Source organism: Hibiscus syriacus, unplaced genomic scaffold, assembly GCF_006381635.1.
Source record: "Hibiscus syriacus cultivar Baekdansim isolate YM2019G1 unplaced genomic scaffold, ASM638163v2 tig00111192_pilon, whole genome shotgun sequence".
In the NCBI taxonomy this organism is placed as follows: domain Eukaryota; kingdom Viridiplantae; phylum Streptophyta; class Magnoliopsida; order Malvales; family Malvaceae; genus Hibiscus; species Hibiscus syriacus.
The window spans coordinates 8383-69330 of record NW_024063011.1 but is presented as its reverse complement, the minus strand read 5'-3'; the positions used below and the strand labels follow the sequence as shown (position 1 = coordinate 69330).

At 35.6% G+C, this 60948-nt stretch overlaps 4 protein-coding genes, 1 long non-coding RNA gene and 1 pseudogene across 7 annotated transcripts; 3 read left to right on the top strand and 3 right to left on the bottom strand.

The window, feature by feature from the left end:
• Positions 1-20265: 20265 nt before the first annotated feature.
• Positions 20266-24284, top strand: LOC120155482 (F-box protein At2g26850-like). 2 transcript variants are annotated; one of them, XM_039167031.1, is made up of 5 exons: positions 20266-21032; positions 21119-21198; positions 21293-21546; positions 22396-22589; positions 24274-24284. In XM_039167031.1, exons 1-4 carry the CDS (start codon positions 20382-20384, stop codon positions 22581-22583), a joined length of 1173 nt encoding a protein of 390 aa, XP_039022962.1. In that variant the 5' UTR covers positions 20266-20381; the 3' UTR covers positions 22584-22589; positions 24274-24284. The 2 variants fall into 2 exon arrangements, with proteins under 2 accessions (XP_039022962.1, XP_039022961.1); XM_039167030.1 differs by lacking the exon at positions 24274-24284 and having other exon boundaries at positions 20267-21032; positions 22396-22876.
• Positions 24236-34975, top strand: LOC120155484 (RNA-binding protein Y14-like). 2 transcript variants are annotated; one of them, XM_039167034.1, is made up of 5 exons: positions 24236-24574; positions 27674-27810; positions 28183-28376; positions 34540-34544; positions 34963-34975. In XM_039167034.1, exons 1-3 carry the CDS (start codon positions 24310-24312, stop codon positions 28369-28371), a joined length of 591 nt encoding a protein of 196 aa, XP_039022965.1. In that variant the 5' UTR covers positions 24236-24309; the 3' UTR covers positions 28372-28376; positions 34540-34544; positions 34963-34975. The 2 variants fall into 2 exon arrangements, with proteins under 2 accessions (XP_039022965.1, XP_039022964.1); XM_039167033.1 differs by lacking the exons at positions 34540-34544; positions 34963-34975 and adding an exon at positions 28730-29020 and having other exon boundaries at positions 24238-24574; positions 28183-28334.
• A 9-nt stretch (positions 34976-34984) lies between these two features.
• LOC120155483 (F-box protein At1g30200-like) lies at positions 34985-36077 on the bottom strand. The gene has a single exon (XM_039167032.1). It carries the CDS (start codon positions 36026-36028, stop codon positions 35000-35002), a length of 1029 nt encoding a protein of 342 aa, XP_039022963.1. The 5' UTR covers positions 36029-36077; the 3' UTR covers positions 34985-34999.
• Positions 36078-43533: 7456 nt separating this feature from the next.
• On the top strand, positions 43534-51716 carry LOC120155480 (annotated as a pseudogene).
• A 990-nt stretch (positions 51717-52706) lies between these two features.
• On the bottom strand, positions 52707-56709 carry LOC120155479. The gene is made up of 8 exons (XM_039167029.1): positions 56567-56709; positions 56230-56277; positions 55837-55906; positions 55005-55095; positions 54861-54922; positions 53747-54048; positions 53516-53666; positions 52707-52999 (listed from the first exon to the last, which is right to left on the bottom strand). Exons 2-8 carry the CDS (start codon positions 56275-56277, stop codon positions 52809-52811), a joined length of 915 nt encoding a protein of 304 aa, XP_039022960.1. The 5' UTR covers positions 56567-56709; the 3' UTR covers positions 52707-52808.
• Positions 56710-59904: 3195 nt separating this feature from the next.
• On the bottom strand, positions 59905-60726 carry LOC120155487. The gene is made up of 3 exons (XR_005518971.1): positions 60442-60726; positions 60201-60256; positions 59905-60122 (listed from the first exon to the last, which is right to left on the bottom strand). It is a non-coding gene; the product is annotated as an uncharacterized LOC120155487 (long non-coding RNA).
• Positions 60727-60948: the final 222 nt, after the last annotated feature.

Sequence of the window (60948 nt, the reverse complement as noted above, 5' to 3'; positions counted from 1 at the left end):
TCTCACTTTGAGCAAAGATCTGAAAGCCATACCACTGAAAATTGAAAACATAAAAAGAACAACTTTTTATATTTTTTATTTTTGTGCCTTTCCAGTTTCTTCCAAGATATCATCCTGCTCTCTATGTTATTTTTTTGTTCTTTGTTCTAGGTAATTTTTCTAGGTTTTGAAGTTTATTTTCCAAGTAGTTAAGTGTCCCATTATTCTGCTATACTATTCATTTAAGCCATAAAGGTTTGGTCTTTTACTGATATATTTTTATTGGTGCATCTTCGGTATTCTTTGGATTCCCTTTTCATAGTTCCTCATAGCTTCAATTATAGATGATTACTTGAGGTCATGTCATTCTTTTAGATCCCATAGGGCGTATAGGGGAGGGCTCGACAGAGTGGTGTCAATGAGACTAGACTTAGAATTTGTTCGTTGAATGTAGGCTCATTAAATGCTAGGCTACTGGAGCTGACCGACATACTTAGTAATAGGAAAATAAATTTTGCATGTATTCAGGAGACTAGGTGGAAAGGGGCTCGCGCTAGAGAGTGTAATGGATACAAGTTGTGGTATTCAGGAGTAGATAACGCTAGAAATGGGGTGGGTATCTTGGTATCCTCTAGGCTCAAGGAAAATGTAGTTGAAGTTTGTAGATGTCGGGATAGGATCATGATGATTAAGGTTATTATAGAAGCGGAAGTGGTGAATGTCCTTTCAGTTTATGCCCCACACGTTGGCCTAGGGGAGGGGGAGAAATGTTGCTTCTGGGATCAGTTAGATGATGTACTTAGGAGCATTTCGGAGGACCAAAGAGTTTTCATAGGGGGAGACTTCAATGGCCATATAGGTAGTGCAACCGATGGGTATGACGGTGTTCATGGGGGTTTCGATTTTGGTAGTAGGAACGAAGAGGGGCGTGCGTTGCTTGATTTTGTTACTGCACAAGATATGATTGTCACTAACTCATTATTTAACAAGAGAGATGTGAACTTGATTACGTTCCATAGCGGGGGACATTGTACCCAAATCGACTATATCTTGGTTCGAAATCGGGATCGGTGGGCTTGCATTAACTGTAAGGTGTTCCCTGAAGAGGCATGTGCTTCACAACATAGATTGTTGGTTTTGGTGTTCCGCGTACGTTACGAACGGAGCACTCATAAGAGTTCTAAACTTGGTAAACCTAGGACCCTTTAAAAGAACTTACAGGGAGCGACAGCTGATGACTTTAGGAGTAAGATTTTGTCTAATATAGATTTTGGAACTACAAACTCAAATAATACAGATATGTTATGGAATAACATGGCAAATTCCATCAGATAGATGGGCAAAAACACCCTTGGATTGTCGACAGGGAAGGTCAAGGAGCATAAAGAATCATGGTGGTGGAATGACGAAGTCCAAACTAAGGTGAAGACAAAACAAACTTGCTTCAAGGAGTTTCTAAAATGCAATGAAGACGAAGAAAGATCGAGAGCTAAACAAAGATACAAGGAGGCGAAGCGGGAAGCCAAGAAAACGGTGGCAAAAGCAAAGGATAAGGCATACAAGGAAATGTACAAGAGATTAGACACCAAGGATGGACAAAACGACATCTTCAGGCTAGCAAAATCCAGGGAAAATAGGAAAAAAGATCTAGGTAGCATTAGGTTTTTTAAGGACAACAATTGTGTTCTTTTAGTGAAAGATCATGATATTAAGAGGCTTTGGGGTAGTTACTTCTTTGGCTTATTTAATGACGGTGCCTCTCCATGTAGATATAGTACCGTTGATGGGTCAGCCGACCATCATACTACGGTCAATGACTACCCTACTAGTAGGATTGGGTTTGAGGAAGTCAAAATGGCTCTTAGAAAGATGGGGAAGGACAAAACTGTCGGTCCAAATCAAATTCCTATCACTGTATGGTTGGCCCTAGGAGGAGAGGGAGTTAAGTGGTTGACCAATATCTTTAATATTATTTTAGAGACTACCAAGATGCCAGATGAGTGGAGATAATCTACGGTGATACCAATCTATAAGAATAAAGGAGATCCCTAATGTTGTGGCAACTACAGAGGTATTAAACTACTCAGCCATACCATGAAGATATGGGAAAGGGTGATAGAAGCTAGGTTGAGACAGGTTACTAGGGTTTCAGAAAACCAATTTGGCTTTATGCCAGGTAGGTCTTCTACGAAGGCGATTCATCTTCTTCGACGACTTATGGAGAAATATAGGGAAAAAATAGAGATCTTCACATGGCATTCATTGACCTTGAGAAGGCGTATGATAGCGTTCCCCGCGATACAATCTAGAAGACCTTGGAAACGAGACGGATCCAAACTGCTTATATCCGGGCGATTCGTGATATGTACTGTAGAACTACTTCATACGTCAGGACTACAGTTGGCGACACCGCTCCATTCCTGGTGGAAATCAGACTCCACCAGGGGTCGGCTCTTAGTCCTTACATCTTCGCCTTGATTATGGACGACATCTACTGTGCGACACCAGATGGTGTCCCATGGTGTATGCTTTTCGCTGACGATATTGTCCTAGTTGCTGAAACAACGACTGAGCTGAATAGTAGACTGGCTACTTGGAAGACTACTTTGGAAGAAAAAGGTCTAGTGATCAATATTGAAAAGACTGAGTATTTATGTTCAAACTTTAGTGGGAACCAAAACGATGAAGATGTAGAAGTATACATAGAAGGACACGTTCTCCCCTCAAAGGATTGTTTCAAGTACCTAGGGTCTATGATACATAAAGATGGGGGTGTGGATGATGATGTTACATACCGTATAAAGGCGGGATGGCTAAAATGGAGGGCTGCTACCAGAGTTTTGTGTGACAAGAAGGTGCCTCTAAAACTTAAGGGAAAATTTTATAGAATGGCAATAAGACCAGCGTTGCTGTATGGATCAGATTGTTGGGCAATCAAGAAGGATCACGTAAGGAGGATGGAAGTCGCATAAATGAGAATTCTTCGATGGGCATGTGGTAGGACTCTGTGGGACATGACACCAAACTCTGCTATTAGGATGTCCTTAGGGGTGGTGCCTATACCCAAAAAATTGAGGGAGGGAAGACTACAGTGGTTTGGGCATGTCCTTAGGCGACAACCATCGGATGCGGTCAGGAGGGTGTAGTCGATTACAGTCGACGGTGCCAGAAAGATAGGACGACCAAGGCGGAAGTGGGAAGACTGCTTGAGATTTGATTTAAAGGATTTAGCCCTTACTGAGGACATGACCTCTGATAGGAAAGTATGGAGACTTAAGATCAGGGTAACTGAGTAGTACAGATCACATCCATAGGGTATATCATCTCTGTCTTCTTTTTATGCATTTATAGTAATTTCCATGACTTCTTATTTTTATACGTTTCTGTCATTGGAATTTATGAAAGCTTAGAACTACAGTAGCAGAGTAGTGTTGCTTTAGTTTAGGGTTTAACACATTTGACTTTATTCCTCCTCGTTGCTTGCTATCGTTGAATTTTGTGTATCATTTACTTCAAGTTTTACTCTTTTTATATATTAGTCGGGTCTTACGTTTTTGTCTATATGCAAAGATTTTTATGCAAGGATTACTTCACATTTCAGACGCACATATGTAGACTGTATATGAAGACTGTTCAACTATTTATTTATTTATACATGCATGGCATTTCTATCTTTACTTTTAATTTTTCTAACTGTCGGAGGTCTTCCACGGAAGCTGCTCTTAACCTGGTATTGGGGGCAGCCTATTACCCTACCTCCCCCTTACCCTATTGCATATGAGAATAGGGTTTTGTTGTTATTGTATATTGAGATGAGAATTAGCCATTATTTTGAATTTATTATTTGTTTATGTGAGCTTGTTGTTTATTTTTTTCATTTAGTTCTTTTGCTATCACATTTTCTATTAATATCAATTTTATTTTAATACTTAATGGACAAATTTAAGTAATAAAAAAATACACTTAAATAAAGTTTTGGTTGTATGAACATAAACTTCACACTAAAAAAGAACAATTTTCACATCTCATGGAGAATAACATCCTTAATTGATAATATCATGAGTTTAGTGGTCATGGTGCACAACATTTTAAAAACCTTTAGAAGCACATAAATCTAAAATGATTACTAACACTAATAGTTTTCTTGAAGAAATTGAGAAATACTTTTCCAAAAATAAAAATGTTTAAATGACATCATTTTTTACTTCTTTAATGTTTATAAAGTATAAGGATCAATAAAATGTGAGGGAATATTTTATGGATATGTTTCATATTTCTTCAAGATCTGAGACACTTAAAATCGAATTTTTTATCAAAAAATACTTGTTTTTATAATTTCAGTGTCACATCATATAGAGTTTAATCAACTTAAATGGAGAAATAAACTCATAAACAAGCTTATTTTTCATTGTGTGAAAGAGGAATAAAAGTTGAGGCATACTAAGTTTGAAAGTACTCACATGAAAAGTGCATATAAAGATAAAAACAAAAATAAAAATAAAATGTAGTTGTTTAAGGTCCAACTCAAAAGAGAACAATATGCTACAAAGAGTTGTTCTTTTTTGTAATGATTTAGGACATATGAGGAGAAATTAAACTCTGTATGATTTAGGGGTTATAAAGATAAAAATAGTAAGCAACTACTTTAGTTATTCTGTATGATTTAGGGATTATAAGTTTTATGATATCATAATTAGAAACATTTTTAAGATGAGATATATAACATTATTTTTGAGGATGTTGAGTTTGGAGGGAGAAATAAGGTTTAGCCGTTAATCAAGAAGTGAATCTAGAATCTCAACAAGGTTAATTAAGATGAGAAATTATTTCAAAAGAACAAATTCAACAACCTTAAGAAGAAGTATCATTAAAAAGATCTATGAGATGAGAGAAATAGTATTTTAGATTAATTTGTTCCTACAAGAAACAAAGATAACAGTGGCATAATGAAAGATGATCTAATCAATTTTCGTCATGTCATAAAAAATCTGACTCTCAAAATTGGATTAATATCATGTAAAAATAGTACAAGTTTTATATAAGATTATAAGTTGAGAACTTGTTTTGTTATCTGAAGATGTAAAATTGATTTATTACAAATGGATATTTAAATCAAGAAGGATGCCAATAGTGATGTTGATATGTATAGGGCATGTCTTGTATCTAAAGGATATACTTAGAAAGAATATATTAATTTTGTAGAGACTTTCTTTTTTGTTTAATTGAAAGACTCTTTTAGGATAATTATGATACTTCTTGATCATATTTGATCTTAAGTTACATAAGTTAGATTTTTAAAATTATATTTTTCAATGATAACATTAATGAGATGATTTATACAGTGTAGTTAGAAAATCATGTCTAATGATATAAAATTAATGATATGCAAATTAGAGAAATCCATTTATGAGCTTAAGTATGACTTTCTTCAATGGTATAACAAATTTTTATATCATTTGGTTTTGAGATAAATTTGATTGACGATTGTGTATACCTCAAGTTCAATAGGAGTAAACCAACTTATACCCCTTATTGCTAAAGAAAACAAGTTTTTTTTTTTAATTAGTTCCCTAAGAATGATTTTGAAACTAAGGAAATGCAAAAGGATTCCATATATTTCATAAATAAATAAAGAGTTTAATGTATACTCAAGTTTGTATACATTTAGACATGGTATATGATTTTAGGATATTAAGCAAATATTTAAGCAATTTGGATATGAATCATTGGATAATAGCCAAATTTATTCATATAATATATTTAAGAGAAAAAATATTACATGCTCACATATTAGAGGTCTAGTAAGTAAGAGATCATCATGTTTATGGACTTCAACTTATTGGAATATAGATCTAAATTTTGTCACATGAACTACAAATTATATATTAATAAGAAAAACCACTTTAGTTATTTTTTGAAAATAAAATTGCAGTCCTTTATTCCATATACAATAAAAAACACATTAAAATCTAAGTACATAGACATTATGTTTCTGGATGTTAAAGAAAATTAGAGTGTTTATGTGTACATATAAGCATATTGGTACAAACTCATAATTGCATGTTAACTAAGGAATTGTCCCTTGGGTCTTTCATGAGCACACTATTCATGTGGGTGTAATATCATTTAAGGATATTCAATTTTAGTGAGAGTTTGTAAGTTTAATGCTCATTTGTTATAGACACAATTTCAATTACTTTAGTTTAAGAATATTTATATTAAAGCTATTTTATGAAGAAATGAAGTTTATTTTGATTTATCCATACTCTAACTTTAGTGAAATTTGATCTCACTAATTTTTAAAGAGGACCATTTGAAAATAGACATGTGCGGTTCACATTGCATGTAGTTTCTATGCTACACTCCATGATTGATCTATTTGTTGAGTTAATCGAATGACGAAATTGGCCAAGAGGGGGGTGAATTGGCAATAAAAATTTTGTGGAAGCTTTTGCAGAAAATTGAAAGTAATTGCACAGCGATTTACAGTGGTTCGACTTTCTCAAACAAAGTCTACGTCCACTACCTTAGCTATCCACACTAAGGATTTTCCAACAAATTCACTAATTTGTTCTTTCTTTTGAGGCCAAAGAGATAACCTTACAATTCCCTCAAGAGTATACCCCAACTCTTGAGAACACTCTTTTCTCAAAGAGAAGATTACAAATTTGCAAACTTACAAGAAAACCTCACAAGGTAAGATGTTTGCACAATTCTAGAACAAAGAAAAGAACACTCAAAGATGAATACAATTGAGCACAAAAAGTGTTCTTGAAAGCAAAATGAATATTGAATGAAAATAGGCTTGAAATGCTCAAACTTGAGGTTTGATGCTTTCTCTTTGATTCTCTCTTGATTCTAGTTGCTTGATGTTTCTTGTTGTTGATCAATGGCTTCTAAGCTTGCTTAAATACATCTTGGATCACTTCTGAACGTTGGGGATAATTAGAGAAGATATTATAGCCGTTTTAGTGTGAAAACATTTAATAAAACAGCTTGGAGCGTGGGGGGAATCGGTTCCCTCTCATAGGGAATCGGTTCCCTAAGTGTAAAATTCAAATATTTCGACCGTTGAACATGGGGGAATCGGTACCCCCTTGGGGGGAATCGGTTCCCTCCGAGCATTCTGGAAATCTCGGAGCCAAACCATTCAGGGGGGAATCGGTTCCTCTTATGGGGGGGAATCGGTTCCCTCTGAGTAATCTGGAATTTTTGGCTTTGAATTGGTTCGAAATACTTTGTAAAATTATTTTGAAATTGTTTTATGATTAAAACTTAATTTTAAACTTAAGTAAGGATCAAAAATGATTTTTGAAATATTTGGAGTAATGTTTTGATATTCGAATAGTTATATCGAATATACTTAGAAAATCATTTGGAAAATCTTAAAATCCATTTAACTTAATTTGTTATATCGAAATATTAAAATGTTTCAACAATCTCCCCCTTTTGATATAACAAAACATTTTAGTAATTTTAAGATTTTTGAAATCAAGTTTTGAAATTACTCCCCCTTACTTTAACACTTCTTCAATTTATCATGTAAAACATTTAACAGTTATTCTTCTCCCCCTTTTGTTAAATCAAAAAGACATTGTAAAACAAGGTTTTGAAATCATTTAGCCAATTGATTTATTAATTATAAGCTTAAGCTGCTAAGATCACAATCAAAAGAGAGGTTAGCCATTAGTTTCATAAATCAATATTCATAAATAATGTGATATGGCAAAATTGGTCATATTGCTAATGATAATGTAAATGATGCAAAAATGAATAAAACACCAAACATATAAGTTCACACCATTCATAAATCCAAAATCCAACAATCCACAAAATCAAACAATTCAAAATGTTGAAACAATATTCATTTTGTTCAAAGTTTTAAAGATAAACATAAAATCAAGCATCCGGATCGGTAGGAGGAAAACGGGCTCGCATAGCGGCCATCTCGTGTGTGAGTTCATTGATACGAGCGTTGGTTGATTCATTGTTTGCACGCATCTCCCGAAGAATCTCTAATTGTTGAGCTCCCATTGTGGATAAATGAGACTCTATAGAGGAAAAGCGTGAGTCCATGGTAGCGTATCGGAAATCGAATGTCTCCATAAAGGATTGAAAATATGGAGGCATTTGATGCGTTTGTTGTGCTTGCTCCTCGGGCTGCTCTTCGGGCTGATCAGGCTCATCTTCGGCTTCATCGATATCTTGCATTAATTGCTCAAGCTCGGGATCTTCGTCAGCTTCGGGTGGAGCTTGTGAAGAACTAGCTCCCGGAGTAGAAGATCGAACCCATTCACCGGTTTCTTTGTCCTTTACCCATCCCGCTCTCGTTAAGGAAAGAAGATTTATTTGTTTCTTAAGAGGAAAAACGGCATCTAGACCGACTCTAAGCCCAGCTTTGGAAAACAGATTACTCAAAAAGCAACCGTAAACTAGAGATGAACAGTGTTTCTTGTTAGGAACAAGATTTACGGTTTCAACAATTTCAGCAAAAATAATCTGAGGTAGGTTAATTTTAATACGGTTTTCGAAACAATGTAACCACCAAAGATCCAAAGCTCTAAGAGTAGAATAACGACCTCCGGATGGTCGAAACCACCAAGAAATCATTAGATGAAGAAAACGCTCATGTAGGTCTAAGACACTCGCACTATCTCTTCTTTTATAACGAGAACCTAAAATTTGTTTTTCATTCGAAATATCATCATTATCTAATCCAAATGTATTGGCTATATATGTCGGGTCAATATATAAGAATTGTCCTAGGAGGTAGGAACGAATTCCTATGGTTTCGGTTTCAGCTTGGTTTTTAACACATACGGCATTAAAGTAGAATATACGAACAAGTTGATGGTAAACGATGGGTTCAAGATCAAATAGTTTATCAAATTTCCATTCTTGTAAAATGGGAAGATATTTAAAATCGATAGCTAACATAGCTTGACGAGAAGGAATACGTTCTTCCTGGATTTTGTAAGAATCGAAATATTGATAATACCAAAATCGGTGATTTCTAGATCCAGGATGATTAAAACACGAATTTTGAATAGTCAAGTTAGGATCAGTGGGATTGGGATTAGAAATTGGAATAGAAGGAGGATTTGGAGGTGGATTTGGTTGACGACTAGAACGACTAGATGAAGACCTAGGACGTTTAGGATTTGACATGGTGAAGGAAATCGGAATAGATAGAATAACCTGCAATTTTAAAACAGATGTATGCAATTCAATTAATCCCAAAACTCAAATGAGTCCTCAATATTTCAAGATTCTCTAAATCAATCCTAATGGGCAAAGTTTTTGAAAAACTTTTGAAAAATATGGTTTTGAGAAACAATATATGTATAGTTTTTAATAACAACAACATAATTTAATCAAAACACAATAATTTGAAAAATAACATTTTTTTATTTCGAAAATTTAAAAATTTTTGAAAAATTCTTGTGTTTTTGATGAAATTAGTTGTAACATCTAGTTTCTAATCCCTAAATAAGCAATGCCCGATCACTATTTCAACCTAGAACTAATTACAACTAATCCTATGTTCAAAAATAATGAAATAGAGAGTTTAGAAAAATTACCTTGAAAGATGAAGATTGAGGGGATTTAGATGTTGTTTGCACGACTTTAATGATTTCAACAGGTTTAGAAGATGATATTTGAAGTAAATTCCGATTAATATCGTCGATTTGAGACAAAAATGGAGATTTGAGGGTGTAGGAGGTGAAGAACGGCGGAAGAGAGAGGAAAATGAGGGTTTGGGATTTTTGGGGGTGTTCTGTCGATTTTAACAGAACCCCAGGGGGTATCGATTCCCCTGTGGGGGGAATCGGTTCCCCTTCAAAGGGGGAATCGGTTCCCTCAGGGGGGGATCGATTCCCTCTGCACCAAAATGCTAAAATCCGATTTTTTAAGCACAAAATGCTAAATTAATCTTTTCTAGTGGTAATGACAACTCATATATCAAACATTAATTATGTTCAAACAATTAAATTAATCTTTAATTGATTTTTGAACATAAAATTAATTTTCACTAAGAATCACAAACTCCCCCTAACTAATAGCAAGAATGCAATCAAAATTATTATTATAAGCATTTTTCAAGATTTATTAAAAGTGCTAAAAATTATTTTAAACACTAAGTGAAGATAGGTTGGTCAAACCTAATTCTCTCCTAAGTGTCCAAAATCTTTCCTTGTCTAAGGGTTTTGTAAAGATATCCGCTAATTGGTGCAAAGTATCAACAAATTCTAGAACTACATCTTCCTTAGTGACATGGTCTCTAATGAAGTGATGTCTTATTTCAATGTGTTTAGTTCTAGAGTGTTGGATGGGATTTTTAGTGAGACAAATAGCACTAGTATTGTCACACTTGATAGGAATGGTACCTACTTCAATTCCATAATCAAAAAGTTGTTGTTTCATCCATAAAACTTGTGCACAACAACTACCAGCTGAAATGTATTCGGCTTCAGTGGTAGATAATGCAACACAATTTGTTTCTTTGAAAACCAAGAAATCAGCATATTTCCAAGGAATTGGCAAGTACCGGAGGTGCTTTCCTATCTAATTTGCATCCTCCATAATCCGCATCAGAAAAAGCATACAAGCTAAAGCTAGAGTCTCTAGGATACCAAAGTCCTAAACTAGGAGTGTCCTTAAGGTATCTAAAGATTCTCTTAACAGCTAGTAAATGTGATTCCTTAGGACATGATTGAAATCTAGCACATAAGCAAACACTAAACATAATGTCCGGTCTACTTGCAGTTAGATAAAGCAAAGAGCCAATCATTGACCTATATAATTTAACATCTACACATTTACCTCCTTCATCTAAGTCAAGCTTTGTTGAAGAGCTCATTGGAGTGTTATGAGGTTTCCCATTTTCCAGTCCAAACTTCTTGAGCATATCTTTGACGTACTTAGCTTGATTAATAAAGATGCCATCTTTTCTTTGCTTGATTTGGAGTCCCAAGAAAAATGAGAGCTCCCCCATCATGCTCATCTCAAACTCACTTTGCATTAGCTTAGAAAATTCTTGACAAAGAACATCATTAGTAGAACCAAATATTATATCATCAACATAAATTTGAACTACTAATAAATCTTTACCTTTTCTCTTTAAAAACAATGTAGTGTCAACCTTTCCTTTTAAAAAACCTTTTTCAATTAAAAAATTTGACAATCTTTCATACCAAGCTCTAGGAGCTTGTTTTAAACCATAAAGAGCTTTTGTCAATTTTAAAACATGATCCGGAAAATTTGAATCTTCAAAACCTGGAGGTTGTTCCACGTACACTTCTTCTTTTATAAAACCATTTAAAAATGCACTTTTAACATCCATTTGATATAATTTAAATTCATTGAAACATGCAAATGCCAATAACATTCTAATTGCTTCCATCCTAGCTACGGGAGCGTATGTTTCATCGTAGTCTATGCCCTCTTCTTGAGTATACCCTTGAGCAACAAGTCTAGCCTTGTTTCTCACTATATTACCACTTTCATCAAGTTTATTTCTAAAAACCCATCTAGTACCTACAGTAGATTTATTACTAGGCCTTTCAACTAATGTCCATACTTTACTTCTCTCAAATTGATTTAATTCTTCTTGCATAGCCATAATCCAATGTTCATCTTTTAATGCTTCTTTGATGTTCTTAGGCTCTATGCATGAAATAAATGCAACATAATTACAGATATTTCTAAGAGAAGATCGAGTAGTTACCCCTTTTGATGGATCACCTATAATTTCACCATCCTTGACATAGTTGTACTCTCTTGGAAAAGATACTTCCCTTTCTTCAATGGTTGGATTCTCGAGGGGATCGTGAGTTTCCTCATCTTTTGTTTCTTCCTTTGATGATGATTCTCCAACGTCATTTCTAACGTCATTTGCTTGTACAATACCTACATCATCATTAACAGAAGAATCCTTCCTCGGAAAGGGATTATCATCAAAAACAACATGTATAGACTCTTCTACAACTAAAGTTCTTTTATTAAATACACGATAAGCTTTAGAATTTAAGGAATAACCCAGAAAAATTCCTTCATCACTTTTAGCATCAAATTTACCAAGATTTTCTTTACCGTTGTTTAAACAAAACATTTACATCCAAAAAGATGAAAATAGCTAATGTTAGGCTTTTTGTTTTTGAGAATTTCATATGGAGTTTTCTTTAAAATTGGCCTAATCATTACTCGATTCACAACATAACAAGCGGTATTTGTGGCTTCCGCCCAAAAATATTTTGGCAAATTATTTTCACAAAGCATGGTTCTAGCCATTTCTTCTAAAGTTCGATTTTTCCTCTCAACAACTCCATTTTGTTGAGGGGTTCTAGGTGCTGAAAAATTGTGGCTAATACCATTAGAATTACAAAACTCAATAAATCCAAGATTTTCAAATTTAGTTCCATGATCACTTCTAACACTAGTGATAGAGTAACCTTTTTCATTTTGGATTATTTTTGAAAATGTGATGAAATTTTCTAATGCTTCATCTTTAGTACTTAAGAATAGAACCCAAGTGTATCTAGAATAGTCATCTACCAAGACAAATGCATATTGTTTTCCTCCCAAGCTAGTAGTTCTAGTTGGCCCAAAAAGATCTAAATGGATCAATTGTAATACTCTACTAGTTGATACATCATTAATAGATTTAAAAGAAACTCGTTTTTGTTTTCCTTTAGCACAAGCATCACAGATTTTATCATTATCAAATTTAAGCTTAGGCAACCCTCTTACTAAGTCTCCTTGAATTAGCCGTTGCAAAACACTCATACTAGCATGACCTAGTCTCATATGCCATAACCAACTATCATGCTCATCCTTAGCAACTAGGCATAAATTAGTCATATCAATAGAATCTAAATGCACCATGTAAATGTTTCCTATTCTATGACCAACAAGCATAATCCGATTAGATGCAATGTCAATGACTTTACAACCATTAATTTCAAATAAGACATTGAATCCTTTATCGCATAATTGACTAATACTTAATAGATTATGCTTTAATCCATTCACATATAAAACATTTTTAATTTGTATGGAAGATGTATTACCTATTGTACCAATACCTTCAATGTGACCTTTTGAATTATCACCAAAAGTCACTTCTCCTCCATTTTTGACGTTAAGCTCTATGAACCGGCTTTTGTCTCTGGTCATGTGTCTTGAGCATCCACTATCAAGGTACCATGAATTTGAATTTGTTTCCCGTGCCTTGTAGCAATGCTCCTTTCCCTACAAACATAGATTAATTTTTGATTTTTGGTACCCAAATTCTTTTGGGTCCATATTCATTAGTTTCCAAAATCCTAGTTCCCTTAGGTATCCATTTGTGTAGGATATCTTTATCTTTAGTAGTAATGAGTCCTTTAGGAACCCATATACTTCTAAAGATTTTACCATTTAAGGTTCGTTGAGGATTTCTATGATTGTAGTTTCTAAAATCTTTTCTAACAAAGTTGGATTTTGAATTTTCTCCTTTTTCAAAACGTTTTGTTCCAACTTTATCAAAAGAAGTTTTAAGATCATCAATTTTCTTTTGATGATCATCATTGACCTTTGAAAGTAAATTTTGCAAATCTAAATTTTTCTTTTCAAACTCTTCTAGTTTGATTTGCAAATCTTTGATTTTACTTTCAAGATCATTGTTGGTTTTGGATATGAGTTTATTTTCATTTTTCAACTTTGAAACATCATTTTTATATTTTAAAAATAATTTCTCATAATTCGAAGCCAACCCATTATATTCCTCTAATAGCTCATCATAAGATAAATCATCAAAATCAGATGAGTTAGAGGTTACCTTAGAATATTCCCCAAATTCCATTAAGCACAAGTTTGCTACTTCTTGTTCTTCTTCATCGGAACCTTCTTCATCGCTCCATGTAGCCACATGAGCCTTGTGCTTATTCTTTGATTGACCCTTCTTCTTTAATTGTGGGCAATCATATTTGACATGCCCTGGTTTTTTGCATTCATAGCAAATGATCGGGTCCTTCTATTTTGGTTCATCTTTGAGGCCTTCATTTCGTTTGAATTTTCTTCCTCGGTAAGGTCTCATCATTTTTCTGAACCGTTTGGCAAATAATGCCATTTCCTCGTCATCATCATCATCATTAGAATCACTCTCATCTTTTGTGGATTTGAGAGCAACTCCAATGTTTTTCTTCTTCTCCTTCTCCTTTGGTGTCTCTTCAACTTTATCAAGGTCCACCTCATCTTCAAGCATCATTTCATGAGTGAGGAGTGAACCGATAAGTTCTTCAAGAGTTAAGGACGATAGGTCCTTAGACTCGATGATTGCCGTCTTCTTTGATTGCCATGATTTGGGAGGGAGTAGACTAACTTCCTCACAAGCTTTTCATTTGAGATGATCTCTCCATATGATTTGAGACCATTGACAATCGTTGAAAATCTATCCGTCATAGCTTTGATGTCTTCATTTGGTTTCATCCTGAAATTTTCATAGCTATGCGTTAGAATACTAATTTTGATTTCTTTACCTCATCGGTACCTTCATGTGTGACTTGAAGCTTGTCCCATATTTCTTTGGCGGTTGTACACGATGAAACTCTTCCGTATTCATCTGGTCCAAGAGCACAAAAGATAATATGGATGGCTTTGGAGTTGAGCTGGAACATTTTTGTATCTCCTTCACTCCACAACCTTGGATGAGTGATAGGCTTAATGTATCCTTCTTCTACGGCATTCCATGCTCCCATGTCACTTGCTTGAATGAAGTACATCATTCTATTCTTCCAATAGGCGTAGTTAGCTCCATTGAAGAAATGAGGCTTGTTGACGGGCATCGAATCGAGACCGGAGTCGAAGTTTGAAGCGGAGGCCATTGATGACTTTAATAATCGATATAACTCTTCCCGAATCGACTCAAGAGGCGATAAAACCTTCAAATGAGTTAGCTCTGATGCCAATTATTGAGTTAATCGAATGACGAAATTGGCCAAGAGGGGGGTGAATTGGCAATAAAATTTTGTGGAAGCTTTTGCAGAAAATTGAAAGTAATTGCACAGCGATTTACAGTGGTTCGACTTTCTCAAACAAAGTCTACGTCCACTACCTTAGCTATCCACACTAAGGATTTTCCAACAAATTCACTAATTTGTTCTTTCTTTTGAGGCCAAAGAGATAACCTTACAATTCCCTCAAGAGTATACCCCAACTCTTGAGAACACTCTTTTCTCAAAGAGAAGATTACAAATTTGCAAACTTACAAGAAAACCTCACAAGGTAAGATGTTTGCACAATTCTAGAACAAAGAAAATAACACTCAAAGATGAATACAATTGAGCAAAAAAAGTGTTCTTGAAAGCAAAATGAATATTGAATGAAAATAGGCTTGAAATGCTCAAACTTGAGGTTTGATGCTTTCTCTTTGATTCTCTCTTGATTCTAGTTGCTTGATGTTTCTTGTTGTTGATCAATGGCTTCTAAGCTTGCTTAAATACACCTTGGATCACTTCTGAACGTTGGGGATAATTAGAGAAGATATTATAGCCGTTTTAGTGTGAAAACATTTAATAAAACAACTTGGAGCGTGGGGGGAATCGGTTCCCTCTCATAGGGAATCGGTTCCCTAAGTGTAAAATTCAAATATTTCGACCGTTGAACATGGGGGAATCGGTACCCCCTTGGGGGGAATCGGTTCCCTCCGAGCATTCTGGAAATCTCGGAGCCAAACCATTCAGGGGGGAATCGGTTCCTCCTATGGGGGGGAATCGGTTCCCTCTGAGTAATCTGGAATTTTTGGCTTTGAATTGGTTCGAAATACTTTGTAAAATTATTTTGAAATTGTTTTATGATTAAAACTTAATTTTACACTTAAGTAAGGATCAAAAATGATTTTTGAAATATTTGGAGTAATGTTTTGATATTCGAATAGTTATATCGAATATACTTAGAAAATCATTTGGAAAATCTTAAAATCCATTTAACTTAATTTGTTATATCGAAATATTAAAATGTTTCAACACTATTTAATTTGACTGTATTTGTATACGTAACAATTGATGATCTAGTCATGATTGATAAGACGAAGATCGCTTTGATCCTATATAGATATAGTTATACATTTATACGAGATTGTTATAAAATATCTATTGCATGATAACAAATTTTGAGTTCATAATGTTATACATTTATCAAGGAACATGTGTTGCAGAAGTGAGAGATTCTTGGATTAAAATCCATAATTATGAGTATATATTTTTAATGCATATTGTTATCATAAAATATGAATAAATTAAGTGATAAATTATGTTATAAAGTCATAAGGTATTAGAAGTATCATGAAAATAAAAGTTTAGATACTATTAAAGTTGTATTTTAATTTGATGAGGAGCAAAGTTATACTATTAAAGGAGTTATGATCCCCAAGAAATAGACTATCTTGCATTTTCTCTTATCCCGTGAGAGAGTTTATACTCAATGGAATTCTATCTTCTTGGAAGATCACAACCAAAGATATACTCAATGATTTCAACCTATCAATTAATACATGTACGCTTCCACATCTAATATTTTATTCTTGATGATCTGACATGATTAGATTCATGTTTATTTTTATATTTATTATGATTTAGTTCTAACAGTTCTTTCTAAAAGATTTATATTCGAGTATAGAAAGCTTTAAAAAAAACATTACCTATAAATCACCTCAAAGTATTAAAGAAATAAGGAATAACCCATAAAAGATGACTAAGGATCTTGCTTTTATAGCATTGTTTTATTCACTTATAAGGTTCATTTCGTTGGGATTTTGGTCACCTTAATCATATCCCTTTGTAGTAACGAGAAACCATGGCACTAAAAGATAATATCTAGAAAACGAATACTTCATACATATTTTTATCGAGTATTTATTTATATTTCGAAAAATATCAAGGTTTAGTTCTCGTTGATACTTTTATTTCACTGTATCAAAGAAATGAAAAAATATTACAAAAGAGAAGAAAATAGCATGCTTGCCTAACCTGTCACAAGGGTATCCAAAGTGAATAAAACCCTAAAAAAATTACTGTCATTTATTCCTATATGTAATGAGGTAAGGAGGAGGTAAGATAGTAGGTTGCCCCCAACACTAGGTTGAGAGCAGCTTCCGTAGGAGACCTTCAAATTATGAAATGCCCTCCATGAGACTCGATCCCACGACTTCAAGGTTAAGAACATTGTGCTCTACCAACTGAGCTGGAACGACTGAAGAACGAGTGATCCACTATCGACCTTTAAATAAAAATAAATAAATTTGAACGTTTAAAATGAGATTGAAAATTTAAAATATTTTTTTGTTATAACAGCCTTTTCATAATTTTACAAAAAAAAATTTATTAAATTTACTAATAGAGAAGTATGAATCACAATTATAGTTTAATATATAATTTTAAATTAATATATAACTTTTTTAAATTTTTTATATTCTTTAAATTTTAATTTTAAATATTTAATATATATTTTTTAATTAAGATCATATCTTGAATTTAATATCGAATAACTCTTTCTTCTCCTCTTATTAGAAAATAAAATGTGATCACTAATAATAAAATGTGATCATATACGTCGACTCATATTTTAGGCATACATTGACTCTAATTAATCACTTTAAAAAGGTTTTTCCTTTTATTTTTATCAAGCTTTATACTCATCAAGCAAATAAAAACACACGTGTTTATTGATTTTTTACTTTAGCGATCCAACACCCTCCACTTATTTTTGAGTAGGGACGGTAAACGAGTACAGTTTCGTGGATTTCGTATCGCATCCACTCTAATTGGAGTGTGGATGGGTATAATTTTAGCGGGTAGTGGACTGGTGTGGATTTATAAAGTGATACCCGTCGTGGGCGGTGGGCGGGTAATGGGTTTGAGACATTACCCGCCCCGCATCCGCCCGCCCAACTAAATATCTATTAAATTTTGGATCATTATGAATTTAGGTGTAATTTTAGAGACTAGTTTATAAATTTTAATATTATATAATATATAACATATAATTTAACCAAATATTAAGAATATTTAGTCTTTAATCTGGTATTTAATTAGGGAAATATTCGGCTTTTTGATTAAACCCATAATTCCACTAACCACGTCACTTTTCATGTTCTTTAGCCCATGTTGCCCATCCAAACACAAATTAGCCGTACTATAAGCATTAACATCAAAAGCAGCCGTTTCTATGTTTTTTAGCCCCTCAAAACTCATATTAGGCGCACTATGAGCATTAACATTGAAAGCAACACAACAATCCAGCTCTGCGACTACATGCTCCCTATAATCTGTCTCCATAACATTCGTAGAGCCACTCCTCAGACAAATTAAAGCATGCGCTGCTACCCCATCACGAACTGTCTGGGAACCAACTCCAACATCCCATTAGTTTGCTATCAGGCGAGTCTAGATGGGTATGTCGCTAGTGGGTAGTTGTTGTGGGGATGAATTTGAAAATGTACCCGCGTGGGCGGATGTGGATTTGAAAATTTGTACCCATCATGGGTGGTGGGCGGGTAGTGGATTGAAAAATATTAGGTGGGTATAGTGATGAGGAAGGGGTATCCGCACCTGACCCGCCCGTTTGTCATCTCTAGTTTTGAGGTTCCTTTCTTTTTTCGATTTATATCAGCGGCAACCCTTTTGAAAAACATTAATCAAATTATATAAATCATATCAAACCTTAAGGGGGATTTTAAAAAGTGTATTCGATTCGGTTCGATTTTCATTAAAATATGAAGTAAATGACACTTTGCGGATTTTTAAAAATTGAAATTAAATGACATAAAATTCACGATTTTCGATTCGGTTTGGTTTTATGGTTTTTATCTGTTCACTATTTTTTAAACTCAACATAAAAAAAATAAATTTAAAGCTTAAATAGAGTGTAAATTTTTAAATTAAATTTATAAAAAATATTATTAATTTTAAGATTTTATTTATTTAAAAATATCTTATAATAAATTCAAATGAATTTGTTTTGAATATTTATTTTCTTTTATTTTTTTAATTCAGTTTAATTCGGTTCAATCGATTTTCATATAAAAACTAAAATCGAACTGAAATACATATTTATTTATTTTTAACTAAACCGAAATACAAAGCTTTCTATCATAATCTTTTTATCAAAACTTAATCGAATATTGAATTCAATATAAATATCAAATACAAGTCTTCTTTGTTACAATATGTATAGATTTTCATCTCTTTGAATAATTTTAAGTTAATTGATTGAATTTTAATTCGGGTATTATTATAATTATAATTTAAAAGTAAATGAGGATAATTTGGAGTTTATATTAATAAGCACAAAGCTATTCAAATTAGGACCACTGTTTCTTAATTAGATTATCCTCAAACAAAAAAGGTGGATTTTTATGGCTAAACGGATTTTGCTCCTACTTGTAAAGAACATATAGACTCCACAATCTTTTGCTTTTAATATCCACACAAAGATGTATATATATTTCCCTGTTAACCATTGTCTTCCTCTATCCATCCCCATCCCTGTATGTCCATCTACTGAAAAACAAAAAAGGAAAGAAAAAGGAGAGAATTTGATGAAGAAGACCAAATCGGATCAACTAAGGTCTTCTTCATCAAATTTCTTAATCTCGATTTTTATGTTATGTTTTTGTGTCTTTTCTTCCAATCCAAACTAACCCAGTTTTGTTGTCACCTTATTATCTTCAAAAGCAAAAAGGAAAAGATATTGTTTTGTTTCTTAAATAAAGAAAAGAAAACTGTTTTTATCTAAAGATTGTATGGATATGGGTGGTTGCATCTAGACCTATTATTATCATCTTCAAAAAAAAAAAAAGATTCTTCTTGGTGGATAATATTTTCCAGGTGTCGGAAATAACCCATATCAAGATCTCAGTATCCCCACCACCATTTTCAATTTCACTTGTTTCTGGGTTCATCCATTAAGATCTCCATCTATTACACGACAGCTGTTTAGTTGTCTGTTCGGTTGAGTTGTTTTTCTTTAAAAATATTAAAAAAAAGGAGGTTTTTTATTTTGGATTTGGTTGTTAGGTAACTTTTCTGTTTGGAAGGAAAGAAAATTATTTTCTTCTCATATTTTGCTACTATTTTTTGTTTTGATTAGTCATTTACATGGGAGGTCCACCTTTGAGGGTTTGGTGGGCTTCGATTTAACCAATAAAATCCCTTTCTTTTTGTAATATTTTAAATCAAAAGTTGGGGTCTTGTTATATTGATGATCTCACTTTGGTTTTTATTGGAAAGAAGATGAGATAAGAGAAGAGGATAGATAATTGGGTTCTCTTCCATTGAATTTTTTTATCTTATATTATTGAATTTGGACCCATAAGAGAATTCAGGTCTGCACCTCTTTTTTCTTTCCTTTTTGTATTTCTTGGAATGTTACTTTACTTGTTCCTCACCTGTTTCCCCTTCCTCTTCTTTTTTAAGTTGAAACCAGTTCCACCATGGCCAACTGAGTTGAAATTTTCCTTTGCTTGCATTCTCAAGTTGATCACAAACAGTCTTGATATTACATATTTCACCCCCTTCCCTTCCAGAATGTCTCTAAAACAGATGTCTTTCAGTTCAAAAGTTGACAGCTTTGAGGCGGTTGAAGGAGGTGGTGGTGGTGCCATCTCGGTTCTGGACTTACCAGATTTGGCCTTGGAATGCATCATCGAAAGGCTGCCGCCCGCTAGTCTTTGTAACATGGCCGGTGTTTGCAGCTCTTTGAGGAGTATGTGTACGGCCGATCATTTCTGGGAAAAACATATGAGGAACAAATGGGGTAGAATCATTGGCCCTGCTGCTTATAGAGAGTGGCAATGGCATGTTGCTTTGAGAAAGGATTCGAGTCATTTGAAACAAGGGAGGCCAAAAGGTTTGATGAGGATTTTGTCCATGGTTAGACCATCCTGGTGGTTTAAACCAAAGGTTGATGATGATCGTAGTGAGCAGAGTTCTTTGCCGGATGATTCAATCATGTCTTGGTTTCTTGCTCTTGAGAGTGGCGAATTCTGGTTCCCTGCTCAGGTCTATAACCGTGAGGTATTTGATTCTCTTCACCTTCAATCAAATTCTCCACACGTGTTTGTGATAATCCCGACTTGATTATAAGATTCTTTGTTCTGTAGAATGGCCATGTTGGGTTTATGTTGTCTTGCTATGATGCTGAACTCAGCTATGATCAACGTACCGACACGTTCCAAGCAAGGTAAATTGGATTATGGACCTGGTGATTTTTATGGTGATTTTTGAAACTTACTTGACCTGGTGGATTGATATTAAATTTGGTTTTATGCTTTTAGGTACCCTTCACATGGAAGGAGGGCGGTGGCCATCGAGAATAACGTGCCGTGGGAACGGTTGAGAGCACCGCCTATCGATGCTTCACTGCACAATCTTCACATTTCTGATTGTTTGAACGAGCTACGCCCCGATGATCACATCGAGATTCAGTGGAGAAGAAACAAAGAATTCCCATATGGTTGGTGGTATGGTGTAGTTGGTCACTTGGAATCGTGTGACCGGAGCGAAAATTACTGCAGGTGTCATCAGAGTGGTAAGTTTGAGCTCATCTTTTCTTTTCTCAAATGGCAATCTCTGATATTCATATAGACTTGCCTAGAAAATGAGAATCTAACTTCACTTTGGTACTATTGCAAGCATTACGTGTTATCTGCCTTTTAAGCTATTCCAAGGGACACATCTTCTGCCTTTAAGAATAGAAATATCTTCTCTTGTGTTGAAGAAATTAACTGTTTGTGTTTGTGTTTGTGAGTTACAAACATTCTTGTAATCTACGTTACGTGTCGGTATCTAACACGAATATGGTCAAATCTTGTTCATAGATTTTGTGAAATCATTATCCTCTTTACTTGATTGCGTATGTTTGAATTGTGTTGAATAAGGATGTGAAGAAAGAGTCCATGAAATATAGCAATTCATAATGTCAACTTTCATGAAGGACATCCGGTTTAGGATAGGTCATTTTCAGGAACCTCGTCTTTCTAATACAGGTCCCCAAGTTGTTCTGTTGGGTTGGTCCCGAAACACGAGTTTTCGTCATTATGTCGTAAATTCAACCGACATTGCGATAACGTGTCTTGACAGAATATTTATGGCCAACCACACCGAAAGGACACAATGTCTCTAGTGGGGCTGTGTTTGCTTTACGTATCTGGAATCTTCAAGTCTTGTGGGGCTGCAATGGGTGTTTTACACTTCAAAATTCACATTCATGTTCTGCCTTTTGTCACACCAATGCAAGTTACATAAAGCATAAAAGAAAGAAAAAATTGGTCCTTTTTTTGTAATCATTTGCATCTCAAGAAACCAGATAGATTTGCATCATAATTGAAGGTTTGAGTTATTATTGCCCGGTTTTTAACATCATAGTGTTGTTAAACAGATACGGTGGCGTTAGAGTTCAATCAGTACGCCCCTGGCTCAAGGTGGCGACACTCAATGATCAACCGGAAAGAACATCGAGAGGAGGGAAACGAGGCGGATGGATTTTATGGTGGAATCCGTAAACTTAGCAGAGTCGAGGAGATATCGACATGGAAGCGGCTCTGGCCATCTGAAATCCTGCAATAGACATGCGTATACAACAAAATGCATGCACCATGATCTCAATACAGATATCCGGTCCATTTCCCTTCCAACTGTGCAAAATGTGTAAGAATTTCTGCTCTATGAATGGTGCTCCTGGAAACCGAAATTCGAGTTCAAAGTGGCATGGAAGTGAAGCAAATGTACTTGGCACATCCCAGATTATGTGAAGATTTTGGTTAAGAAAGCATTCAGAAGGCCATTGATTTGTTGATGGGGATAGAGAATGGCAACTTTATTAAACATGGAATGTTATATGTTGTAGAGCTCAGACATTTCACTTCTCAGAAGTAACTATTTTTCCCTAATCATTTTAAAAAAACGATTACAGTTTGATGATAAAAGATTAATTGAATTAATATATGAGTTTAACATAAGAAAAGTTATTACAAACACTGACAACAGAGTTAAAAAAAAACTTTATAAGTAGCACAAATCAATTTACCTTGATGGTTAAAGAAATTATCATTATTCCTAGAGATAATGAGTTTAAGCATCAACTGCTGTGAAAGTAAGAATTGATTGAGGTAGCGATTGTTCCTCTAAAATTTACAAATTATTAATATATTTTAGATATTTTTTATTAAAAAATTATTTTCACGTCTTCTAAAATTTTATAAATACGATTATTATTAAAAAGTTTATAAAATCATCACTTAACATAAAAATTATACTCGTTCTCGGATTCAGAAATGACTTAAGACATGACAATATTTAAATATGATTTCTGAAATAAAAATATTTAACCATGTGCATCAAATAGTAGCCTTAACATAAATAGCAAAAAAACATCGGTAATCGAACAAAAGATGACAAACGGATATAATTTTATAGATTCCTCGTTGTACCAGCTCTAATTGAGACGGTGATGGGTATAACTCTAGCGGGTAGTGAGCGGGTGTGGATTTAAAAAGTGGTACCATTCGTGGGTAGTGGGCGGGTGATGGGTTTGAGACTATACCCGCCCCGCATCCGCCTGCTCTACATCCGCCTTCCCACTAAATTCCCATTAAATTTTGGACCATTATGAATTTATGTATAATTTTAGAAACTAATTTATAAATCTTAATATTGTATAAGATATAACTTATAATTTAATCAAATATTAGGTATAATTTTAGAGAGTAATATTATACTTTTTAATGGACGTGTTTGTTTTATGTTTGTTGCTTATGTATAACTTAAGGTTGCTGTCAGGCGGGTCTAGCCGGGTACATTTCCAGTTGAGTAGTGGTTGTGGGGATGAATTTGAAAATATATCTGCATGAGCGGGTGTAGATTTGAAAAATTTTACCCATCATGAGTAGTGGATGGATAGTGAATTTAAAAATATTAGATGAGTATAGAGATAGAGGAGGGGTATCCGCACCTAATCCGCCCATTTACCATCCCTAAATCGAACACACTATGCATGTATATTTCATCATTCAACCTACAACTATTCTATTTTATAATTCTGAAGTAAATATAAGTAGGTTAAATTTGACCCAAAGATAACCCAAATTTGAGCCCAAAATTTCCTAGAAGGTTCTGCAAAATATGGAAGAGGAGGCCCATTTAAATTCAGTTTCGGAAGCTCAATCAGCTAAGCTTAATCATACCTTTCCAGTTATTTTTCACTTTCCAAAGCAAGCTCACGAATTTTGAATCAGAGTACAACTAGATTTAGTTTCAGATATTCTAAAAGTTAATAAGAGTTCAGATCGAGGTGATGGCTAGTGCTGATGTGGAAGCGGTGGATTTCGAGCCGGAGGACGATGACCTCATGGACGAGGACGCCGCCGGGGACGCCTCCCCTCAAGCGGCAATGCCTAAGCTCAAGTCTGCCATCACTGGCGGTGCTTCCACCTCTCTTTCTGGCCCTAAGAAGACCAAGGGCCGTGGATTTCGCGAAGAAGATGCCGACCGCCAGTCCCGTCTTGCCTCCCGCGACTTCGAGTCCCTTGGCACTGATGGTGGCCCCGGTCCCCAGAGATGTTAGTCCTTCCTATAAACCCTAATTTTTCTTTTTTTTCTTCCTCTCGTCGTTTATTTATGCTGTTTCCTTTTGTTTTTATCTAGGGTATTGTTTTATCTGTGCCCTAGAAGACAAGACATTTACGAAATCTGACATTCAAATTTCACAATGATGCTAGATTAAGTTTGGTTGAAATGAGATGAGAGATATGGTAGTTCGAGTAGGCTGATATTGAAACTATTCAGAACATAGTGTTAATGTGTCTTCTGTTATTGATTGGCAACAGTTGCTCATAAGGAAATAATTCAAAAACTAATCATAATGAATAAATTTCACTGATAAGATATCTTAATCTTTGGTTCATTTAACAGGTTATTCAAGGGTTATATATCAAAATGAGTTGTTTTGCAGGTCGTTGGAACATCTTAATCTTTTTCAGTTCCAAAAAGCAACCTCCTTTACTTCTGTCATCGTGGATATTTGTTGACCATAGTATGCTTCTTAGGAATCCTTCATTAACAAGAACTGCTTTACTACCCTTTTCATTGGAAACTGTAAGTGTAAGGGCATAATATGTTCAGGTTGTTATGAGACTGGATCAAGTTTAATGGCAGAGGCTTCATGAATTTCTTCATATACATTGTATATGCATCACACCAACTGTAGTATGCAATTTTCATTTAGGTTTTAGACCTGTTTCTTTGTGCTGTTAGATGGGTGTAGTTAATGTTTATGAAGTGTAAGGTATTTTTTTTTTTGATAAGATGAAGTGTAAGGTATTAGAAATCAAAAGAAATCCCTGAAATTAGTTTTTTTTCCTCTTATAAAATTAGTTTTCTAAACTTGTGTGATGAACATGACCCAAAATTCAATAAAAATATATATCTTATATAAATTTTCTCTTGATTTCAGAGGATATTTCATTGACATTATGTCTATATATTCTTGGCTGATTCTTGAGGTTCACTTTGTTCCATTATCAAAAGAACGGGATGGGGGTTGGTCCTATTTTCCTGTCCTCAAAATTTTGTTGGAACATCATGTGGGGGATATTTGAAATTCCTTTCCGTCAAGGACAATAAGTCCAATGAAAGAAAAGGAAAAAGATTCTAATTACATTGTTGACCAAGTTTAAATCTGTTTGCTCTTCTTCAAGGACTGCTATTACCTGTTTGGCCATGTTTCAACCACCAATTGAGTGCGTTAAATTTGTTATACTGTACTGAACCTAACCTTCTGCGTGTCCAGCTAATTTAAAGGTTTGCGAGTTGTGACTTCTGTATGAACACCCCTTATTTTCCTACACAATGTCAATATAACTCAACGTGTAGAGTATGGTAGATTTTTTTTTGATAGAAGTTGGAGGTCTCATTAAAAACTCCCTTCGTATTCGTCCACGTACTAAGAAGTATGTTAACGAACATAGGAAGGAAAAAAAGAGTACCTCATATTTCATTGAATAAAACGCCTCATTACATATGAAAACACGAAATACCCTCAAACGAGGATAAACACCATTACAAAAAACATAATCACCTAAAGCTCTCACCTTCTCGACCACAAAAATCAAAAGGCAATCACCCTATACCTAAGATAAACCTCCATCAATAGGAAAACAACCCAACATTTAATGACATAACATACATAAAAACAACACCTAAAACCATTAAAACAAAAACATCCGCCTTTGAAGGGAACTCCACAAAAATACCAACATGTATCAAAATCACCAAAAAAATCAGCTCGATAATTATCTTTAATGAACCAAAACCACACTTCCTTCCCTTCAATCAATGTTTCCTTGCCAATAAATTCAGAACTCTTTTCTTTGTCTTGCATTTCTTCGCTACACGATTAGTTCTTAATTTCGCAGGGATAGGGGGCACCACTGGGATATCTTCCTTTAATTGAAATGTGTCAGTAGATGAACCATGAGAAGTAATGAGACCCATCATAAGAGCATCTTCCGAGGCCCTGAGGCTAACACCATCAGAATGATCAACTGATTTATTAGCTAGATGCTCCACGATATTTAATTTTGAATGATCCACAGCCTCCATTGTGTGCAACCCCAATTTGTTACTCGGTTTCTCATCGCTTATGACACTCTTTATGAGTGAAACCTTTTCTAAGCGGGGACCTTCAATTGCAACATCTTCGACGGGGCAATTTAAACCTGGGGATGACACTGACGATCCTGACAGAGAATTCTCCAACGTTGCCCCGAGAAAACAATTCAGATCTGGAGAATCATCGACTTCCTCAGGGATCCAAGAGTTTGGTTTGAAAGAAGGCTCAACTTCATGCACCATGATTTCAAAAGAATTAGAATCGACCTTCAAACCCAAGGACTCATCAATCCTTACTTTAGTCTCTGTGAGGATTTGAAGTTTTGCACGATCAAAAGATGAAGGAAACTGAGAGCTTTCATCATTTGATACTAATTTGCCCCACCTAGCCGCAATGTTCTTGAAAGTACCCCAATTCCATGCGTGAAAAGGAATCCCTTCACAAACTACCCATACTCGACGGCATTCTACCACTAGATTCTCCGACCAAACTTCAACTCTAGAAAACCACCCTGCAAGAGTCTCTGATTGTTCATTCTTAACCCTTCTCAACGTATCAGAATCCTCGAATATCATGAGAACTACATTCCCAGCAGCTCTCATTAACGAGAAACCGTTGAGTCCTTTGTCTTGCATTTGGCTAGCAAGATCACCGATTTTGGTATAATTCTTGCACCACCCTATTAGGCAGTTATCCAAAACTTGAAGTTTAGCTTCGTCAACAACACCATTTACTGTATAGAGATTATTTCTTGTAACATTTTCTCTCTCGGGCTTTAGGTGGACAACTGGCGAAGACTTTCTCCAAAAAGAATGTCTTGTGTTGTATTTAGAAAAAGAGACTCCAATTTTACTACCATCAATGCGAGCGCTATTCATCTTTGAGATCGCTCTCCGTGCTTCTCCAATTGTAGCAAAGCGAATGAAACCGAAACGTACCCCCGTAGAGTATGGTAGATAAAAGCAATTGTGTCCAAGAACAAATTAAGATTTTCCTATATGATTGTGAACTCTTTTCTCATTAGTACATCTCGTTAATAAATGTGCAGCCATTGAAGGATGGATTATTTTGGTCAGTGGTGTACATGAGGAAGCCCAAGAGGATGATTTGCACAATGCATTTGGTGAATTTGGTGAGATCAAGAATTTGCATTTAAATCTTGATCGTCGCACTGGATTTGTGAAGGTAGGCAACTTAGTAAATTGGCGTATCTCACTTTATGACCATTGCATAAGTGTAGTATTATGTTTTGTTTTTGGTGGTGGAGCACTTCACGTTGCATGTTTTTTTTTTCTATGTATATTATGTTTAACATTTTTGTTTTGTGTGTTTATTATATGTATTAGAGAATGTGGATTCAGTTATATTATTATTGCTAGATATCAAGCATTTCACTGTTTCTAACCATTTGTGTAGTTCCTAAATGCTTGTTTGACAAACAGCATTGATTGAAGATGATAAATCAAAGGACAAATCATTTATCTTTTACCTTTTACAGTATTTCTTACGATTGGATATTCGTGCTCTGGTAAAATTATGAGCGCTTCCTCATTTTAGGGATATGCACTGATTGAATATGAGAAGTTTGAAGAAGCAAAGAATGCCATATCTACAATGGATGGAGCAGAACTTCTTACACAAACCATCAATGTTGATTGGGCCTTCAGCAATGGACCTAGTACTGGAGCCTTCAAAAGAAAAAATATGAGGTTTGTTTCTATTTATATGCTTTTGAGTTTTGATTGAGATATGTTGCCTGATGCCAACCTTACCCGAATCTCGAAATTGAGCTTCAAGCCTAACCTTCTTTAAAAGCTAACCTTATTTGAAAGTCATGCCAATTTTATGGGGGGGGGGGGGAATGTATGCTTGATGGTGTTTTTCTTTCCCAAACATGTTTACAATCCACTTTATTTTATGTTTCGCAAAGTGATCCAACACAAGCCATCAAACTAGAAGTTATTGCGAATTTGGTTGTAATCTCATGGATATATTGTTGGGAAATTGAAACTTTTAGCTGGTTGGCATCTGTTATTTCCTAGAGTTGAAAATAAGTGGAATACTTGAATGTAACAATACACTTTATATCTTGTAACTTTTGCAGATCTGGACGGACACATCGGTCCAGGAGTCCTAGGAGAAGATACTAACTTGTCCTTTATTATGAGGGTGTGGATTTAAAACAAGAGATTTCGAGATATGGTGCTTGAAGTTTTACTGATATTATGGGGTCTGCATTTTCTCATCCTGTTTCTTCCATAGCGTCTAAGTGGATTGGCGATTGTGGTTTGTTTTCTAGTGCGGCTTGTATTTGACAAATTGGGATATCGTATTGTTCTTGAAATTGGTTTATTTTCAAGATTCTGTTGGTGACAGATCTTGGTACTTTTTCTCGTATTATGGTTGTGCTTATTGTTTCTTAGTCATGTCAATTACCTCAGATGAAAAGAATAGTTCAACATGACAGAATGTAATATAACATGAATGCGTTTTAAATTTATAAATCGATATATAATTTAATATTAATTAAGTGATGATGAATGCGTTTTAAGGAATTATTGTTATTTTTTAAGATTTCGGGTTAAAACACAATGTATGCAAGTGTGTTTAAGCGTTTGATATCAAATGGTTGAAATTTTTTGATTAGAAATTATCTTGTATTCATCCCAAATTAATAAAAAGATAAAATATAAAATAGTCGGAATCCGTGAATTGATTCAATCCTTTTAGTATAGTTGGAAGCAAAGCATGAGAATAAAATAAAGCTTGATCACTTGAGTTGGAAGTATTGTATTGATTCCGTCCCCTTTCTCGTGCATATAAATTGTTTTAAAATTCTCTTCAAGGATGGAGACAGAGTTTGGCTGATTACTTCATTCTATGATAACTTGAAGAGAGAGTTTCTTTTTGGCTGATTACTTCATTCTACAGGAGAGACAGTATATCAACCCTACAGGCAAGTCCAACTTACTTCTAAAACAAAACCATTTAGTTTTTCTTTCTCATTATTTATGGTTGGAAAGTAAAATAGAAAATATTTAGATATATAATTTACTTATTATTTGTATTTAATTATAATCAGAACAAAGGGAGGCAAGGCAACACAACACTATCATGGGTGTAGTTACAGTAATAACGAAATTATGGGATGCATGGGATGCCAGAGTAATGCTTCTTCTTAGTCTCTTTCTACAAGCTGTTCTCTTCATACTCGGAAACCGTAGGAAACACACAGTCAAACCTTGTTTCGGAATTCTTCTCTGGCTAGCCTACCTAAGCGCGGATTGGGTGGCCACCGCCGCACTAGGGAAGCTCTCTTCTTATTGCGCGTATGAATCTTGTGTGAACAACACTTTAAGAGGGTGGTGGGCTTCACTGCTTCTGCTGCACCTTGGTGGTCCTGATACCATCACCGCCTATTCCATGGAAGATAATCTCCTTTGGAGGAGACACCTTCTTGGTTTAACCATCCAAGCAGCACTAGCTGTTTATGTCATTGTTCTGTCATGGACTAGATCTTGGCTCGCACTGTTGAATTTCATGCTCTTTTCAGTCGGTGTTGTGAAATACTTGGAGAGGACTTGGTGTCTTTATTCAGCTAGCAGCAAAGATTCAGGACGAAAAGCGCCCTTATTTGATGGCAAATTCCTTGAGAACATAAGAGGGAGTCAAATGGATGAACAGAAAGTGGTCCTGGGTTACCAATGGTTTGGATTAAGGAGACAAGATAAGGGAAATCACTTCTCTACTACTGGAAGTTTGAAATCATTAATGGCGAAGATTGCAGAACATATTTCCCATCAAACTTATTTTGAATCTGAAAGTTTGGAGTCGATGGTGAAGAAGAGTCAATCTCGTGGTGTTTTTGACGTTGTGGAAATCGAGTCCGGGTTCATGTTTGACATGTTGTACACCAAATCAGCCGTCGTTTACACCAAGGTGGGATGCGTTTTACGTTTAATCAACTTCTGTTGCTCCTCATTCGTCTTGGTTTTCTTTTTGCATAGTTTCAGTACAGGAAATTCGGTTCTGCAATACTGGTCAAGAACAGATATCTACATTACCGGAATCTTACTGGCAGGAGCTGTTGCTTTTGAGTTCTATGGCTTGTTTTTAATTCTTTCTTCGGATTGGTTTGTGGTCCTAGGAATAAAGTACAGTTTGTTCCGAGGAATGATCTTCAGATGGTCATTGTTAAAGCACAAGGAAAAGAAAAGATGGTCAAATTGTATGGGACAATTCAATCTTTTAACATATTGCAGGAGCTTCAGAAAAAGGACTAAAATCCTGGGAATGATCGGTATCGATGAACTGATGCACAAATACTGGAACACGAGTTTCAGATCCATCCCTTTGTCCTTAAAGAATCCAAAGAGTTTTCCAGATCCGACCAAGCTTTTCGAGCAGGCAGACGGCAACATTCCACCACATTTCTTCAGAGGAGAAAAGACACTTCAAAGATATTCTTGCACAGACAAGATGGTGAAAGACACATTGTTAATGGACTTGAGTGCAACCATTATCATCTGGCATGTAGCAACAGACATTTGTTATCTTCCATTGTCGACCACCACAACCGATGAAAGAGTTATTACATGCAAAGTGATATCCGATTACATGATGTACCTTGTAGCAACGAAGCCATCGATGGTTTCCGAGGAAGACAACTTCTGGTTCGATTCCTTGAGTAGGAAGCTAAGAAAAGAATTGCAGCAGAGTACTATTTCACTGAAAGATGAGGCCACCGTGTACCAGCAGTTTTTTAGCGAGATTTCGTCGGAAGAAGACGAAAGTGCGCCATCGAAGGTGATCCTAAAGCATGCTATGAGGATCGAGGAAGTTTTGAGGGAGATGGCGGAGAAATGGGACATTATGATGTCGGTTTGGTTGGAGATGATGCATTATGCAGCAATGAGGTGTCCTCATCTCTCTCACCTTCAGGCCCTCAGTCAAGGCAGTGAAATTCTCTCCATGTATTGGCTTCTAGCATCTTACAACATATACGAGAATTCTAATATTGAGGATTGAGGTTTGGGGGTGTGTCTTATTTGTATTCTTTCTACCATTGTATCGTAATAAATTATATATTTTTGTGTATATTATCATACATTGATAATTTCAGTATGAGGGGCATCGAGCAAACGAATGCAAACCCCATAATTTCAGTAAATTACAAGTACCAAATCTCTTCTTTGAAATCCACGCCCTCATACAAGGGGTATCTTCTTCTAAGATGGACAGAGAGGATGAACTAAACAGTGACTTCAAAATTCTAAATTTTCATATAATTTAAATATAATTATATTTTTATTAATAATTTATTTAATTAATATTATATTTTATTAATCATGTCCATTTTAAAATTTTATTTGTACAATTTTTATATAAAAATTTTGTACGATTAATATATATATATATACTTACCTTTAAAAAGAATTTGAATTCATTATTGGTCCCTGCCTAGGATTCCTTATTGGCATGGGCGGACCCAGGGGTTGTCAGGGGTAGCCCGGACAACCCTTCAAATTGTAAGAAACATTGATCAAATGATATTATTTTAGTATTTTTATATATATATTTTGTGATTTTTAGGTAGAATTCTAATATTTCAGTTAAATTCTTATATAAAAAAAAATTTATGCAATAAAATTGTCTACTTAGTGTTAATTTTTTTTTAATTTTTTCTAATTAATACAAGTATCACCTTTAATATTATGCAACCCCTAAAAAAATTTATAAGAATTTTTTTTGTGCAACCCCTAAATTTTTATCCTGGGTCCGCCCCTACTTATTAGACTATTTTCTCATGAAAAGATTTAATGGGATTACTTTATATTAATTACATAAAGTAAAAGTTTATTATTTATTTCTTTATTGACAAGATAAGAAGACAGGGGTGTAAACAGGGAAAAAAGCAAAAAGCGAAAAGCAAAATTACAAGGAAAACGTTGTATACATATAACAATCAGGTAGCAAAGTATAAGAATAAAGGCTTAACTATATAATTCATCGTTTATATTTTTGTTTTTGTCTATTTTTTTATTTGTTTAAAAAAAATATAATCATTATTATTTTTATTTAATTAAGATATATTTTTATTTAATTAAGTTGTGTTCAGCACGAGTTAACTATAGGTAATATTATATTTTAGTATAATCACATATTTGGTCTTTATTATTTATATATTCTCTCAATTTAGTCATACTTTTAATAAATAAAATAAATTTAATCCTCCAATTGAATGATGCAACGTGTCACTGGTGTCATGTGTCGGCATTCAGTTGGAAGACTAATTTTATTTTAATTTATTATTTTTTAAAATTAAGTTAATAATAAAATATATTAAAATAAAATAAAATTAGTCCTCTAATCGAATGGTGACAAATAACATGACACGTGGTACTAGTGACACATTCTATAGGAGGATTAAATTTATTTTAATTTATTAAAAATAGGACTAAACTGAGAGAAAATATAAATAATATGGATCAAATGTGTGATTATACCAAAAATATTTAATGACAGCTAACTGGTAGTGACCACATTTTAATTGAATAAAAGCAAAAGTGACTATGTATTATGTTTTTTTTTCGTGAATATCTTCTCATTTATAAAACTCTTTACGCCTTCTAAAAGCTACTAACTGAACGCCACATCAGCGAAGTCATGCTCCTTAATCTAGTCATGATTTCATAAAATAAAAAATTGCATCGAAAATGAACGAAAAGACCAAGTTAGCAACTTAAAATAGCTAATCAAAGAGTATTTATTCACAAAATAATGCATAATTTAAGCACTAATCAATAAGAAAACCTCAAACTCTTCATTTTCAGTAACCTCGCTGGAGTCGAGAGCAACCGTACATGGAGGCGGTTGAACAATGCCAAGCAACAGCTTCTCGAGTCTATGGCTTCTCACAGCAAGCAAAACTTGTTGTTTCCGTAACAAGATGTTGTACTCATCTAGAACTATGTTAACCTTCTTGTTTGTGAAGGTTTTGGGAGCCGAAGCCACCGAGCTATCCATCGATACTGCACCGACACCGTAGGAAGCAAGCCGAGGCATCAGCAACACGAGGATAGAGAACCAACAGAGAAAGAAACAAATCCTTTAGGATACAAAGCAACTGATACCATGTTGAACAAAGGTAAACGAGAGTATTCTCAAGAAGAAATAAAGAGGTATTTGTATAATAATGCTTCATCTTTTATTAATCAAGAGTAATAGTACTTTTATAGGCTACTTACAGACTTCCTTTCACGCAATAGAGGTGAGCTAGCTGAGCTAGCAACAATACTAACAAAATAACCACTCAAGGAATGCTCTGGAATGTCTAACAATCTAACAAATATGAATACGTCAGCAATGGCAATAGCAACCTAGCCACCTCATACCTCAACAGTCCACCACAAAGGATGAAAACATCATTACATCCAAAGTGATGTCTGATTATATGATGTATCTTTTGGTGATGAAACCTTGGATGATTTCGGGGGAGAGCAACTTCTGGTTCGATTCCCTTAGCGGAAAGCTAAGTAAAATATTGCACCAGAAGAATGGCATTTCGCAGCCGCAATTTACAGAGAGTGTGCAGGCATTGTTTCGGGTGAAGAAATTGAGTCTACGCCTTATGCAGTTGTGCTGAATAATGCAATCCAGGTGGTGAAAGTTTTGGGGTCATTGGATGATATGTGGGAAGTGATGAAGTCAGTTTGGTTGGTGATGATGCAATATGTTGTCCCCATCGCTGTCATCTTCAAGAGCTTAGACAAGGCAGTGAAGTCCCCATTCTGTTTTGGCTTCTGGCAAATTACCAAGTATATTTGGACTTTGTGGATTAATGTACAACAGCCATGGATCGAGGAGACTAAACTAAATTAAGGTATTACATCATACTGATAGTATTGTAATAAGGTTAAGTGGTATTGGCACCTCTTATCTTACAAGGTCAAGTGACTTGTAACACCCATTATTTAGAATTCAAACTCATTTTCTTCGATTATAAAAAAATAATAATTACAATAAATAGAGAGAACATATGATTTGAAAATTAAATTTTTATATATAATCATTTATAAAAGTTAACTTTTATTTGGGGATGAACGGAGAAATGGGCCAATACGATTATCTCCCGAAAAACTAAAGTTATTATATATATTTTTATTGAAAATATGTATTTTTTAATTTTAAAAATGTATTTCCTCGTATAAAATTATGTTGCCGGCTTCTATTAATAATGAAGTGAATTCTTGCCAATATATTCGAATATTCATACAAATTTGTACACCGAATCACACTTTTTATATTAAAAATTGATTTAATTCAAATATTTTAAAGTAAATTATGTCGAATAAAGACATCTACTTGAACCAAGTCAAAAGGAACTCACTGTCATCAAATAACTCTTCTTCACTTTGATCATCTCCCTCACAGCTTCACTAAATGGCTTCTCATTTCCCACCAATGGATCACCCTCATCGTTTTCAATCATCCCATCTATAACGGGTTTGATAAAGGCAAGCGTTGCCCCTTTCATCACATATCCTGATTCCGGTAACTCAAGCACCGGCAAATACCACAGCTTCATGTTCAATTCCGGTACCGGACTCCTCTCCATCGACGATAACGATGATTCTCGTTGTAATAAGCTCATTGAGTTCCTCATCTCAACAAGCTCCTCCTTTCCCACACAAAACACCCCTTGCTTGTTTGCATCGGAAATCACCACTCTTTCAAGCAATGGGATGTTGGGATTATCAGCCATGATTCGCTTCAACAAACAATGCCTCGTCGATGCAGCTATCAAGCAAGAAATCGTCCATATCACTCTTGATTTCAGCTCGCCGTCGTTTAACACAGCTTCATCCATGGATTCCTCCCGCTCTTCCTTTTTAGAGCTTTTTTGAAACGATGTTGCCGCAACAATAACGCAAGTCTTCAAGTGGGTTCCAAAACCCGCTTTCCATTGAAGAAATGAAGCTCCGTTACTCGACCCGGCCAACTCACCATGATCACCAGGAAGCTCCAAATGCAACGATTTCATCTCCTTGAAAATCTTCAAGACCCCATTTTGCCGACAACAAGAGAGATCGAACAACGCCGTCGTTGACGTGGGGGGAGCCATGATTCGACGGAAACATCTGAGTGGTTTGAGGAATAAGTTGAGAAAAAGAAGTCTGAGAGATGTGTTTACATGTGAATTTGAAATGGAGCCGGAGTGTTTTAGAGGTGGGATGGAGATAAAAACGGTGTCGGTGAAGGGAACGAGGACGTTGAAACGCTTTGAGACCGAAAGGCAAACGGTGAGAGATTTGAGATGGTGCAATTTGTTGAAGATTAGAAGAAGAATAGCATCTGGGAGGCAATCAAAGTGAGCTGTTTCTTCTTCTTCTTTAGAACACATTTGGGTGTTGTACGAAAGAAATGAAGGTTTGGGAGAATGGTTTATACTTCATATGATTGTGGTGGTTTTTCTTCTGAAATAATAGATAAGTGTACGCGTTTTGACTGTGATTTTGCACACGCTTGTAAGGCAAGAACAGTTCGAGGCTTTCTTTGGGTTATTAATTATTTTTTTCTGAAAAAGTGGGTGGAGATTTGAAGCCGACCTTGTGCTTTTGTTTCAACTTTTGAAGGAAATTAATTGTCTTTAACGGCCCTAAAAGTGTAGAGCATTTAATGGCGTTCAGATTCAATTCGATCTAAAAATAATAATCGAAAATCGATCTAAAAAATCAATAACTGAAAAAAACTAAAATCGATTTAGTGTGTTTGATTTTTTTTAAACCGATCGGTTCAATTTCGGTTTAGAAATCCGAAGCCGAACCGAACCGATGTAATGGAATATTGAATTTACAAGCTTGAAACAAACTCATAAAAAGCCCCACAAAACTTAGATACATATTCAGTTTTCCTCGACACGCACATAATAATTTTGATCCAGATTCTAGTCATCGATGCCGATAAAAAATGGTGCAATAAATGATAATAGCAAAGAATGATAATATAGCCTTCCTGACGCGTGACAGATTTTGGGATAAGGCGTGATCCCTACACCGCGCTATACCTTCTTTACACACGTGTACATCATGTCAGCGTAAGACGCGCTCCTTACCTCACGTGGCATTAAATCAACGTAAAGTGCATTGTATGCACCTTTCTACAAAGAATGTTTGTTAAATCAAAAAATATAATCTAAACGATGTCTGATCGGTATCCGTTATCAAAAGGAACAATGAACCGAAAGCAACAATAAAACTTCCCATAATAGAGCCTGGGAACATAACACGCAACTTTGTGCCTAGGGATGATCGATCGTCCTTCTATCCTCCGTCGCCTGAGTTTCCACGCAGTTTGGGCTTTCCTCCACTCAGTAGTGACCCACCTCCCCGAACTATGTCGCTGCCGCCAGTGAGTGAGCTGCCTTGTTGCCAGATTTGGGATTAAACTGAAAGTGACATGCATGAAATGATTCGCCTCTTTTCCGAGCATCCCAGGTGAGCGCACTTATTTCAGAGAAATCCTCAACTTTGGAGATGATTTGTCCGAGCATCCCCTTCTACAATAATCTCTCGAAACCCCATCTCAGCTGCAAAGAGAAGCGCTTGGGTCACCGTCATAGCTTCTGCCATGAAAACAACTGTAATGTTCATGTTAAACCTTCGACATGCCCCGAGAATGAGGCCTTCACTATCCCGTACTACTATCTCTGATCATGCTTCATTTCTGTTTTGCATAAAACGAGCGTCAAAGTTGATCTTTACTTGGGGAAAGAGTGGAGGCTTCCACCGAACTCCTGTTGGAATCTGCTGACCGTTAAGCTGACTGTTTGTACTACCAAAGTCCGTACATTGAGATCGCACCAAGGTAACAATTTCTTCCGTACATGTTGCTTGACCTTGGTGTAATAATTTATCACGTGCAAACCGCAGAGCCTAGATTGCTACAAGAATTTATGGGTGTTTAGATTTTTTATTGTGCTGAAAAAGCAAGATAATCATTGAGTAAAATCTAACGTGCAAACATGAGCAGGCCAACGAAAACCAAGCTCCATCCAAATCTGTCTAGGAAGTGAACAATCCCTAGCAACATGTACATTAGTTTCTACTTCCATGGGGCACCTCGAGCACGTTGCGCTTTGGAGGACTCGTCTCTGATAGAGGTTTTGTTTTGTTGGAATGAAATTGAACACAAATTTCCAGAGCTGAAGTTTTATCTTCCTTTGATACGCACACTCCCATATAGCTTTCAACACAAAGCTCGTATGAGGAGGCTCGCTCCCTTCTTCCAGCAATAACTTATAAGCACTTCTGATTCTAAATACACCCGATTTTCCCCTCCCCAGATGCAGCGGTCTTCTTGATTAAAATGAGAGATAGGAATTCCATTTATTAAGTCAGCCTCGTCTTCATTAAATATTTGTCGAACTAACTCCTACTTCCAGGCCTTCGAGTCTTCGTCAATCAAATCTGGTACCCATTCAACTGAATCATGTCAAGCAGACTACTCTTTTAGGACTACCATATGGCAACCAATAATCGTTCCATATAGAGATAGATCTTCCATTACCAACTTTCCAACGCAGCCCCATTTCTAATAGTCTCCTAGCACTCCAAATACTCCTCAAGATGTAGGATAGCGCAGCTCCAAATTTGGAACTAAGGAAATTTCTTGAACGATAATACTTAGCTCGTAATAGGCAATTGACAAGCGAAGTGGGATGAACAAGCAACCTCCACCCTTGCTTTGCTAATAAGTCTATGTTGAACTTAGCCATATCCTGGAAACCCAATCCACCATCCTCTAACCTGCTCAACAACTACCACGAGCACCAATGAATGCCCGACTTCTGTTCAGACTTCTGCCACCAAAAACGTGCCTTATGCTCTCTAGCTCCTTGGAAAGAGTTTTAGGTAACAAAAACGGTTCATAGCATACATTGGGATTATTTGAAGAACTGATTTAATAAATACCTCCTTTCAACCTTGCGACAGCACTCTGATGCACCAGTTCCTAATGCAATTTCATAATTTTTCTCGTAGACTAGCAAAATCTCCTCTCTTGTTACGCCCCACTACTGTCGGAAGACCCAAAAAATGTTCTGGGTTCGTGGAAATTGAGACATCCAATACTCGTTGAATATCATTATGATTGTTGAATATCATTATGATTGTCTTCAATAATGTTAAATTTACAAAGATTGTTCTGAATAATACCTCTCTTATTAATGGATAGAAAATGTTACAAATATATACAACTCTAATCTAACTAATTAACTGTAAATTAGTTACAACTGAAAAACAGAAATAACAAATTTAGTTTCTTAACACTCCCCCTCAAGTTGGTGGGTAGAAGATATCCTTTACCCCCAACTTGGATACAAGATATTCATGTTGTTGCACTCCTAAAGCTTTGGTAAAAATGTATGCTAACTGCTCTGAAGAGGATACAAACTCTGTCTTGATGAGTCCTCCTTTTATTTTCTCCCTTATAAAATGACAGTCGATTTCTATGTGTTTGGTGCGCTCATGATAAACTGGATTCGCTGCAATCTGAAGGGCAGCCTTGTTATCACAATATAACTTGACTGGGTGTCTTTTTTCCAATCCAAGCTCACTGGCTAAACCATTCAACCATGTCAATTCTGTTGTTGTAGCAACCATGCTTCTGTATTCTGCTTCAGCAGATGATTTGGCTATAACGTTTTGCTTCTTAGACTTCCATGAAATCAATGAATTCCCAAGCTTAATACAAAAACCTGAAACATACCTTCTTGTAATAGGACAAGCAGTCCAGTCTGAATCACAATATGCTTTGAGTTCATAGCTGCTGTTTGAATCCATCAGAATCCCCTGTCCAGGACTCCCTTTTATATACCTCACTATCCTTAATTCAGAATGTAAATGAGATTCCTTAGGCTGTTGAATAAACTAGCTCAAGTAATGCACAACAAAGGTTATATCAGGTTTGGTATGTGTGAGGTAAATAAGTCTTCCAATAAGCCTTTGATAGATACTCTTGTCAACTAACAACACATCATTTTCAATACTTCCTTTTGTGCACAACTCATCATACTCTGTTGTAGTGAGCCTAACATTTTGCTCAAGATGAGTTCTTGCAGGTTTTGAACCACTCATTCCTGATTCCTCAATCAATTCAAGAGCATACTTGCACTGATTAACTAAGATTCATTCTTTCGACCTCATAATCTCAAGCCCCAAAAAATACTTTAGTTCACCAAGATCCTTCATCTTAAAACTTTTGTTCAAAAGAATCTTCAAATCATTAAGAATTAATTCAGAATTTAACCTATGAGAACCTATATGAGTGACAGTTTCAGTATGACCATTAGGCAAACGAACAAAACGGTGAACATGACATAAAACAGGAAATTGCAAGCTCTTGAATACAGACAAAATATGATCAGTTGCACCAGTATCTATAATCCAACGGACACAATAGTTACTGGAAGTAGGTAAATTACAACCAACAGTACCTGCAAGATTCGCACTGGAATCTAAGGTTGAACTTTTGCTCAGCAAACCCAAGATTTGATGATACTGCTCGGGAGTGAAAGAAGGCATTGCTGAAACGGTAGAGGAAACCATCGAGCCACTCTCAACATCTCCATTAACAGCAGGCATAGAGTTAACTGCCATGGCAGCCTGAGAAACTTTTTTTCTGTTGAATTTGAAGTCTGGTGGAAAGCCAATAAGTCGGTAACAACGATCGCGACTGTGGCCCTTGATTTTACAGTAGTCATACGTTACACTGAAACGTTTTCGTTCACTGCCTTTGGAAGCATTTGTGAACATCACAGAGGCTTCAATAGGCGAGACGGACAGTTGAGCTCGATGCAGCTCCTCCTGAATAATCATGGAGTAGGCTTGATTGACAGTAGGAAGGGGCTTCATGAGGAGAATTTGACTTCGAATAGCAGAATAAGTTTCATTGAGTCCCATCAGAAATTGGAACAATCGTTGTTGAGCCACAAGAATCGGATTCTGTTGAGCAGCCTCGCAATCACAAAAGGAGAAAGGAACAAGCGCCGTGTACTCGTCCCACAAAAGTTTAAGACGAGTAAAGTAAACGGAGATAGATGAGTCACCTTGTGCGAGCGTTGCAATTGAGCGGTGGAGAAAGAAAACCCTAGAGCCATCGATTTTTTCGAATCGCTCTTTGAGATCTTTCCAAACGGCTTCGACAGTCGAAGCAAACACGATGCCAACAGAGAGATCCTAGCTAACAGAGTTCAAGATCCACGAGAGCACGAGAGCATTGCAGCGCTCCCATTGAGACTGCAACAGACCTTCATAATTATCCCTTCGACAACTCCCTTCGACAAAGCCAAGCTTGTTCTTGGCGAGAAGCGCGATGCGCATGGACCTGCTCCACAAACTGTAATTCTCGACACCAGTAAGCTGTTGTGACACCAACTGAACTCCCGGCGTGTCTGACGGATGTAGAAAGAGGGGGTGATTTGAGTCAATCGTGAGTGCCATAATCCCTAAGAGAAAACGATTTGGGGAAGAGAAGAGAAACACTGGAACTGCTGAAAGAAAACGGGCCATAAAACTTAGCAAAGTATGGGCCAAACAGGAAACCCAAGAGAAAATAACCCAGAAACTGATACCATGTTAAATTTACAAAGATTGTTCTGAATAATACCTCTCTTATTAATGGATAGAAAATGTTACAAATATATACAACTCTAATCTAACTAATTAACTGTAAATTAGTTACAACTGAAAAATAGAAATAACAAATTTAGTTTCTTAACAAATAACATTGGAGCTGAAAAAATCCCAGACTTGTCCAGATTTACAACTTGGCCTGAACTCTCCTCATATATGGTTAACAGTCCTTTAATTCTTGAAGCCATTTGCAGTGTAGCCTCACCAAAAATAATGTTGTCATGGGCAAACAGAAGATGAGAGATAACTAACTGGAGCGTACCGATTTATTTGCACACCATTGAACTCCCCCTTGACATAGCACACCAGATTAAGGCAGACAATATGTTGACTCAATCAAATTAATCAATGAAATGGCAAGAGGGTGTAAATTGACAAATAAAAAATTGATGGAAGCTTTTTGAGAGAAAATGAAAAATTGGACACAAGCATGAAGTTTACGTCTACTACCTTAACTTCTATACTAAGGATTTCGACAAATTGACTAATTTGTTTAAACCTTTTAGGACAAGGTGTAACGTTACAACACACTTAAACTTGCACTCTAAAGTCTCAAGTGTACAACCCTTTTTAAGAAGAAATTACAAATAGCAAACATAGAAAAACCCTCACTAGGGATGCGTTTGCACAATTTTGGACTATCGCAACACGAAATGGAAAATCGCAATGCGAATTTCGACTATCGCAACGTGAATTTCGACTATCGCAACGCGAAATGAAAAATCGCAACGCGAATTTCGACTATCGCAACGCGAAATGGAAAATCGCAATGCGAATTTGGAAACTGAGTTGCGAAGTTGGAGTTCGCGTTGCGAATTTAAGATCGCGTTGCGATTTTGTTGGACATTTTGGCAAATCCAAAAAAAGTTGGTTAAAATCGTATATTATAAAATATTTTCGATCATTGAGGTTATTTTCTCTAACATATATACATTATATAAACATGTACACCAATAAAAATACATACAAAAGTACATAATTATATTATATTATATTATATTATATTATATTATATTATATTATATTATATTATATTATATTATATTATATTATATTATATTATATTATATTATATTATATTATATTATATTATATTATATTATATTATATTATATTATATTATATTATATTATATTATATTATATTATATTATATTATAATGGATGCATAAATGTAATGTAAATTATATATACATGTATCATAACAGTCATCATACATATATAATATATTATATATAATATATTATAGTTTTTTTAATTTGATCATTGAATGTTGTTTAATTTATAGTTTGTAACTATATAGTTTATAATTATACATAGTATATAAATATAAACTATATAATTTATATATAAACTATATAGTTTATATATAGTATATGTAGTTTATATATAGTATATATAGTTTTTATATATAAACTATATAGTTTTATATATAGTATATAAATATAAACAATATAATTTTTATATATTTATAAATAATATATAAATATAAAATATATTATTTATGCATAATTTATATACTATATGGTTTTTTGCATAGTATATAAATTTAAATTATATAATTTACATACTATATAGTTTGTACATAATATATAAATATAAACTAAATAGTTTATATATAAACTATACCATTTATATATAGTTTATATATATTATATTATATATATTATAATTGCTTCATTTTTTTAACTTTTGAAATTAATGTAATTTATTTTACAAAATTTTATTATCATTTTATAATTATTTTGATTTGATATATCTATGTTGTTTATTTATTTAAATTTTTATTTATGATTTTATATTTATTCAATTTAGTCCTTAAAATTATATTTGCATCTGAAATTGGCCCATAATTATTATTTATTTATATTTTTGTAATTGGCCCTTAACTTTTTAAATAGGTACAATTTAATACATTTTTATATTAATTTCAACTTCACATTTTAAAATTATTTTAATTTGATCCCTCATCAATGTTTGTTGTCTATTTTATTTAAATTTTGTTTGTTTGTTGTCTATTTTATTTAAATTTTGTTTGTCCTGAAACTCTTCTGTTTTATCCCCTCTCTCTTTTGTTCATACTTTACTTGAATCACATATTAGAATCTTGGGAACTTTTTATGTGCTTTGATTTTGGTTTTTGATCAATTTCAATATTTGCATGAAAGTTTGATGCTTTGTACTCGTTAGATAAAAGACCAACCCTTTTTGTGCCAATGTTCCAAGACGAATCATCGTCAGTAACATCGTCGTCGTTGTCGTCTCTGCAAGTTTTCTCCATGATGCCACTCTCACCGAGCTTGGGATCACCCTATCCATGGCTTAGAATATTGTTTTTTTGAAGGAATAAACCCTTATATTCCAATAGCATCATCAATTACAGCTTGCTTAATACAATCAGGTTCATCTAAATAGAACTAAACTGGATTGTTGTTCGATAAGACCCATTGAGCAAGAACATGGGCGACTCGATTAGCTTTCCTACATACATAGTGCACTTTAAGCGAAGGAAGGTTAACTAACATTTGTCTAGCCCCATTGAGCAACAATCCAATTGTAGAAATATCATGTGTCTTTCTCGTAACCTGATTTGACAACCTATAAACAATCGACATGGCATCTCCTTCGATAATGACGTTGTTCCACCCATTCTCAGAAGCCAAATGAATGCCCTCCATAAAAGCAACAACTTCTGTTGACTCGGCCAAGAACGGAAGATCAATCTTCTTAGCCAATCCCCCAATAACCATACCATATGAATCCCGAGCTACTATACCAACAGCCGCAACTCTAGACTCCTTACAATAAGCCCCATCAACATTAATTTTCACCTCATCCTGATCCGGCTTAATCCAACAACGCGGTCGTCGAAGAACAACATCTCCCCTTGTACCCCCAAACGCATTTGTAACAGTTTTGTACTCCCCAATCAAATTCGACGAGTTAATAATGATATCCCTATCCGATTGCAACTCCCCATTATGAACCATATTATTGTGCCGATTCCAAAGATTCCAAAGCAAAGCAAGAAAAAGATTGAAGCCTTCACAATTCAACTTTGACTGAGCATAAGACAACCACAAGAAAGAAGAATTCCCGCTCCAATAAATAATTTCAGGGGAAAGTCTCGACATCAAAAGAACCTTCTTAACTTTAGGGTAATCTTTAATCGCGTGCATAATCGATTCCAGCTCACACCGACAAAGAGGACAAACACCATCACCAAGATTTGCTTGTTTAATTTTAGATCCCACGGGAATGGCACCATGACAAATACGCCATCCAAAAATTCTAATTTTTGGGAGAACCTTTGCTTTAGCCACAGCGTTCCAAATACCAATCGTAACCATAGCCGGTCTATTTTGAATTTTCAACCAATTATAACCCAACTTCGCTGAGTAATACCCCGTACTGTGATGGCCCCATAACAATCTATCCCCCCTAATCGAAGCAATCAACATCTTAAGAACTTGCGAGGCATCCTCCGTATGAAGCACTCCAACCACCTTAGGTTTATCCCACCTAGCTCTCCTCGAAATCATAAAATCTGCAACTCTAACCGGTTGTTCTGCATGATCCATGTATCTCTCTCTCCACCGAATAGGACTAGCGTCCCCCCAATTGTCCTCAAACATACGAGCCTTGTTATCTATACCCACTCTCCTGAAAAAATCATCATTGAGAGCTTCTTTAGCCTTCATGAGACTCGCCTAAGCATAAGAATATTTAGTCCCAAGTTTTGCCTCAAAAAACGAAGAGCCCGTGAAGTATTTCGCTTTAAGAACCTTAAAAGCCAAAGACTATTCATCCTGTATCAATCTCCAAACCTGATTCTCGAGAAACGCAACATTAAATAATCAAAGGTCCCTAAACCCCATCCCTCTAAATTTTTTAGACTGACAAATCTTATCTCATGCAACCATCACCCATCCTCTAGAGTTTTGTTTCTCAGACCACCAAAAGGATCTAGCTTGTGACTTAATGTCATCAGTAACCCCCTCCGGTAGAAGATAGCATGTCATAGCATAAGCGGGAAGCGCCTGAACCACCGACTTGATGAAAACTTCTCATCCTCCAAAAGACAGTAGTCTCTTAGTCCACCCTTGAATCCTCTTCTCTGTCTTATCTCTGATAAAGTTGAAAGCCGCCCTTTTTCCTTTCCCCACAGCCAAAGGAAGTCCAAGGTAATTCCTCGGATCCGTGGCCTCAACAACACCTAACTCACTCAAAAAGGTCCTCCTATCCACAATAGGTTTATTCGGATTACTAAAACCCATCCGAAACATGACATCCAACAAAAAATCCCATTCCACTCTATCATACGCCTTTTCTATATCTAACTTAATAGCAGCGCCCTTATTAGGACCATTTTTAGACCCTTTAAGATAATGAAAAAGTTCATGAGCTACTAAAAAATTGTCAGAAATACGATGATCCGGAACAAAAGCACATTGGTTCTCAGCAACACAAGCATGCATCAATGGTTTAAGACGATTTACTATAGCTTTTGACACAACTTTGTAGATGACCGAGCATAAGCTAATCGGACTAAATTGCTTCATTAATTTCGGACTAGACACCTTAGGGATAAGAACAATAGTAGTACGATTAACATAATTGAAATCCATCGTACCATTCAAAAGGCTAAGACAAAGATTAACAAAATCACAACCAACGATATTCCAAAAAGATCAAAAAAATTGACCTGGAAGGCCATCAAACCCAGGGGCTTTCGAAGGATTAACTTGGGAAAAAGCAGTGGTAACCTCCTCAGCAGAAAAGTCTCGGTAAAGCATCTCGTTATCACATGGTGAAACACATCGATCAATGGCTTGAAGGATCTCCTCGTCGGGGGTCGCTTCAGAAGAACGAAAGAGAGAGGCAAAGTAGCTCGAAGCAACACCAAAAATGTCCTCCAACCTATCACACCAAACTCCTCCCTCACTTTCCAACCCCTCAATCCAAATCTTTTTGCGCCGCCCATTAGCTCTTGCATGAAAAAATGAAGAATTATGATCACCATCCTTAAGTCACGCAACTCGAGATCTTTAAAGCCAAAACATCTCATCTTTATCCATCACCTCCTTAAGATCCGCCATAGCTTTTCTTCGAATTTCACACACCTCGTCCGTGATCGGGCTCGAATCAATCCTAAGGATAGATCCCCTTAAACGCTTCTCATCTCTCTTGGCTTTACTTCTTCTCAATCGCTGTCAATCTCCTAACGTAGACCCAATCATCCCCACTTTGACAGAGAAAGAATCTTCGTTATTCTCCCAAACCCGATGCACAAGAAAGAATCTTTTGTTCTCTCAAACCCGATGCACAATATCCTGACATTGATCTTCATTAGCCTAACACGCGTCAAATTTGAAGTAATCCCTCCTAGGCGAGCTGATAGTAGTAGCACCCTCCAAACTCAACAAAATCGTCGAATGATTGAACGATGCCATCGGGACCGTGTCCACAAAACACTCCGGGAACAAAAGTCTCCAATCAATCTTCGCAGCATATCTATCAATTCTCTCGCGCACAAACGTCTTAGCGCGGGTACCTCTAGCCCAAGAAAACCACCCACTCCTAGGTCTAATGTCCCACACATCTGCATCACGAAGACATCGCTGGAACTCCTCCATATGAACCCTCACCGATTTCCTTCCTCCTCTCTTCTCGTTCGCTTGAATAATTTCATTAAATCACCTCCCAAGAACCAAGGAAGAGAAGAGGTAGAGGCCAATTGAGAAATCATCTCCCAGTTGTGCTTTTTATCCGACCACCCATTGCGCCCATAAAACCCCATAAACCAGAATTTTTTCTTCTTCCAAAAAACCTCCACATCAATATGCAGATTAGAGAAACTCTGGAGCGAAACATCTAAACCCTCCTTCCAAAACATCATTAATCCTACACAGTGTTCCGATCTTTCCACTGAAAAATAGCCAAACATCTTTGTAGCCAATCTAATAGCCTCCGTTTTATTTTTCGCAACTTTGTTTCAGAAACAAAAACCAACATCGGGTCCTTTTCGGAGATCATTCTCCTAAGCTCCCAAACTGTCGCAGGGTTCCCAAGCCCTCGACAGTTCCAACATATTATCGTCATGGCTCCTGGCGAGGATGAGCCTCAGCCATCGCCATTAAAATAATATCCCCTGCACATTCCTCCGGAATCTCACTAGGGTCCTCCTCCTCACTAGTACCCACTTTCGAGTTCAAAGTGGAGTCCGAAATATGCACCACTTGACAATTGACTCGCTTAATTTTCCGCTTTCCCTTACTCGTCTCCCCATTCTTCCTCTTTCTCGAACTAATAGAACCAACCTCGGCCCTCACGCTGGTATCTTGTTTCGATAGTTGCTCCTCTAATAACAATCGGTTACGTGCAATGAAAACCTCCAGGAATGTTCACGGGAGGGAGCTATCTGGACCAGTTGGGTCGGTCGGGTTCGAATCATCCTCACGGTTGGAGCTGGTCGAGTGCAACAAGTCATATCCTGGCATCCACGGTCTTCCTAGGGGAGACCTAGTACCCCGATCCGAGAGAGGACTATTCGTCGAGCTAGTCAATGACTTTCCAATAGTCTCCCCTTCAGCATAGATAATCCCTTCTCTTCTTATGGTGCTACTTTCAACAGGATTCTTGATAGGAGACACTCTAAGCCATTCCCCAAATTGTAGAGGCTGCTGCAGTTGCTCCGAGAATCCCGGACATTCCGTAAGTACATGTCCAATAATGCCGCACCTATGGTAAAATGAAGGCAGTCGTTCGTACTTTAGCAGACACTTCCTCGGTTCTCCATTTGCGAGCACTCCCATCTTAGCACATCTTCGTAACGGTTTAGAACAGTCAATCTCCACCCTAACATGAAGGTAATCGCCCATTCTTCCCTCTCCAGATCTTGTATCAGTAGCAATAATGTTCCCAATTCTATTTTCAATCTTCTCCGCTATCTCAACTTTCATGTACCCCAAAGGGAGCTCAAAAATTCTCACCCACACTCCAAGGGGCCGGAAATCAAATTCTTCCAAACTCAAATTAGGATCAAAGTGGGCAATGGCCAAAAGAGTTTCTTCAAAACTCCAAGGGGTGCGTTTCAAAATGGCCTGCTTATCTGATAGCGTCTTGAACTTAAAGAGGAACATATTATCCTTCAAAATGCATGAGTCCAAGAGTCTAGCATGGCCCCAAATCAATCGAAAGACTCGCAATACCACCTCGCTATCAATTCTCTGGTAGCCAATTATCCTCGCTATGATCCACTTATTCATTTCCGTCACATCATCTTCAGTAATGACTCGTGGTGGAGAAATGTCCTCCGACTCCTCCTCAGTGAATTTCAAGTGCTTCATCAAATCCGCTACCTCCTCCGACATTATGCTAGACAAATGAGTAATTGAAGACGAGAGCAACAGAACACTCTTCCACTCTTTTTTGATAGCCAACGCAATAGAAGTACCACTTCGAAATATAAAGACAAAGTTTGAATGGTTTCTTTTGACAATGTGTGAAAACCAACACTTCCTTCCTTCACTTAATCTTTTTCCCCTATCACAACAAGCAACCCCACCTACACTACTATGTGAAACTCGATGTGATTTCACCCACTTACAACACTTGCCCACCCTAGGTACTATCTTATCAATAGGATATCTCTTCCTATTCTCTCCCCTTAGTCTCTTATCCCATACCCGAATGATAGCCTTACCCTCTTGACAATAGCCACTCCGATGTGACCTTCTCCTCTTACACCCTTTGCCTACTCCACATAGGCTATTAAAAAATCTCTCCAAAATGATACTACTATTAAATAAATATAAATGCACCATTTCCCCAAAAACAACCATTATCTCATATAATTTACAGCAACTATGTCTGTCCGAACAGTGTTCGTAGTAGCTGGCTGCACTGTAGCAGCCGCAATTTTCCACTTCCTCTACCAGGTCTGTCTCTGGCCTTCCATCCCATGCGTGCTCCCTGCCAGTCCCACCTGCTATCTGCATCGAGCAGTATAACACGTGAACTAGCCCCCTGCCAATTACACCCGCTATCCGCACCAAGCAGAACATTAAATATCCCAGTCCCATCCCGTGTTGACAGACGACTCCCCGCTGAACATTCTACTTCTATTGAGGTAAGTGATAGAGTATCCTTCCCCCACGCCTAGACCTCATGTCATACAAAGATCTTCTTAGAAATTTCTATAATGAGAATTTCCAATGAAATCCCCATTCCCAATCTAATCTCATAGACTTGATGGAGTTCTGACTTGACACTTTAATCACCCATTTCTAGATTTTCCTTGATTGAATATTTCTTCTATAGTGACTTAGTTCAATCACAAACCAAACCACACTTTCTCCCTTAACTTCTTGTTGAACATAACCGAACCACCCCGAAACCTAATTGTAATTCCGAACAGTAACTGTAGAAATCATGTGGCATCCTCTAGTCACTCCAACAACACCCCAACTATTTTTGGGAGCCTGACTCCAGTCATCTTCTTCAAACTCTTTATCTGAACTGACTGAAATTTCCGGCACCGAACTCCTCCCTAAAACTTTATCTGTAGCTAGTTTTCCCATAACTTTCATACTTCCAGACCATTCCCAATCCCTATACCTCACTTCATCTCCTTCCTCGAGAACCACCTTTCCATCCATCCAATCTTGAAAGTTCTCTAAAGCTATCATCCCTCTCTCTTCATCATTCCATCGGCAACTTCCCTTAAGAAGATCCTGCAAGACATAAAACATGATTGATAAACTACAATGATAACAAAAAAAGCTTTTACCTTCAACATCTTTTGCTGAAGACGAACACCGAGAATGACTCAAGAATTTAGAATAGCAATCAAATCCTAATGAACTAAGATTTTGACAGCTAAACAACCGGATTTTAAGAAACCTTAACCGTTTTGAGCTCCAAAAATGGAGCTCGACAACCGGGGGACCATGAGAAACCATGGAAGAAACCTTTGAGACCAACCAAAGACCCAACTCGAAGAAGAAACCTAGAGAGAAGGGAGAGCAAATTCTCTCTCTACTACCGCCACCAGTAGACATTGAAATGTCTGAGCTTAGAATATTGAAATGTGAAGAAAGGGGTTTATATTTGATCCATTTGTTGCTCACGTGTGCTAATCATGTTGCAAATGGTAGCCTTGAAAATGCCAACATTGCACTCAAGCAAATATCCCGACTCGCATCGCCGGACGGTGATTTTATGCAGCGAATGGCCGCATATTTTATGCAGGCACTTGCTGATCGAATCCTCAAAGCCTGGCCTGGTCTTCATATGGCCCTCAATTCCACGAGGATAGCTTTGGTTTCCGAAGAAATCATTGTCCGGAAGCTGTTCTTTCAGTTGTTCCCCTTCTTGAAGGTGGCCTTTGTGCGTACAAACCAAGCCGTGAACGAGGCGATGGAAGGCGAAAAGATGGTTCATATAATCTATCTTAATGCGGTCGAGCCTGCGCCGTGGGTTGCGCTTGCGCTTATTCAAGCCTTGAGTGCTAGGCCTGAAGGGCCGCCTCATTTGAGGATTACTGGCATTCATCAACAGAAACAAGTGTTGGATCAAATGGCTCATAGATTGACTGAAGAAGCTGAGAAATTGGACCTCCCGTTCCAGTTCAATCCGGTTGTTAGCAAATTAGAGAATCTCGACGTCGAAAAATTGCGAGTTAAAACCGGGGAGGCTCTGTTCTCCAGCTGCATTTGTTTTTGGCCTCCGATGATGAACTCCATCGAAAGAAATCACCATTAGGATCGAAGAATTCGAATGGAGTTCACTTGCAAAGAACACTCCAGATGAACCAGGGCACATTATGAGAGTTGCTTGAAAAAGACACAATTAATGGATATAGTCCTAGTCCCGATTCGGCTTCATCATCACCGGCACCGCTATCTTCGACCGGTTCGGTGAAGGTAGATAGCTTCCAAAATGCATTGTGGGGTTTGTCACCGAAACTGATGGTGGTAACAGAACAAGATTCTAATCATAATGGATCGACTCTAATGGAGATACTATTAGAATCTCTTTACTCTTATGCAGCATTGTTCGATTGTTCGGAGTCCACGGTCTCGAGAACATCTCCGGAGAGACTCAAGGTGAAAAAGATGCTATTCGGAGAGGAAATAAAGAACATAATAGCTTGCGAGGGAGCCGAGAGGAAGGAGAGACATGAAAAGCTCGAAAAGTGGATACAAAGGCTTGATTTGGCCGGTTTAGGAAACGTCCCTCTGAGTTACTATGGCATGTTGCACGCGAGGAGATTGCTGCAGGGGTATAACTGTGATGGGTATAAAATAAAGGAGGAGAACGGTTGGGTCGGAATTTGCTGGCAAGGTCGACGGCTGTTTTCGGTATCGGCTTGGAGGTGTAGGAAGTAAAGTATGGTAAAAAAAACTAGTAGTTTCAGTCCCTGGAATGAAATGGTTAAAGGTTTTTTAACTTTGGAATGCAATGTACAGTTGCTTATTTAGCTATCTCTGCATGTCTAAATGAAAAAGAGTAATGAGGTATGTGATCATACGGATTTAAACCCACACATGATTCCGTGTTATATTATTTCTATGCAACTTATACGCTGCTGCAAACTGGCTTCTTTTAGCATCAAGCCTTCTTCGTCAATGACATGAGTTGTTCGATCAAGTGTTCATTCCATTGATAATTTGAAACTATATATTGATATATCTAATTAATATTAAAATCATTAGATTATAAGGTCAAATGTATTTAACCGTAATTATTATGTTAAGTTAAATGTATAAATATTATTATATCGGTCTCATTGCACTTAGGCCTAAATGGAGCCCAAATAAAAAAATTAATAATTATTTTTATTTTGATTAATATGTGATAAGTACACAACACTATTTGTTTAAAGATAACTCTCAACCATTTAACATTAAACGTTCACAACCTGACATTTCTTGTGCTCGAACCACCGAGGTTGCTTGATTTGTATAATAAATTAATAATTAGATCATAAAAGACGGAGAACAACCTTTACCCTAAACCCTAAAAATAATTTGAAAGAAGTTACAGTCAGATGCCTGAAGTGAACAAAACACAAAGTTCAAAAATTAACTTGTAAAAAAGAGATTCTAAAGTGGTGAGGATGTGACTCTAATTTAGTAAAAATAACAAAAAAACAATAGATACACAGAAACAAGAAAAACAAAAATCAATCGCATTACTTAGTTAATGACCAAAACGACATCATTTTAATTTTTAGTTAAAATCTGACCAAAAATTCAAGTTCCAAACAAGGAAATAATCAATTTAGTAATTAAGAAACAATAATTAGTAATCAGCAATCCTGCAATTTTGAATGGTAAATGCCTAGAATAATCAATTTAGTTACTGACATGCAAAAACTTGTCAATAGGTTTAGTCGGTAATAATACGATAACTGTTTGTTATCACCAATGTTATACATATGTTCTTCACGTCTGGTTCAAAGACCAAGGAGAGAAAAGCTTGCCAGCTAGCAATGCAATTTGATTACACGAGTTAATCTCTCGAAGAAAATGGGGCACATATTTGTGCTGAACATAATGACATCCCTCATCCACTCTGGCGCCACCCTCTCAAATGTCCCTAACGACGATACCCGGTACACCAACTCAGCTTCCTCCCCGCCTCTTTTGTTTATCCATGTTAGGCTGAATGAGTAACCTGTTTCATTTATCCAGCGTCAAATAATGAAAGTCATTTCTTGTACGCAACAGCTAGTTCTTCAATAGGTGTGACTATCAGAAACACCAAGTACTTGTGGATGTATTTATTAAAATCTATATTAGTTCATGTATGCTTAATTTCTTTCTCATGCTTTTTATACGACTATAGTCCCTATCCATGTCCAAATAGATGTCGAACTCAAATGTCAAAAATTGATACTTCACAGAAAACATTAAAAAAAAACTTCAGATAAAAGGGTTGAAGGTTTGGACCTCATATTCTATAAATCCAACCATTTTAAGTGAAACAGACTTTATTTCTGCAATTGCTTTATATCAATGCGGTTCGCAGAAATAATCTTCAAAATTTTCTGATCTTAAATCACATTACAGATGTTACCACTTAACAAATCAACAACATACCAACTTTAAGGGGGAAATACCTGGAACTAGAAATGAAAGATGGAAATACTGAATTTAATGAGATTACTATGATTCTCAAGTTAAGAATTACCGCTTGATTGATGCAGAGCTGAAATGCATAGTCCTTCAGTTTGGTTAACGGTGGATATTTTCATACCCACTAAGCACTCGATAAGAGCTTGAAGCAGACAAGTTCCACGATCAGTGGCATTTTCACTTATACTGCCTTTACAGCATTCTGGCTGCATAATCATCCAAATAGTTAGTAAAGATGTAGAAACTCACATCTGTTGAGTAAACAGATGATTAATTGAGAATATACCAGCCGAACATGTGAAAGAGCCTCATAGGACAAAGCTTTCTCAGGAAGGTCTTCTGTCAAAGCACATGATGTGGTAACTTTACCATTAGCTGAATCAGGAGTAACGATGCTATCTTTGGTCTCAGCAGCTGATTTCCTGCTACGCTTTCTTGTCATCATTCTAGTGTTGTTAGCAGAAACCCTTTCCGCCACAACTTGTTCACTTCTAGGAGAGACAGTTGGTATATTATCTCTATTGTCACCCTTAAAATGTCCCTCTTGATGATTTTGCAGCCTCGTAACTTCTTCAGAAAGTGCTTTATCTGTCATAAATTTTAGCATTCCGTTAAAAAAGGGCTATACACATGCTTGACACTAGAAAGTTAAAACATCCAACAAAGGCAAGTCTACACATTTATCTTATTATGTTTTCAAAGACACCACGTCCAAATTAAGATAATCCACTTTCGACTTCATATATGTCTAGTTAGTGATTGAGGTGTTCAAACAATAATTGACTTTGTATAAATGTCAAAATGGAAGATGTGGAGAGTAGAAAATTGTGAATATGCAATCTGATCACCACCATGATAACCATCATAAATGTCAAAATTATGATTTAACCTTTTAAAGTTATAGCAAGAGGGAAGGAAAAAGCGAGAGATCTATTATTAACCATGCTGAGTTAAGAAATATATAGCAATACTGAACAAATCAACATGCGCAGTTACCTTCTTCCAGTCCATCTAAGAATTAAGCATACAGTTTTTGTTCCATGCATTTTGGACAGGTGCAAGCCTCAACAATACAAGAACTAACTACCAACTTCAAAGGCAATGACATGTAAAACCTAAATTCATTTTTTACTCAGACAAAAACTTGAGCATAGAAATCCAGTTCTTTAACCAAAAGCATAATGCTGAGTTCTTTAGTCATGTAAACTGATACCAAATATTGTCATTTTCTTGTTCTTAGCCAGCAGACCTAACACCAGCATCAGTTTGTGTCTAGTTTCCTTGCAATAGCATATTCAACAAAGACAAAGCGAGAAGAAGGCCAAGAAAGTTAAGGAGCTGTTACATATATATTCTACATTGAAAGAAAGAGATGCAATCAACAACTGATTACTACTTACACTTCTGGCTCTCTTCAATCAAAAGCTTTTGGTAGTCTGCACATTGCTTGTCCTTGCTGGACCTGCATTATTACATTTGTGCAAAAGTTCAAGAAAGTAGACTCTGGCAACGTGTAAAGGCCAAATTGAATTAAAAATACTTACATTACAGAGGCCACTTCACTTCTCAACTCATTAACTTCAGCATTTAATTTGTCATTTTCACTCTTCAAGTGCTGTATCAACTCCTCTGCAGCTGTAACAAGAGAAAGCAAACAACTAAGCATTTTAGAGGGGTCCTAAATGATTGTTCAAGTTTGTTTAACTAGCAAATATAGCAACTAGAAAAATTGTCAAGTGCAAGATAGAACGTTAATGTTTGGTTCACTTAACTAGTAGAAGTTCAACAAGAATTTATAGAATCAAATGCAAGCCATTAACAAAGTTTGGTTCGTTCTACAGCCTCACATTCATGGTTATAACAATAAATTTATTGCGTTAACACACAACTACTAGAATGTCACATATTCTTCACATCTAGAGCTTAGGCCTTAAATATTGGTTCAAGTATCAGAGCAAGGTTACGTAGAAATCTATAGCATCTAGTTTCTACCATTACCATCAAAACAAATTTCAAAATGCTATAGCCACAACCATATTCCACAAAACGCAAAAGCATCCTGCTTCCATTTTAAAGCTTTTCATAATGACAAACTATCAGTCATGAGATCAGCCCAACCATTAAGCATTCAACCTCAAGATAAAATGATTTTGAATTATAAAACACATTATTTTACCTTACATTTCATAAGGAAGGTCCAAAATAATAACGTGTCTTTTATGCAAAATCAAGTGATAGTTATATTTTGTTATATTTCTATGATATATGCAAAATAAAAACAAAAGAGAAAACAAAAACAAAGAGATGATTTTGAGATTCACATAAAATATGAAGACAGATAAAAAATCAGTAATTCTAGAGTGATGATATACTGACCACGCACATAATTCAAGAATTTCTCTTCTTGATCTCTATGTATGTCATCCATTTCAGACAGTTTTCTCTTCTGAAAAAGGAATGGAAATAAAAATCATAATAAGGGAGTAGACATAAAGCTACATTTGCTTCTCAACGGATGAAAAAGGGGGAAAAACGAAAATTCCATTTTAATCAAACTAACAAGAAATCGGATACACCTTGCAGATGAATTTTATTCCACTTTGACGGGAAAAAGAAACTAAACATTTTGCTCTTTTCATCAGTTTTGTTGGCAACCAAACTTATAAAGAAATAAATTGCATGATAGATCTACAAAGGAAGTGTGGGGAAGTGGAAATCTAAAATTATCATCAAAAATAAAATTTTAGGGGGAAAGAGGAGTTGCGATACCTTGAGTTTGTCATATTTATCGTACAGTTTTGCATATAAAGACTCCATCTGCAAAACAATTGGATTAACTAAAAAATCTGTGATTGTGGAATCCGAACTCAAGTGCCTAAAGAAACCCTTGCTTTCGTGTTCAAAATCGATATATACAAGAACCGAATCGGTAAAAGGCGGAAACAAAATTAAGCGTCGTAAAGCGGAAAAGATAAGAATCCCTTCCTCTTCGTTGAGTTTTCTATGCAAGCAAGCAGAAATTAACGAGTAGTCTGAGAAAACAAAAGGCGATGATGATGTTATGAAAAATTAATTAAGACTTAGAGAAGAGAAAGAATTGTTTAACTTTAACCCCCTGTTTGGTAGCCTGGGAAATGCGGGAAAATGGAATTTCAAAAAATCCAGGAAACTAAGCTCTCTCTTGGTCGGCCACTGCACTTGACTTGCTGAAGAGCGAAGCTGAAGCGTAAAAGTGAAAACGATGGGAGATTTTTCAAATTTATGTGCAAAATGAAATTAATTTATTTTTTTGAATAATTTTAAATTAAATTTTTAACATTTACACATTTTCATTAATTAATTCTATTTTTTTATCAGTTTATCAAATTCAATTTCTCTCTCGTTCTAATACCTCAATTTATCAACAACAAAAAATAATACCTCAATTAGTATTGGGTAAACTACATATGTAGTTTCTAAACTTGTTCTTTTTGATACCTAAACTTTATTTATTTCAAAACTATACATGTTTAATTTTTTCATTTAATACCATTCATTAAAACTGGTAAATTACATTATTCATTACTCAATATCTTCTTCTCTTATTTGGTCAGTAAAATTTAAAAAAATTCAATTTAACTATTTAACTTTCAAATTGCTCTTTTTTTAATCACTCTAATTTATTTTATTAATAATTTTTGTGATATGAAATTTTTATTCATATATAATTTAAATTAGAAAAATAAATTTAAAAGTTAGATTAATTTAATTATGATTAATTTAAAAGTTAAGTAATTAAATTTAAAAAAATAAAATTTAATGATAAATATAGGAGTGAAAATATATTTTAGTGATGAATGATGCAATTCACCCATAAAAAGGTGTCATGTACGATAGTTTGGTTAAGTTTTTAACGGCGAGGGATCAAAAAAAAAACAAAAAGTAAATGTTAAGTATGATTTTAAAACAATGAAAGTTTAGGAACTAAAACAAAACTGATAGTTTAGGTGCTAGATATGTAGTTTACCCATTATTATTCTATCACATTTAATCTAATTTTGTAACAATATTAACAGAAAATTGAATTTGTGATACCTTAAACGTATAACGAACTTTAGTAATAATAATAATTTAAGCATTAAAGTAAATATATATATATATATATAATTCGAAATTAAAATAGAGTCATTTCATATTTACAAATGTTAAATCATATTTTATTTTTAAAATTGTAGTTTTGAAATAAATTATCTCTTTTATTTTTGTTGAAAAAAAAAACCAAATTATTATTTAAATTTTATAAAAAAAATAAAATATATATAGTGGTTATATCAGCCCATGAATATTGCCCATTAAGATTAAAGACCATTACTAAATAAATCAGCCCAATAGACCTTAAACATAAACAAAATATATAGTCACAAACAAAGGGGGCAATTGTTCAGTGTAAATGATTACAGGTGAAGTCTAATGTGGTTCCACTCATGTAGAGTGCTCATCATGCTAAAGCTATATTATCATCACTAATTATCACTATTTCGGGTTTAAATATTCAATTTTATATTTTATGTCTTGAAACTTGAGAGTGATATTATTTTATTAAAAAATGTAAACCATTTTTATTCGCAAAAATTCTTGGATAATGCTTCCCAGTTTTTTAATTCCCCAGATAATGCACCCTAGGAATTATTTCCCAGGATAGGTCATTTGCTATAATAAACGGTGAAGACTCGGGTATTACCATGCTTCTTCAACGCAATTCACATGCCTTCAGCAAACCTGCACTACCACTGTCATCCGTGCAGCACAGCTACCTTGATGCATGCATGAGCCCGTGAAAATGGCTAACTCTCTCGATATTAGGCATTTATACTTAGAAAATGGTTATCTCTCGAAATATCTTACAAGACTAAGCATTTAAAATATAAACAAAGAGAAAAACAACATTTAAACATAAAAAATACTCCAACCATTCATTAACACAAAATAAAAAATCATTCAAAGTAAATCTAACATCAAATAAATTAGTTCATGACGGGACTAAGTTCATTCATCATCAATGTTAAGAACAAATCCATATAAAATAAAGAAATGAAAGCACAAGGAGAAGAGAAACTCCTAAATGAGTTGTTGTCGTGACCCTTAGAGCCACCGTCGTGAACCGCCTTAGCGAGCTAGCATCTCTCAAGGTTTAGCTGCTACCCTTCGAAGCTCGGCTATGGAAGACACCACGAAAAAAGAGGGAAAAAAAGAAGAAAATGGAAGTTTGTGAGCTGTCACATCCCTTGCTTAAGTCACTCCCTAAAGTCCTCTAAAATGTAGGGTATCCTTAGGTATTTATAATAGGGAATTTTCTAGTTTTGGGCCCAAAAATTCTCTTTGTACCTAGGATTCATTCCCTTCACATGAATATGAGGTAGGTTGATAGGTGGTCCCAAAAATATAATCATTACAGTGCAATCACATGAGGCTTGGACAGCCTGACAACTTGATATGTTTATTATTTTGTCCTTTTCTGCTCCTAGAATTTTTGTCTAAACATGTTGCAGCAATATTTTTTCTCGATCAGCTCAATAGTCCTTTAGATCTTTTTATCCAAAATGCCACAACAAATCTTTTCTTTTGCTTTACTTTCTTCACCTGCACAACACCACAACCATAAAAGTTTTCCCTTCAGTAGCATCAATTTTAGCAATAAAATTACACTGCATCAAAAAATTTTCAACCACATGCAATAATATGACCTAAATGCAACTAAATGTTATGACAATGACTTTTAGACACTCAATAACTTAAGTAGAAATGCACAAAATATAGTCTTTTTATGGAGTTATCAATTATAAATTTTAATTAAATCTAAGTAAGTCATTTATTTATTTAAATCTAATAGCTATAAATAATGATGAGTCGTTTATTTATTTAAATCTAATTGAAACCTTCGAATTTTCATATAGATTATAATATATGATTTGTAGGGACGAAAGTAGGATCTTACCTTAGGGGCGAATTTTAAAAAATATAGAAAGGAGGGATTTTATAAAATTATAAGGGAGAAAATACATATCAATTAAATATACAAAGAAAATATATTAAATATATGTTACTTTCAAATTTTCAAGGGATGACGACCCCTCCCCGCCCTCCCTATGGTCAATCCTTGATGGTTTGTGTTAATACTATTGGTTTAGTGGAATAAAATATTAGATTCATTAAATAAAGTAACATAATTAAATCTTAGCGTTTACAAATGAAACAAATTATACCGGAAGGGTTGTCTTCGCCCCCTTATTGAACTTTTGTAGTGTAAGGTTTAAATTAATCGATTAATAGATTTGACAACTTAGTTATAGAAAATAATTAAAAATGGTTGAAAATTGAAGTAATATGATATATAGATATAGCAAAATCATTGCCAACTAATGTATTTAAAGAGAGAACGATACAGTGAAGAAAAATTTATGGCCTCCTTGACAGTGCAATATATTCCTCTCTCAGACTGTTGTATTTCTGGCACAGTTCATTGAAAGCTTCTTTTTTCTCATCTGGGATTTCCTCCTTCTTCTTCTTCTTCTCCTCCAATCGAAGCTTTGCGATTTCGATTTGTTTATGGAGGTCTTGGATCTTCACTCGTTTCTCCTCGTACTGTTTCTGCAGTGTTTCCAACTCTGATATTGCTGCCTTGCCTGAAGCTTTTAGCTTTTAATTAACTGTATAAACAGGTTTAATATAGTTTAATTAACAAAAAAATCTGAATTTGGTACCTGCTGGAGGTTCACAAGAGCTGCCTCTGCTGCCTTCCATGAGTTTTTCCAGATTCCTGAAATAATAAAAAATTATATGACAGTAAATTCATTTTACTGTTGTTGCTAGACACAGGGAATCTTATTTACTCAAACAGGTTATAAACTACTTCAAACCCACCCTTAGACATCTTGTTTTAAGCTTGATGAATGAAACAAAAAAGATAAATAAAACTCCTATGCCATCCTGGAAAATGCTAACCTTTTTCTGCAGTTGGTGGTCACACTTTACAGTGAAATGCACTTGATGCAACAATGGAAGAACTTATATGTAAAGCCGAGACTGTGACAAAGGAGGGGAGTTTATATGGAAAATGAGAGAGAAAAAAAGGGCATATTTCCATTGATGGAAACAAAATCAAAGGCCATAAGAATCTCTGGGGACAGAGATTTGCTGAGCCCCTGGTAGTGAAAGTCTATTGTCTTCCTGTTGCTCACATGCCCTATTGCTCCAGTACTACATTGCAGAAAGAATCAGAACATTTGGTTTCATGTGTTCCAAGCCATGGTGATGATGATGCTGATGATATCATGGAAAAAGGAGCAATCAATCATGGTGGTCTTTTTTGCTTTTTCTGTTTCTGTTTTGGTTCTTTCTTGTAAATGGTATACCCTTCTTTGGAATTTATTTGGACCTAAATGAAATAATGTTTCAACACAAGGAAAGAGATTTGTTAGCAGCCCGTGAACTGAAAACTCAAGGAGAGTC

Coding starts and splice junctions, on each gene's coding strand:
- LOC120155482 (XM_039167031.1), top strand. CDS start 20,382: ATGTTACTTTACTTGTTCCTCACCTGTTTCCCCTTCCTCTTCTTTTTT. Junction 21,199..21,292: donor ACCGACACGTTCCAAGCAAG/GTAAATTGGATT, acceptor TTATGCTTTTAG/GTACCCTTCACATGGAAGGA. Junction 21,547..22,395: donor CTGCAGGTGTCATCAGAGTG/GTAAGTTTGAGC, acceptor GTTGTTAAACAG/ATACGGTGGCGTTAGAGTTC.
- LOC120155484 (XM_039167033.1), top strand. CDS start 24,310: ATGGCTAGTGCTGATGTGGAAGCGGTGGATTTCGAGCCGGAGGACGAT. Junction 24,575..27,673: donor TGGCCCCGGTCCCCAGAGAT/GTTAGTCCTTCC, acceptor ATAAATGTGCAG/CCATTGAAGGATGGATTATT. Junction 27,811..28,182: donor GTCGCACTGGATTTGTGAAG/GTAGGCAACTTA, acceptor TCCTCATTTTAG/GGATATGCACTGATTGAATA.
- LOC120155483 (XM_039167032.1), bottom strand. CDS start 36,028: ATGTGTTCTAAAGAAGAAGAAGAAACAGCTCACTTTGATTGCCTCCCA.
- LOC120155479 (XM_039167029.1), bottom strand. CDS start 56,277: ATGGAGTCTTTATATGCAAAACTGTACGATAAATATGACAAACTCAAG. Junction 53,667..53,746: donor CTCTTTCACATGTTCGGCTG/GTATATTCTCAA, acceptor ATGATTATGCAG/CCAGAATGCTGTAAAGGCAG. Junction 53,000..53,515: donor AGCTCTGCATCAATCAAGCG/GTAATTCTTAAC, acceptor TAAATGAAACAG/GTTACTCATTCAGCCTAACA.